A 65,823-nucleotide genomic window follows, 5' to 3' on the forward strand; every position below is an offset into this window, starting at 1 on the left:
AGACACAGCTGATGGGAGGACGGAGGATGGGGCACTGGAGAGACAGCTGATGAAGGCGGAGGAGGGGTGGGGGAGGAAGACGAGCGAGCGGAGAGGAAAGAGCAGGGATGAGCAAATAGGGACTGAAAGCAGCTCCCCGAGAAGAGAAGGGCTCGGTGTGGCTCCGCGCTGGGGCACTCGCAGCCCCGCAAGGCCCTGGACCGTCCCCAGCAGAGAGAGGGAAACTAGCAGATCCCGAGAGGGGGAAGCTGGAATGAAAAGATGAACTGGTGAGCCCCAGGGGAAACAGCAGGCGACCCTGAAAGCAAGGATGCCAAAGAAAGCAAAGTGCGGAGCACAGAGTACTGGCCGAAAGTGGTCATAAAGGTTGAGCACCCTTTATCCAGAATTCGAAATGTTCCAGAAACTTTGAGCACCAATGTGATGCCATGAATGGAAAATTCCACACCTGACCTCAGTCAAAACGTAGGCACATCAAAAATACTGTATAAGATGACCTTCAGTTGTGTGTACAAGGTGAATGGAAAACAAATGAATTTCACACTTATACATGGATCTAACCCCCAAGATATCTCGCTATGTATCTGCAAATAGTCCCCAACCCAAAAGCATCCAGAATCTGAAACATTTCTGTATCCAGGCACTTCCGATGATGGACTTGCAACCAGTACTGGCAAAGAGTAGGGTGATGGCGCCCTCTGTTGGTGAGATTTGTAGGAATGTGGCGCCGCCGAATGGCACGCCCCCTAGAAGGGAAAATGGCAATAACTAGCAATACTACAAGTGTTTCCTCTTCTACCTAAAGGTAGACCTAGGTGCTAAAATGGCCACTGAGTTAGTAATACGTTAGTATTTCTCATACTCCTGAAACTTAGTAAGAACAGGACAGCCAACCTAAAAAAAAACGAGGACAAAACACATGATGGACACGTATAGAAGAGAAAACCCAGAAACTTACAAAAATACACTAAGTCTCACAGATAACGGAGGAAATGGAAACCAAGACCAGGAGATGCTATTTTAGATCCACTTGATTGGCAACGAATAAATCAGTCAAGCCTGTGCTGTGGTGCACACCTGAAATCCTGAGAACCTGGGAGGCTGAGGCCAGAGGATCAAAGTTCAAGACCAGCCTGGGTAACTTAGCAAGATCCTGTCTCAACACATAAAAAGGGCTGCAGATGTATCCCAATGGTACAGTACCCCTGGGTTCAATTCCCAGTACTACAAAAAAAAAAAAAAGTGTTGCAGAGAATGAGGTCAAAAGAAATTACACATTCATTACTGGGAGGAGCTTAAGTTGGTACCACCACTTTATAAAAGTGACCTTTTATAAGGGTCACTTTGCTGACCTGTAAAGTTCAAAAGCAACCCAAAAAATGCTACATAGGGCTGGGAGGTTTAGCTCATTGGTAGAGTGCTTACTTGCTTAGCACATGTGAAGCCCTGAGTTCAATCCCCAGCACCACAAGAAAAGGCAAAGAACTTGAATGGACATCAACAAAATATACACAGTCAGCAAACACAAGACGAGATATTCAACATCATGAGACGTTAGGAAAATGCAGGTCAAAACCGCAGTGAGCTGGGCACGAGGTGCACACCCGTCATCCCAGTGACTTGGGGGTTTCAGGCTGGCAGATCACAATAGCAAGACCCTGCTGCAAAATAAAAAGAGCTGGGTCTGCACTTGGTGTTAAAGCCCCCCTGAGCTCTATCCCAGTAACACTCTACTGAGAACAAACCCTTAAAATCACAATGAGATACTACTTCATAACCACTGAGAGAATGTAATTAAAAAGAAAAGTGTTGCTGAGAATGTGGAAAAATTAAAATAACCCATGTTCACTGCCAGTGGGAACATAAAATGGGTTAATCTTCATGAAACCGTTTGGTGGTTTCTCAAAAAGTGAAACACAATGACTACGTGATCCAGCAATTCCACTCCTAAGTATGAAACCAGAGAAACTGAAAGCAGGGATTCAAATAAACGCTTATACATGAATGTTCATAGCAGCACGATTCACAATAACCAAAAGTTGGAAAGAGCCCAAATGTCTATCAATACGTGAATGATAAACAAACTGTGGTATATCCATACAGTGGAATATTATTCAACCATGAAAAGGAAGGACTGATATGTGTGAAACATAAATGAACCTCAAAAACATTCAATGACAGGAGCCAGGTACAAAAGTTCCCACATTTTTATGATTCCATCTATAGGAAGTATCCGGAAGAGGTAAACATACAAAAATAAAATGCAGATTTATAGACGCCAGCTTCTGGGGAGTGAGGGGGTAGGGAGTAACTGTTTATAGGTACAGAGTTTTTGTTTTTGTTTTGCAAGAAATATCACATTTTGTTTAATTCAAATGCTATTCTGAGCCCCATTTCCTCTTTGTGTATTTTTTAAGGTGAGCTTTTTATATTTTTAAAATTATAACAGCACATATAAACTATACAAAATAATGGTTTTCTTTTGACATTTTCATAGTACACATAATATACTTTGATCATATTTCCTTCTGTTACTCCCCTGACCCAGACCCCAGAGATGGCTAGTTGGTTGGTGGGTTGTAGTGGTGGAAATGTCTGGGAACTAAAATCGTGGTTCTATAACACTATGAATGTACTAAATCCTACTGAATTGTTTGCTTTAAAATGGTTAATTTTATGTTATATGAATTTCACCTTAATAAAAATGCATGAAAGGGGAGTTTGCATGAACCATTAATTAACGGTCTCTTTGTCTTGTGAAACAAAGATTATTCCAATTCTATAAACCTGGTGTCCCCCACCCAATTGCCCCCACTCCCTGTGTCCCCCAAAATACACAAAAACCCTCAAGGGTCAAAAAAGAAACGATGATGGACATTACGAAATGTACATGACCAGATGAATAACAAAAATATTCCACACGTGTATTTGTGGGATGCAGGTGAATCATCCTAAGGTGAACTGGTAACCTCATGTGCTTGCATTAGAAAATGAAGAGAAAAAAAAAAAAAAAAAGTCAAGCAACCAACTTAAGAACAGTAGAATAAGCTCAATAAAATAAAAATAAGAGAACATAAAAGAACATAAACAAATGCAGAAATTAGAATGGACAGACAACCCCAACACTGGTTTTGTGAGACTAATAAAATAGACAAACCTGGCAAGATTAATCAAGAAAAATAAAGAAGTCAGGCTGGGGATGTGACTCAGTGGCAGAGTGTTTGCCTAGCATGCAAGAGGCCCTGGGTTCCATCCTCAGCACCACAACAACAAAATAAAATATTAAGCCAAGTGTGGTGGTGTAAGCCTCTGTCAGGGAGACAGAGGGAAGAGGATGGCAAGTCCAAGGCCAGACTCCGCAACTTAGCGAGACCCTTAGAGAAACACCGGGGATGCAGCTCAGTGGTAGCATGTGCGGGCCCTCGATTCAATTCCTGGTACCATGAAATAAATAAAACTGCCCACCGTTTGCTCAAGACATCGTATCTGTGCCAAAAGCCCAGACCAGGGCTGGGGATGTCAGAGTGTACGCTCAGCATCCACCGAGCCCTGGGTTCAGTGCACAGGCACACACACACAGAGTTTATGCAGGAAGATTCATAAGAGTTTAAAAGTTGGCTTAATCTAAAATCTGCATAGAAGAAGCATTTTAATCACTATATAATAGATGTTTTCATTAGTAATAATCATTTAGAAAAGATGCCATTTATTACAGAAAAAGACTAACGACCTGGAAGTGAATCTATGTAAGATTCACAGGTTTATGTAGATCAAGCTCTGTGAGTGAACGGTTGCCTGGGGCAGGGGCACACGCCTGCGATCACACTCCAGACGCTGAGGCAGGAGGATGGCAAGTTCCAGGCCAGCCTGGCAATTTAGAGACCCTCTCTCAAGATAAAGAAAAGAAAAGAACTGAGGATGCAGCTCAGTGGTTAGGCACCCCTGGGTCCAATCCTCAGCATAGCGGGGATGAACCCCAAGAGGATCCATTTTGCAGAACACAACAGGCCGACGCTGGAATGTATGAAAACGCAAGGAGCCGCACACAGCTAACCTTCTTGAGGAGCGGCTGTGGAGGGTGAATAAGAAATCAGCCAAGAGTTGAGAGTTTGTTTTGAAGAGCAGGAAATGTAAAAGAGGCAGAGTTGCTATTTTTTGTAACAAGTTCTAAAAGACTGACTTTAGCTGGGCCCAGTGGCACATGCCTATAATCCCAGTAACTTGGGAGACTGAGGCAGGAGGCTCTGGAGTTCAAAGCCAGCCTCAGCAACAGCGAGGCACTAAGCCACTCAGTGAGACCCCATCTCTAAATAAAATACAAAATAGGACTGAGAATGTGCCTCATTGGTCGAGTGCCCCTGAGTTCAATCCCCGGTACAAAAACAAAACAAAACAAAACAAAAAAACATTGCACATCCCAGGTACATGAGATACCTGGAATAGTCAAACTCACAGAAGGACGGGTGCCAGGGGCTAGGGAGTGGAGGGTAGGAGAACAGAAGCTTATGGCAAGATGAAGAGTTCAGATATGGATGGTGGTAATAGTTACACAACTTGGTGAACTTAATGCCACTGATCTGTACACGTGAAAATAGCCAATTTTGTGTGATGTGTATTTTACCACTATGCTTTTTAACGGGGTAAAATTATCGATCCTACTAACATGCAGGAAAATGACTACCGTAATATCTAAGAGGCAGCACAGTACGTTTGTCCACACCAACATTATTTTTGGAGACAGGGTCTTGCTAAGTTGCGCAGGGCCTCACTAAGTCGCTGAGGCTGGCTTTGAACTCTGGATCCTCCTGCCTCAGCCCCCCCAGTGCCACCACGCCCAGCTGACTTGTGATATTGAACACAATGTAAACGTTACCGGCATAGTTGCTACACTGTATTGTTGAGGGAATCGGGACAACAAAAGGTCTACACGAGTTCAATACAGATGCAATTCTGTTTCCAAACAGTTTCCAGCTGGGGCTGCTGAAGGCTCAGCTCCTCTCCCCGGCTTTCCCGCCACCCCTCCAGCCTACGTGCCTCAGGAAACCTTGGTCGCCGGCGCCCAGTGGCCTCCCCGTTATCCGATGGACGGCCTCTCGTTCTCGGCCTGCTTGCCCTGGCCCGTCGCAGCTTGCGACTCAGTCCAGCACTCCCCTTGACTGGACCCCTTCCCTCCTGAACACTGCTGGTTTGCTCCCATCTTCAAGCCGGCGCCTTCTCCCTTCAGCTTCTTCCTCACTTCTGAATCCTCTAGACCTCGCTCCAACCACCCCTCTCCTCCCTCCAAGAAACGCCACCTAAAAACCCCACCTCACGTCTCCAATCTGGCCAGAACCAGGACCCAGGGCGCCTACTCAGTCTCCCCCACCACTTTCTTTCCCAAAAGCGCCTTCAAAGCAGGGTTCCTATTGGCCCCCCTTCCGGAGCCACGCCCACTCTGGCCACGCCACGCCTCTCACCGTGAGCTTCATCAGCCCCTCAGTCCCAACATCTGAGGCATCCTTGCTTCCCCACGCCCTCGCCCTCGTCCCGCGTGGCCACCAATCCTGGTGCCCGATTAACTTTAAACAGACCCAGATCCAGCCATCCCTGGTCACCCGCACCGATCCCCACAGGTTCCCCGCTTCTCGTGCTCCCTGGACCACTGTTGCCCCTTCTGCCTGATCTGCCAGCTCTCGCTTTGGCTCCTCCCAATTTCAGTGGTGGGTTTTGTTTATGGCTGTATACTGAGCACCTAGAACAGTGCATTATACAGTCATATCTTTTGGGGTTGGTTCCAGAACCCCTGCAGATACCAAAATCTGCAGGTGCACAAGTCCCTTATAAAACGCCCTGGAGTTTGCAGTACAACGTACATTCATCCTCCCACATCCTGTTTCCAGATGACTATGTTAACACAAAATAAACTGTGCAAACAGTTGTTATAGTGTATTGCTTAGGGAATAGTGACAAGCTAGAGGGAAAAAGTCTATAAATGTCAAAGACAGACACATTCGTTCTTTTCTTTCCATTCCTTTCCTTTTTTTAGGGCCTCACACATGCTAGGCAAATGCTCTACAACCTATGGCCCCCACCCTAATCACTTTTTTTTTCTTTTTCGTACATTACCTAATCACCTCTTAAAAGGTCAAATCTACAAATACGATCACATTCTGTAGGGGTTAAGAGTTCAACAGAGAGGGAGCTAGGGAGATAGCTCAGTTGGTAGAGTGCTTGCCTTGCAAGCATGAGGCCCAGGGTTCGATCCCTAGCACCGCAAAAAATAAAAAAGAGTTCAACAGAGAAATTCATGTCTCTATTTTTTGTCCCTATAGACTGTTCTGGAAAATGCGACACAGACTAGGATTTGACTCAGACGGGGGTAGGGGGGGTGACTCCAGGAGGCAACCACAGTGATGCAGGTGACGGGGTGAGGGGGAGCAACAGACCAAGCATGGTGGCAGGGACAATAAGGATGATACCAGGCACCAAGGGAGGACAGAGTTGCCAGAAATCAGAGTAGGAGGAGACAGCTTAACATTTCTGGCTCAGCACCAAGGAGCTAGCTCCTTACATTCCAGGGTTACCCCTGCCAGGTTGAGCCATACCCTATCCACAGGCTGGATTCCCAAACCTGGGTAGCAAGCAGCAGGCAGCCTGCACAGCCTCCAGGCAGCCACAGTGGAAGCAGTCCCTGCCTAACCTGTGCCTGGTCTAACCAGGACCTCAACACCATGGTGAGGGAGCCCTCTGTCTCCACTTGGTCACTACCCAAGGCATGCGGACCTGGGACCAAGCAGCCCCAGTGCATTCTGGGCCTGTGGGGCTCCACTCCACCTTGTTTTTGACCTTGTCGAGGGTGAGAGGACAGCTGGGCACCATGGTCCAGACTGCCTTATCCTGGTTCAAATCCCAGCTCAGAAACTACATGACCTGAGTTCATGTACCTTAACTTTTCCCCCCGTACCGTGAACATAGACAGTGGAAAGAGCCTGCAAGCCTAGCAACCAATGAACAACCAGACAAGACTAGAGCTGAGATACTGCCCAGCAGTGGAAAGGAACAAAGTGCTAACTCTGCGACTCGAATGAGCCCTGAAAACATGCTCAGTGAACAGGCCAGCACAGAAGACCAGGTGGTACCAACCCAGGCAACCCACAAGGACAAAGTGTTCAGTGGTTACAGGTGGCTGGGGGAGAGCGGCTGTCCAGCGACTGCTAAGGGGCAGGGGGTTTCCTTGGGGGATGATGAAAATCTCCTGGCTAGACAGAGGTGACGGTTGCACAACGCTGTGACTGGACTAGGTGCCACTGGACTGTACACTTCAAAATGGTTAATGGTTAATTTAGGTAATGTGAATTTTCCTCAGAAACAAAAAGAGGTGGGGGAGGACTGGACAGGGAAACACACAGCTTCCCCTCCCCATCGTCCCCCAGCCCCGAGTCCACCGCTTCCTGGCCACTGTGAGTCCATCTGGAATCTGCCAAGCACTCATCCACCAGGACCTGTGCCCACCAGGACATCTCGCCCCTGAAACATGCTCAGAGGTCCAGACCACAGTCCGTGACATGGTGTGGGATGAACGCTGCGAGCTGTCTGGGGCCCTACCCTGCTAGCCTGAGAGACAAGGCCACCTTTCCCCTCAGCGTGACTAATCAGAATGGGGGACAAAGAGAAAAAGGGCTGAGCAAAGTTACAGCTCAGCACCAAGTCAAGGACCTGGGTGGCACAGAGTGGATAAGACGGGATTGACTGGGCCTCCTCAGTGAGGAAGAGAAGGAAAGGGCCCACGGAGCTGTCGCTGAGGGTGGGGCACCTGTCCCGTCCTGGCTGCAGGCTGCATCTCGGGTGGGGAGAGTGGGACTCCTGCAGGTCTGGGCTCTCAGGGCAGAAAGGCCGGATCCACCCTGTGAGAGGACTCTCAGGTACCCTCGCCCGACACCCTTCTAAACCTGGGTTTCCTGGAAATGACTCACTGGGCTGATTCTCAGGACAGGATGAGCAGCTGCCAGCAGGAACCCCGCTGGAGGAAACAGCACTAAATCCCCATAAGCTACTGGACAGGGAGCTGCTGGCGGGGCCAGGGCTGGAGCTCTCGCCTCCAGCCTGCCCCACCCCGGCTCACTCATGCCCCCCGCCCCATTTGTGGCAGCGGATAAAGAGGAACCCGAAGACAGGGCCTGCAGTTGTTCACACCCCTGCATGACCCCCATGCCAACACACTCACACGCAGGATGTGCACTGAGCTAACACACTATAGCAGAAGTGCTGCTGGTCTAGCAACTTCTGCTTTGCACCTTGGAAGCCCCAATTTCCCAAGGACCAAGGACAGAGTGCAGCCAGACTGTTTCCGAAGTCCACAAGGAGAACCCAGGCTGTCCCAGCATTGCCTCTAGGATATAACAGAAACAGTTAAATCCATGAAGTGATGTTCAGTCAGCCAGTCTCAAGAGAGAGGGACCCACCATCCCGTAAAACAAAAGAACCAGCAAGCCCAGGAACCGGAACTGTGGCAGACAACAGGAAGGCTTCTAAGATCCCAGAGACCAGGCATGGGACAGCCCCTCCCAGCGCTAGCTAATTCCTAAAGTCAGTGAACAGCCTACCTGGGAGCCACCTTTCACCCACAAGCCCTTTCACTGGGCTTTCAAGGCTCTTGGACTCTATGCCGCGACCCACCTCGGGACCAAGTACCAGACAACTCAGAACAGTACCTGTGCATGTTCCTGTGACACAGACCCTCCCAAAATGAACACCACCAGCCAATCCTGGGCCTGCTTACCACGCCTCACCTGCTGCGACAGGATTCCACCCGTGGTTTCCAGGCTCCTCTGCCTCCTGACCAGCGATATCCCTCACCCAGGTTTCTTCCCTGCATGACTGCATAGCCCGACAGGTGCCTGTGACCCCACTCCACTGTGGGAGTCTGAGTTGTCTTCTCTTTTCCTTCTTCTCTTTTCTCTTTTGGTACTGAGTATTGAACCCAGGCAGGCTCTACCACGGAGACACATTTCCAGCCATTTTTATTGTGAGGCAGGGTCTCGCTAACTTGCCACCCCCTATCTCAGCTCCTGATTTTGGGATTCCAGGGAAGCCGGGAGAAGCCCTGATGGACAGGGGCGCTGCCAACCTCGCTCTGGCTCCACGAAGCCTGCCGGATGCAGACCTGCCGCAGCAGATCTCGGGAGGCAAGAGGGGGAGAGGCCAGGGGGCCCCATCGTCTCTGGAACCTCAAAGAAGGGGGGGTGTCAAACAAAGACCCCAGGCTGCCCAGGTGGAGACAGAAGCCAGAGGCAGGCAGAGGACCTGAAAGAATTTTAATTGTCACCCTGACAAGGGTGGCAGGAGTGTCTAAGTGCAGGGCCGTCCCACACCCCGGGAGAGGCCCGTGGCGAGCCCCTTGTCTCTGGCTGTGGTGTGCTCTCCATCCCAGCTCCTCCTGTGCAAAGGGAGTGTCCCAGCCTCCTGAGCACATCTGCAGGAGCTCAGGTGCAAGGCTCTAGGCAGCCAGGAGCTCCCGGGCTCTGAGGCTGGGGCGCCACCAGCGGTCTGCACGTCCCCACTGCGGCAATCCTCATCGGGCTGCGCTCAGGGCAGGGGGGCCAAGGTGTGAGAGACTGTCCTCAGACCTGTGAGGTCTTCCCTTCTGACAGCAGCAGAGACTCCTTCACTGCCACCAGCAGCCCCAGCGCAGGCCGATATCCCTGGGCTCGGAGCCACACCACCACCAGGAGAATGGCAGCAGCCAGGCTGGCACTCAGCACCCCTGTGGGGACAGACAGATGGACAGAGAGGTGGTGGGAGGGAGGCAGAAGCTGTCACAGCCACCTAGCTCCCAATATGCGGGGCTCAGTGGTCTGCAGCCTGTCCCCGCCTAGACCCAATTCCCCCAGAACAAGCCTGGGGCAGGGGAAGGCCTGAGCATCTCACCAGCGATGGCGACAACCCCAGAGACACTTGGATTTCTGTACTGGGGCTCAGCAGAGGAGTCTGTGGCATTCCTGAGAGAGGTGACACTCTCCAGGGTCACAGGGGTCACCATGGTTGTGGCATTCCCTCCCTGGAAAGTCTCATTGGTTTCTGCAATAAAAGCAGGCATTCCGTATCTGAGGAGGGGGCACCCAGGGCATGGGGCATGCACAGGGGTCCAGGTGCCCAGGGGAGCTCTTGGGGCTCATCCATCCAAGACTAGGTGAGTTACTCCTAACAATGCCACGCCACCCTACAGGGGCAAGGCAGAGTGCAGTGACCACACCCCCGGCTGGTCACAAACACCCCAACAGACATCACGTACTCCTAACCAGACCCAGCCCTCCCCACTCCCACAGGGCCCCGAGACCCTGGTGACCCACCGCAGCCAAGCTCATCGCTGGAGTCCAGGCAGTCTGGATGGCCATCGCAGCGCCACGTGTGCGGGATGCAGGTGTTGCCCAGTGCACAGTGCAGCTCACCCGTGGGGCAGGGCTGGCGACTGCAGTTCCGAAGGTGCGTGTCAGTGCTACCAGAGCAACCACTGATGCTATCACAGGAGCAGCGGGAGCCAGGGGGTGGAGGGCACTGCCCGTTCTGGGCACACGGCTCAATCCCTGGGGCACAGTCAAGTCCAAAACGCCCATGCAAGAAAGCCCAGCATTCTGCACACAGCTTCCCAGTAAGTCCCACCTTCTGAGAACAGCTAACCTAGCAAGACTGGCCTTGCTATCAGGCTCAGCTCACTGTCCTGTTAGCTCCACCTTCCAAGGTCCTGCCTCCCTGCAAGCTCCTCCCCACAAGACCCCACTAGCTCAACTTCCCTGTAAGTCTACCTTGGTTTGAACCCTGGGCCTTGGCAGGTGCTTTTTCACTAAGCTTTGCCCCTAGCCCAAACCACCTCTTTTCTTTTTTTGGTATTGGGGTTTGAACACAGGGGTGCTTTACCACTAAGCTGCATTACTTTTTGTGACAGGGTCTCACTAAATTGCTGAGGCTGGTCCTGAACTTCCTGCCTCAGCCTTCCCAGTTGCTGGGATTACAGGTGCCACCCTGGTGGAGCCCAGCAAACCCACCTCTTCTTAAGTCCAAGACTCAGACGCCACTCTACCAGGCTTTGCAAGCCCTGCCCATTCCTACAACCCTGCATTTTAACAACCCCTCTCCTCTTCCCTGCCCATCTTGGCCCAGGAGTACAACCTTCCATTCCCACGCCCCACCCTGGAAGCCCTGCCCCAGGGTATGACCACTTACTGCACTCCTCCTCGTCGCTGCCATCTGCACAGTCCGGGTCGCCATCGCAACGCCAGGTGAGGGGCACGCAGTAGCCACTGCTGCGGCACTGGAAGCTCGTGGGCTGGCACGAGCCTGCACTGGGGCCTGTGAGATGCACAAGCGATGCCCTGGGAGGCCCTAGTCTGAATCCTCTCCAAGGGCCAGGGCCTACAGGTTGCAACCACAGGGATAAGCCAGGCCCAGGGCACAGGAACGACACAGGTGGCCACTCCTTACTGAGCCTGGGGTTTGGAGCCCTACGAGGCAGGCCCTGCTATGATTCTACAGAAGATACTAAGAGAAAGTCACAAAGCTAGTGGCAGAGTCAGAATTCAAACCCAGGTCTCATGGGGGGGTGGGAGGGGTTAGCGTTAGGGTTAGGGTTAAGTTTAGGGTTAGGGATAAGGAGGGTGGTAAGAATGAAGGAAAGAAGGACTGTATAGAGGGAAAAGAGGGGTGGGAGGGGTGGGGGGAAGGAAAAAAAAATAATGAATCAAACATCACTGCCCTATGTAAATTTATGATTATACAAATGGTATGCCTTGACTCCATGTACAAATAGAGAAACAACATGTATCCCATTTGTATACAATAAAAAAAAAAAAAAAACCCAGGTCTCAGACTCTGGAGTCTTTAGCAGGCTCAAATGGCCAGGCGGTCTATCCTAGAGAGCTCTCTCTCTGTTTCTTAATGGTGCTGGGGATTGAACCCAGGGCCTTGTGCATGTGAGGCAAGCACTCCACCAACTGAGTTATGCCCCCAGCCCCACCTGAGAGATCTCTAATCTCCATGGTTCACTAGACTAGGGGAGAAGCCATCCCCCACATGTTCCAGGTAGGATTTATGGTCAAAATCAGTAGGGCCTATTCTATTCCACCCGCTTAGCAAAAAAGGGAAACTAAGCTCCTAGGTAGAGAACTGGCGCAGTTAGCAAGCCCTATTGACTCACCTCCTAAATCCTTCCCTGACCTAAATGTGTCCCCTCCTCCCTAAAGTCCCTGGTTCCCATCTCCACTAGGAAAGGACCAGAGACCTCTCAAAGAGTCACATCATTCTGTCACCCACACTCCCCCGGCTCCTAGACCCTCTCCCTACCAAATCCAACCCTCCCACATTGTTCCTCTTTATCAAGCTCCTCTTCCTGGCCTCCTCGTGGCTGGACTAGGGGGCCTGGCTCACTTACTCCAGTCTTTGCCTGGGACTTTCCCTGGCCCAGAAGGCCCTTCTGTCCTTTCACTTTGCACCTGTGATTTCTTCCACAGCCTTTAGATCTCAGCTTACTTCCTGGGAGGGATCTCAAGTCCCTTTCAGAAGGCTCTGCCTCCTGTGTATAACAACAGTCCTTACACCAGTAACACCAACCTCCCACAGACCACAGTCAGCAGAGGTCAGGGCTGTGATCTCGTGACCCAGGTCAGGGAAGTCCCTGACAATGCATGGGCAACAGGTCACAAGAGGGTCCGAGATGAGTACCAATTAGATGTGAGCCTTCGCGGACTCCAAAAAGGGAGGCTAGAGCTGTTTGCTGATCTGGAGGGGCACAGAGGAGCCTGAAAAACAAAGCTAGGAGGTGACCCTTAAGGGAGGGAAGAGCTAGGAGCTCTTCCTAGGAGGAAGAGCTTTATGGGTCTCTTCCCCTTGGTGCAGCAAGGAGAGGTAAAAATACCCCACCCTGGCTTGGCCTCGCTCTATTTGCTCTGCCTGGTCCTACTGTCCTTTCCACCTTCACTCACAGGGCCTGAGTCTCCAACCCCCACCCCCAGGTCTCCAGGTCCAACTGTACCTGCAGCCACAGTCTCTGAGTTCAGCAGAGCCGGAAGAACCAGGGACAACCAGGAGCCAGCTTCCTTCCCTGCCCATGGAGGTCTGGCAGCCTCCAGGCACGGCTTCCTCCCCAGGCCTCACCACCAACAGCCCTGAGGCCTCTGACCTTCTTTTGCTGGCCTACTGGACTGTGTCCCTCTGTAAAGTGGGTAGCAGAGTAGGGTAGCTCCACCTCATGGGACAGTGGGTCAGAGAGGAGTTGGAGAGGCTAGTGATCTCCCCTCCCAGCCTGGGGTAGGAAATTAACAAAAGGGGAAGAGACCCATAAAGCTCTTCCTCCCACAGGTAACAATGGTCCTGAATAGGGTGACGCCTGACCTCCCATAGACTCGGACACTCAGTGGAGGTCAGGGTAACATGCCACAGAAGAGAGTTCCTACCATGAGCTAGAAATTCCTATCTCAGCACTCTGAGAAAAGGAGCTATTTGTATGCAAAGAGTTCTTGTGCTTGGTTCAAATGAACCCAACTTCATTGAAAGAGTCAGAAACATTTGGCTTGAAAAGCAGGGACTTTGGGGTGAGTTCCATAAGAGGAGAATGCGTGCAGGAGTGGAGGGTATAAAACTGTGCTCTCAGATGACAAGTCAGGGATTCCTGTAAGCAAGGGGAGGTCACTCCAACCCTCCCAGCTGCCTCTCTGGAGCGCTCAGAGATGGTTCCCCTGTCTCTGGACACCCAGAACCACGTGGGCCAGTACGAACAAGACCAAACACTTATGAAGTTGAGGTAGCAAGTGAAACGTGCTCAACTGCCTGGAGTAGACCAGAGAGGGAGACCTTTCATTCCCTAAGGCAGGAAACCGTGGAGGAGAGAATGGGAAAGCGAGGCTGGTTGTCCAGGAAAGAGCCACAAGGCCTCCAGACAAAAGATTTTTGGAAAGCACAGCTGCAGCGGAATCACCAGGAGGCCGGCCCTGCGTGGTTAGAGGTGTGAAAACCTGTGTTTGCCGGGAGTCTTCCCAACGACGCTGGACTGAAGGGCGCCTTAGAGGTGACAACAGGGGCACAACACAGCAGAACAGGTCATGGGGGGAAGGGAAGTGGTGCGCAGGGCAGTTAGAGGCAGGCACAGGCGCCCAGGTGGAGGGTCCCCCATTCAGTCTCTCAAAACACCAATGCCCGCTCTCGGAACACCGCTAAGTCCAAAACCATGTGCTGGGGGAGTGTCCACGACGGACAGGCGGCGCAGCCAATGGAGAAACGCTGCGGTGTGCGCGGGGCGGGCGCAGCCGCAGGAGGGGCGGGGGCGCACGCTGTGGGGGCTCGCTTACCTAGAGCCTGGGCCGAGGTCCGGGTCGAGGCCGGGGTCGAGGCAGCCTCCAGGCCTAGCCCGAGGCCGAGCAGTAACCGCAGCGCCAGGCCCAGGGCCGCTGTCCGCCGTGCTCCGCCCCGCGTCATCCAGCCGCTACTCGCGTCTCCCCAGCCACGGTGCCCGCCACACGGCGTCCCGGCCGGGTTCTTATTCCTGCGCACGCGCACGCGCGGGCCGGGGCGGGGCCTGCGCCCCTCGCTCCCGCGGCGCCGGCGGCTATTAGTACCGTAAACGTTAGAATACGAGGGCCCCTGAATTGTAACGCTTCCCCACTTTTTCATAGGTAAAGTTCATCGGAAGGTATAGAGCCCACTTGAAGTTAGGTAAATGTTTTTTTGTTTGTTTTTGGTACCAGGGATTGAACCCAAGGGTGCTTTACCACTGAGCCACATCCCCGGCCCTTTTATATGTTTTTTAAGAGACAGGGTCTCGCTGAGTTGCTCAGGGCCTCCCTAAATAGCTGAGGCTGGCTTTGAAATCTCGATCCTCCTGCTTCTTCAGTCTCCCTAGCCGCTGGGATTACAGGCGTGCTGTCACCGCGCCCGGCTCCGAAGTTATGTGAATGATATCGGCATCTTCTTAAAAACTACTTCGCGTTCCACATGCATACTGCGCTAATGTTGTTATTGCCTGATGATCTTATTTAATATGGTAGCAACTCCCCTCAGGCACTGCCCATCCTCTCCCTCCTCCTGCCTCTTTGGTGCTGCGGACAGATTTTACATTTTATTTACTTATTTTGGTTTATTGTCTTATTCCCTACTAGAATGCCAGCTCCAGGAGGGCAGGGATTTTGTGTTGTACTGCTGTGTCCTCAATGCCTGACATGGAGTAGACTCTTAGATATTTGGTGACTAAATGAGTGAAATGTCCATTTTTAGGCTTCCTTCTGGGTCCCTCACACCTGGATGTGATCACTCCTCCTCACTGCCTTATTTAGTTCTCACAGCCCCCAGGGAGATGTACATTATTCTGGCATCCTTCTCATTCATCGAAGATAGTTGTGCAGCTTTGGGTTTTCCCTCTTCCCACTAGCACACAGTAGTAGATGCATGTCTTTTTTTTTTTTGGGGGGGGGGGGCTGGGAATCGAACCCAGGGCCTTGTGCTTGCAAGGCAGCCCCTAGATGCATGTCTTTCAATCCAACCTGACTACCATATTTTCTTCTTGAAAATGAATGTCATTTGCAGTTCTGCCTTTGGAAGATGCAGTGAATCCAACTCCCAGTTGGGCCCCAAACAAGTCATTGTCCCTCAATGCTGACTCATAGGCAAGTGTTTGCCACCTCCAGCCCAAAGTTTCCTGTGAGGCTGCATTCAGTCACCCAGATTTCCACAGAAAGGTTTTTGTATTGAACTCAGGGCGTTTTACCACTGAGCTACATACCCAGCCCTTTTTAGTTTTTATTTTGAGACAGGGTCTCACTAAGTTGTTTAGGGCCTCCTTAAATCACCAAGACTGACTTTGAACTTAGGATCCTCCTACCTCGGTTGAGGATCACAGGCATGAGCCACAGCACCCAGCCAGAAGAGGTTTTATTTGCAGGCTAATGGCATGCTTCACAATTTGAAAATGTTAAGAGGTTATATGGCTTCTTTAAAAAAAAAAAAAAAAAAAAAAAAAATTTAATGTGGTGCTGAGGATCTAACCCAGTGCTCTCCTACTGAGCTACAACTGCAGCCCTACATAGCTTTTGTATATATATTTTTTTCTTTTCATAATAATCTTCCTGATTACCATGGGAAAAGGAAATAAAAGGCAATGTTGTTCAGATGTAATCAGAGGGAAAGGTTAGTAGGGTAAATAGGTCTGCCCAGGGAGGAAGGGAGGGGAGTGTCCTGCCTTTGAGGATCAGGATCAGGTGAGGGAGGAAGGGAGGCCTCTGGGGATCCAGGCAGAGGGGCAGCCCTGGGATTTGCTTGGAGTAGATTCATTAGCTGTTCAGAGCCAGCTCAGTGAGTATGAGCAAGTTCTTGGTCTCTCTGAGGCAACCTGACAGCCTTGCTTCAGGACCAGAGCAAAATCATGGCTGTACAGAGCTTAGGATAGCACCTGGCCCTGAGAAGGAGCTCAGGTGTGTCAGGCCTCTTTCCACTCCACTCCCACGCCAAATTTCAAGTCAGGGTCATAAGACTTTATTCAGAAACCCTGTGTCATATCTTGCCTGCGACCTCAAAAAGCCCTCCCAGGTTGCCCTCTGCCCATCCTGCCCAGCCTTCCTCTCCCTCTTGACCTTCCTGAATGTTTCATCCTTTGTTCCCAACCAGAATCCCACCTCCTCCAGGAAGCCTGCAGCTTTGGGAATTTGTAACACTCATCTTGGGGCCTGGGACCATGGTCTTTCTCCTCTGGCTCTAAGCTTCCAGAAGCCAACAGTGTCAACACTCTTGGCATACAGCCAGATCTTCTGCACCTATTGGAGGGTTACAGGGTCATTCCATGGGGCACCCGACACTCCCCCTGCTATAGCTGTTTGGGCCCTGCAGCCAGACCTGGTCCACTTCCTTGGCAGCTTTCTCTCTCCTGCTCATTGCTCCACAGGGACCAGCCCCCTTCCTTCCCAGCCTAAGCATGCCTCAGCCCTCAGGTGGCAGCATGATCGTTCCTGGCTCAGGAAGGTTTTTCTGAACCCACTCCGGGTGAGACTTCTCTGTGAGCTACCCTTACTGCTCTCTGCTTTCACCACTGAGCTGCAGGTGGCCAAGACCAACTGGGGGCCTCAGTGAGAAGTTGCCAGAGAACTTCCACATGAGCAATGAAGGGGGTTGTTCTCCAGTGAGTGTCTGTTAGGTTTTCTGAGTACAACTCCCTCCCACAGGCCTTGGTAGTCAATGCTCCCCAAATACCCAGAGGTCTTGGAACCCAATCACCCAGAAGGAGCTACCCATTCCCCATTCCCACCACTCTTGGGAGCAGAGCCAGGCCCCCTGCACATGATCGGCTCTGCACCAGGGATGGCATATCACCCTGGAGCCAGGATCCCTTTCCCACCAGTGAAGCACTGACATGAGTTAAACTTGGCACCAACTTCACCCCAAAATCCAAGTAAGCTGGATTAAAAAGCAAAAATGCCAGGCTTGGTGGAGCATGTCTGTTGTCCCAGATACTTAGGAGGCTGAGGCAGGAAGATCACCTGAGACCAGGAGTTCAAGTTCAGCCTGGGCAACAGAGAAAGACCCTGTCCCTTATTTAAAAATTAAAAAAAAAAAGAAGTGAAAATGGAAGTGATTTGGAACTTCATGTATTTTTCATAAGTTAGGTCACAGTCTCCCCAGAGGGAATTCCAGGAGGAAAAGCAGTCAGGTGGCCGAGGACATGGCCAAGTAGCCTATGGGCATGTGGGCACAGGGTCACAGGTAAGGCTCATCTGTGGACAGCTCCCACCTCTTCATGGGAGGAGCAGGCGTCACTGCTTTCTTCTCAGTGGCTGCCACAGCTGAGCTGGAGGAGGAACACAGACTTCAGTTAGGGCCAGGTCTCCAGAGAACAATGCAGAAGTATCTAAAAAAAAAAGTCACACCCACCCTTATACAGACACACCTGCTGGGGCTTTCTGGATCTGGAGACAGAAGGCAGGTGTTTCAGAGGACTCTAACCCCTCCAATGGGGGTAAGCTTCCTTGCTGCCCCAGTCCCCTGCAAATCCCCAACAGCTGGGTCCCTCCCTTCCCACCCAACCATTCCTGCTGCCCCCAAACAGGATGCTGGCAAAAGGGCCTGCAATCAGGTGACAGTGTTCACTGGTCTTTCTCAAGTGCTGCACATGGGCAAAATGCTAGTAAGAAAAAGTCCTGTGTTTAGGGAGCCCTTAGGCTGGTGGGGCCGAAAGTTAACATGAAGTTGAAAAATATGTTGTTTAGCCAGGTGCAGTGCTGCCCATCTGTCATCCCAGCTACCAGGGAGGCTAAGGTAGAAGGATGGTAAGTTCAAGGCCACTGCAGGCAACTTAGTGAGACCCTGTCTCAAAGTAAAAAATAAAAAGAGCTGAAGGAGTAGCTCCCTCCTTCCTTGCCCCCCCTCTTCTTTCTCTCTCTCTCTTCCTCTCTTTTCCCTCCCCACCTCTTTTCAATAATGGAATTGAACTGAGGACCTTGCCAATGCTTGACAATGGAAGGAGGGAGAGGGAGGGAGTGAGAGGGAGGGAGGGAAGGAGGGAGGAAGGAAGACTGGCTGTTTGGAGCCAGTCCAGTGGCTCACACCTATAATGCCAGCTACCTGGGAGGTAGAGGCAGGAGGCTCACTTAAGCCCAGGAGTTCAAGGCTAGCCTGGGCAACATAAAACCTGTCTCTTAAGAAAAAATGAAAAAGAAAAATATGCGGTTTGGCCACAAGTTGGCCAAGGGGGAGCCCCAAGGACACACTGTGCCAGCAAATCCAGGACAAGCCCAATCCACCCGAGCCCCTGGGAACCGGAGCTAGAGAGGCTCAGGCATACCATAAATAAGAGAAGAAAGGCAGCAAGAGGGTGGATCATGGTGGAGGCCCTAGACCCCTGTCCTGGGTGCCTCAAGGGGGTGGTAGAGGCAGAAGGCTGCTCCCCTAGGAAATGCTGACATCCCCAGGGGCACAAGGAGGGGTCTGGGGGAGTCAGGGAGCTTGCTGCACTCTGGTACTGGACTCTGGTAAATCAGAAGGGGACAAGAACCATTCGCTAAGTCATAACTACCCAAGAGACCTGCCTGGCCTTACCATACCCTTACAGATCCTTGAACACTGCAAGTCTGCCATCCCCATTTTACAGATGGAAGAAACAGGCTCAAGAAGGCTGAGGGAGTACCCCAAGACCACACAGTGAGTCACTATAGAGCCCAGAGGCCAAGGGGGTCTGGGAAAACCAGTTTGAAGTCCTGCTTCTGTTAACTATAGCTTGGCCCCCTGAGCCTCCATTCCCGTTCTACAATGGGGCCTTCACCCTTTAACCCATGGAGTCACCAGGAGGCAGGCATGGCAGCAAGTCCGTCAGCCTCCTCTGAGCACTCACACGAATTTGTTCTCCGAGGAGACACCATTATCAAAAGACAAAATTACAACACATCTACTCTTTGGATCTTAATTGTCATTTGCTGTTCTAGAATTGGTCATCCTAGACTCAATCTATAAAACAGAATAGTGTGCAGATAAATTCAGCAGTAGAGGTTGGTTTTATAAACAGAAAGGGATGAAAAAAGCAATAAGTAAATAAAAATGATTCTTTTGAAGTTACTTTCCTTGCAAAGGTTAAAACACAGGGGACTTCTTTATCACACCAGTTAAAATTGGCTTGTTGGCTATTATTTCTCCTGATATCCCAGAAGGCCACATAAACAACTTAGTTTTGCTTGGTGGTGTGAAACTGGCTTGAATGACTCCATTTGGCTTCATCTGTTGGGCCTAGTACAGGACCTTAGTCCAACCCAATGGCCTCCTATAAGTTTTATGGAACACTTTTTGTTTAATCAAAAGAAGATACCTACTGGGCATGGGGGTACACGCCTGTAATCCCAGTGGTTCAGGAAGCTCAGGCAGGAGGATTGAGTTCAAAGCCAGCCTCAGCAACTTAGCGAGGCACTAAGTAACTCAGAGACCCTATCTCTTAATAAAAAATAAAAAAAGGGTTGGGGATGTGGCTCAGTGGTTAAGCACTCCTGGGTTCAATCCCTGATACCAAAAAACAAAAACAAAACCTTAGGCAAGTCACCAAACTAGGCTATTGTTTTTGTAATGAGGGGTCCATGTTGTCCAAGTTGGCCTCAAATCCCAGGCTCAAGACATCCTGCTGCCTCCACCTTCCTGGTAACTGGAGTTACAGGTGTGCCCCTCTATGTCCACCTCATCAACCTGTTTTTTTTTAGATGTTGAAATACCTTTATTTTATTCATTTATTTATATATGGTGCCGAGAATCGAACCCAGTGCCTCACACATGCTAGGCAAGTGCTCTACCACTGAGCTACAACCCCAGGCCTCAAACTGTATTTTTTGAGGTTTTCCTCAGTACTTGGAATTGCACCTAGCTTTTTACCACTGAGCTACATCCCCATTCCTTTTTTTTCTGTTTGAGACAGGGTCTTGTTAAGATGCCCAGGCTGATCTCCAACTTGCCAATCTCCCTGACTGAGTTTCCCAAGTACCTGAGATTACAGGCATGTGCCACCACACCTGGATCATAGTAGGTTTTGAGGGGCCTCAACTATATAAAATTCTGTTTTTAAGAATACAAATATTAGAGCTGGGGTTGCGGCTCAGTGGTGACACTGGGTTCGATTCTCAGCATCCAATAAAAAATAAATAAATTGAAGATATTGTGTCCATCTATAGCTAAAAATATTTTTTCAAAATACAAAATTTAGCTGAATGCACTGGCGCATGCCTGTAATTCCTGTGGCTCAGGAGGCTGAAACAGGAGGATCATGAATTCAAAGCCAGCCTCAGCAAAAGCAAGGTGCTAAGCAACTCAGTGAGACCCTGTCTCTAAATAAAATACAAAATAGGGCTACAGAAGTAGCTCAGGGGTCAAGTGTCTCTGAGTTCAATCCCCAGTACTCACCTCCCCCAAAATACAAAAAGTATAGCCTCAAAAATTTGACTAATTCCTAAGCAACTTAGTAAGACCCCATCTCAAAATAAAAAATAGAAAGGGCTGGGGATGTGCCTCCGTGTTTAAGAGCCCCTGGGCTCAATCCCTGGTACCAAAAACAAAAAATAAACAAACGAAAAAAGGAAACAAAAATTACTGGGCTAGAGGGCTGGGGTTGTGGTTCAATGGTACAGCGCTTGCCTAGCCATGTGTGAGGTACTGGGTTCGATCTTCAGCACCACATAAAAATAAGTAAAATAAAGTATCATGTCCATCTACAACAAAAAATATTTTAAAAAATTACCAGGCTGGAAGCATAGTTCAGTGGTAGATCACTTGCCTAGCATGAGGTTCTGAGTTCAATCCCTGATATCACCACCACCACCCCAACTCCCCCCACACACACAATTTACAAAAGCAGTAATGTCCAGGCTTCTCCCAGGACCCTTGAAGGGACACCAGACTTCATCTGACACACACCCCTGATTGAAGTACTAAACCTTACCATAGGTTGGGGCTGGACTCAATGAGCTCTGGAATGAAAACCCCTTGGTAGCACAATTCCTAATTCAATTGATGCTGGGGATTGAACCCAGTACCTCGTGTATGTTAGGTAAGTGCTTTACACTGAGCTACACCCTCAGCCAGATAAACAGAATCTAGAAAAACACCTTTTGGCAAGATAGGCAGGACCAGTGGCAGGAGGGACCACTGCGGGGCTCTGGACAAATGGTGCTGAAGGTCCTCACCTCTCTGCTGTCTTGCCTGACACCAGTGCCTTCTGTGAGGACATGATGATTGCGGGGGGCACAGCTTCCCGGCGACCATCGCGAGTGCAGTAGTAATTGTTGGACAGTTTATGGCTGGGGCCCACAGGGAGCTTGGGAGGAGGCTGAGTCCTAAGGAGAAAGAGCATTGGCACTGAAGCAAACCAACAGTCTCTCCCATTGCCCCACTGGGGCCCAATCAAGTCAGTCACCAAGACTAAGGGTCTGCAGCCATGGGAGGGGGCTGCAAAACAGGTGTCCCTTGGCACACTGTTATGGATGCATGCCTGGGGAGGGATCCGGAGCCCAGAAGCAGGTAGTAGGCACTGCTTTGGATGTGAAGGTACTACAAGGTCAGGTCAAGGTCTGCCTTACTTCAGGTTCCCCCTTTGTCACAAATATGGTAGGTTTGGAGGACCTTTGAGAGATTCCCAGAAAAGGAGCCCAGATCTACATACAGCCAAGTTTGGCAGTTGGCTTCACCTCTACCAACAGGAGCTCAGGAAACTAAAGAGGCAGAGAGCCAGGTTATGTGACTACCATCTATCCAGTAATTGTAAACACTTGGACAGCGGCCCTGGATATTGCCTGCTTTGAGTAGCTTTTTCCCAAAAGGCCAGACTATGGAACCCCTGGGTTTCCTGTCAGGAACTCTTTGAAGAACCTGCTGGGATCAAAGCTTATTCCTCAAAGAACACCTTGCCCTTGGAGCCTGTCTAGATCTCTACGTTTCCTGCCACTGTGTGGTATGACGCCAGGACTCTTGAGCTAAACCCTGGACTAAATTTGCCAAGAAGTCTGAGGCCTTAAAAGGAAATACTAAGCTCCAAACAAAACAGGAGCTTCCTAGAGGGAAAAAGGGAGAAGACAGAAGACGGGGAGAAAAATCATGAAGATCTGGTTTTGCCAGGCACAGTGGCACATGTCTGTAATCCCATTGACTTAGGAGGTTCAAGCAGGAGGATCAGAGGATCGCAAGTTCGAGGCCAGCCTTAGCAACTTAGCGAGGCCCTAAGCAACTTAGCACGACCCTGTCTCAAAAAATAAAAAGGGCTGGGGATGTGACTCAGTGATTAAGCACCCTTGGGTTAAATACCCAGTACCAAAAAAAAAAAAAAAAAAAAAAAAAAAATTGGTTTTTATTTAGCTACATTGTTTAATAATATTTTTGTATGGTAACTGTTGTGCCACAATTTTAATTTTTCTTAAAACAAATGATAGTAACTGTATTTTTAAAATAACAAAAACAAATCTAAGGTAAGCATTTTAAAACATGACAAGCAATATATTATGCGACAGAATTTTCCTATGGAATGCAAAGATATCTTAGGTTTCAGCATCCTTGCACAGAAGGGTTAAAGAACAGTTGCCCATTAAAGGGCCCAAATTAATCACTAGAGGGCGCCACTATCCTAAAGAAGTTGAAAATTTCACAAAATCATTTTTTCAATTGACCCACCAACTATCCTGATAGAAAAGCAATTCAAGCTGGGTGCAGCGGTCCAGGCCTGTTCATTACTGGGGCAGGAGGCCAGACTCAGCAATTTGTCTCAAAATAAGAAGGGCTGGGGATGTGGCTTAGTGATAGGGTACCCATGTGATCAAGCCCCAGTACAACCAACAGAAAAGGAAAAAAAAAAAAAAAAAAGGCAAGCAATTCAACATTTTGGGATATTTGGAACTATCACACATGCAGCATTCACATAAATTTTATCACTTTAATGCTATGTTACTTTCATCCATGATAACCCTGTGTCTGCCTTTTGACTACCAACACCCTTCCTTTGATGTGTTCCCACTAAACTGGCTTCCTTCCTAGTTCAGACTCTTTTCAACCTTACAACTTTGGTATTTGTTGGTCCCTCTGCCAGCAACAATATGCTTTTTCAATAGTTATTATTTGGTTCCTTCACATCATTCAAGTGACTCAACTGTCAATCCCTGAAAAGAAACCTTCCCCAACCATCTGACATAGATAGCCACCCTCCAGCTTATTCACATTCATTCTGTTTTATCTTGAAAACATTTCAGAATAATGGTACTTGCTGTGTTAATTTCCCTTCTGTTTCTCCCTAGGAGGTGAACATCACCAAAGAAATGTGGGTAAGAACTTCTCTTGTTCATAGGGTATCCCTAAAGTTGAGGACATGGCAAGAATACCGTTTATATCAACTACATAAATAAGTTTGAAATCAGGACACTTTAGGGTTCAGCCCCCAACTGTCACTTTCTAAATGATTGTAGGCAAATGATTTAGCTTCTCCAGGTCTACTGTTTTTAAATCTGTAGCTTGGGGATGAAACAGTAACTGACAAGCCCACACTGAAGACTGAAAATCTACTCAAGATTCCAACCCAGAATGCACGCCCAGCTTCGCTATTCCAAAGAAATTGGTTCCACGGAGAGTTCAGCAAAGTTAAAGGCATAGATATATTTCAGCCTCCATAGCCTGGCAGGCGGTGGAGGCAAGATCTCTGCCCTGCGCTCCAGGCATCTAACAGCACACGGATTTTGGTTTTGGTGGAGGAAAAGACCGAACTGTAGACTGGCGGGCGAGCGGGGTCTGCTCACCGCTTGGCGATCTCCTGGTAGCGCAGCTGCAGCTTCGCCTGCAGATCTTGCTGTGGGAGGAGAAGGGAAGTCAGTCTGCGGGGCATCCCAGGAGAGAAGAGGGCGAGGAAACAGGAATAGCCCGTGGATGAAAAAATGAAGGGAAGGCAGAGGATGAACAGTCAAGGACAGGTCTATGGGTCATGCCGGTGAAGAGGCAAGCTAGGGCCACGGGATCCAAAGGTAAGGTGGGAATCGAGGGAAATCCCAGACTTGAGTCCCGGGCCAAGGTAGTGGCGGTGGGGCAAGAAGTCCCTGGCCAACAGGGTCACAAATTGGGGAATCTGGGAGACATCCTCCGCTAAGTAAGGACCCGGCTTCGGAGGGAAGTGAGTAGCGGGAGCCGGTCTGAGGTGCACAGAGCCCACATCCCTCCCCCTCCCCTCCAACGGCCCTGCCGGTCCCGCACACCCCAGATGCCCAGTTCCGCAGCTTCTGAATAACGCGGGTAGCGGACGCCATCTTCCGTCCGCGCTGAAGGGCGCCGGCGACGTCGCTGCCGCGAAGGTTGCTGGGGAGCGCGTGGCGTCATATCGCGAGAGCAGGAGTGGGCGTGGCTAGAGTGTTGTATAAAAGCTGTCCCGGAGACACGTGACTCCTCTCCACCGACAGCCGCTGCGCCGCCATCATGGACACGAGCCGTGTGCAACCCATCAAGCTGGCCAGGGTGAGGCGGGAGCCCGATTTGGGGCGCAGGGAAATTGAGAGAGTAGGTAGAAGTACCGGGAAGTCCGGGTCTGACTATAACTTTTTTCCGCCAGGTCACCAAGGTGCTGGGCAGGACCGGCTCTCAGGGACAGTGCACGCAGGTGAGCGGGTGGGGGCGCCCGGACGACTTGGGAGGATCTGAGCCCCGATGAAAACCCTTTTCCTGCTCCAGAACCTACCTAATGGGATCTGAGAACCAACGTTCCTTTTATCCTGGAGCTCTGAGCCCCGGCCATCTCATTTCCCTCGGGCTCCGATGTTCCCCTTAAGTGTCTCAGGTCTGTTCCCGATAGATCCTCTGAACCCGTGTCTGCTTTCCACCCCGGGGTGACTCTCATTGGCCCACCCTCACTCCTGCCCTCCCGGTGGGCCTGTAGGTGCGCGTGGAATTTATGGACGACACAAGCCGCTCCATCATCCGCAACGTGAAAGGCCCGGTCCGTGAGGGCGATGTGCTAACATTATTGGAATCAGAGCGAGAGGCTCGGAGGTTGCGCTGATCTTGGTGCTGGTGGGTACAGAGGCGGCCCCTATTAGATCCTTGGCTAAGCCCGGGGGTGAGAGGGTCTTAGGAGGTGGAAAGGATCTGTAGAGACTGGCAAGAGTGAAGAGAATTTTGGTAGTTGCTGAGGGCTCTGCCTGTATCTCATACTCTGGTCTGTTTACAGGTTCCTGGATCTGTACTGCTCGGCCTACAGGATGATCTGCACTTGTTAAATAAATAAAGTGTTTGTATTGTATGTAAACTCTAGTTTTTGTCTGGGCTGTTAGCTAGGTTTTCTTTTGGCCCTTTACTGTGTGACCCCCAAAGTGGTCACAAACCCTCAGAATCTGGAAACCTTAAGGGGGGTGTGTCTTTTCCCAAGAAGGGGAACCATGCATATGTGTTGTCCCCCTGTCCCCCCCAGACAAAACACAAGCTTAGTAGAAGTCTTTTATTAGGAAAGAAGTTTTGGGGAGTGGTTAGACCAGGAGTTATATTACTCCCCCAGGTCCCACCTCACCTTGGTGGGTTCAGGGTAAAGGATTCCCTCACACTGAACCATCCCAGCTGAAGCAGCTTTTCTGTCAGGCTAGGGTAAGCATCTGTACAGAGGACCCTGACCCTGTTCTGGGAAGGATCTCCCTTTATTCTCTGATCCAGGTCTAGTGTGCTGGGCAGCTCATTGAGGCTGGGAGTCCTCTCCATTGTCACTGCCTTCTTCTCCAGGTGTAGCTGTTGGGGAGTCTGGAGGCAACTGGCTCTGGAGACAGAGGAAGGAAAGGGGTCCTGCTGCAGAGTCTTGCAGAAGTCTGGGGGGTTTTAACCCCAGGCTTGTGAATATTTGACCTAGTAGGTCCCTTTGTGATCATTTCTAAAGATTAACTTCACCCTTTACTATGGATTTAGGCTGCCTGGTTTGAATCTTGGCTCTGCCCCTGTCTTGGAAGAGATGCTTGACTTCCATTCCCACATCTCTAGTGGGGTGAGTGTAGGATGGGTAACAGAGTTGGATAAACTGAGTAAAGTCCTGAGAACAGCCAGGCACTTGCCATCTAGTAAAAGCTTCTATGCCTAGACCCACCCTCCCCACTGCTGGCAAGCTTTCCTCCATTCTCTATAGTCCTGGATTTGTGGAATGGGGCACCACCTTCCTCCACCCTATTACTGAAGGGCTCCCTTTACTTTGATATAGTATCCTCAGGGCAGGTAGCAGGAGCCCACCAACACACCTTCCTCTCGTTAGGACCTTAGTCTCATGGCCTGGCCCTGAGAGGTATATGTATCTTACAGGTCAGTATTTTGCAGGTTAAACATCAAATCATAGCCACATAGGAAAATCCAGACACGGATTCCACCCCCCACCCCCCACCCCCGTGCTCTCCAGGAAGGGAAGCCTGGGGCTGGCTTAAACCAAACCTGATCTGCAGCTGGGAGGCTGTGCTCACCTGAGAACTAGGCTGGCTGGAGCTCAGGTGGGCGTGCAGCAGAGCAGCCACCTCATCCTGCTCAGCCTCCAGGGCGATGGCCAGGGCACTGGTGCCCTCCTGAGGAAAGTTAAGACATCAGGTCCCTAAGCCACAACATGGGCACACACACCCTGCCATTCAGCACCGTGGTAGTGGCTCACGTTGTCAAGGATGGCAGGGTCACAGCCTGGCTGGGCCAGCAGCAACCGAACAGTGTCCAGTCGTCCATACTCGCTGGCACACATCAGTGCCGTGGCCCCATCTGCATCCTGTGCGTTCACATCAGCCCCACACTCTAGCAGGGCTGCCACCATGTCCTGGCGGCCATGGCTGATGGCCAGCATGAGGGCTGTCTGTCCTGTCTGGGCAACAAGAAGTGAGGATGGAGGGTCAGAATCTGCACTTAACTCTAGGGAGAAGGGACCCCACCCGCTAGACTCAGTCAGAGTAGGCATGTCCACACACCTGGCTGGCTTTGGCATTTACATCTCCCATGCTGAAGAGTCTCTGGACCACTGCCATGTCCTCTGGCCCCACAGAGGTGAGTGCAGCCAACATGAGTGCAGAGTAGCCAGCTCGGTTCTGGCGGTTGACCTCACAGACCCCTGGTTGGGGAGACAGGCTGGTCAGGCAACAAGCCTATATTGCCAACTCAACCTCGCCCACGCCTCCCTCCAGGCCTTAAATTCTTTTCCATGCCTAATGGTGGTCACCATTCATTCTTCTCTCTTCCTACACTGTCTCTCCCCCAGGGTCGTCTCATCTCACCTCAGTAAAGCCTTCCCTGACTCCCTATTTCAAACTGGTCAGGTTTTGCTGGTTGCTGCATCCCTCAGTGCTTTTAACAGTACATGACACATAGTTGATGCTCAATAAGCATTTGTTGACAGTGAATGGATGTCTATTTTCATGGCTACCATCCACCAAACCATAATTATTGCTCCCCTAGAGAATGGCCAGGCACCACCCTGGTTTCAGTCCACTCCATCTTCCATGCAGCAGCCAGAAGCAGCACTTGGAAGGCTTTTGGCTCAGTCACCTGCCTGTTAAAATCTTGTTTTCCTACTTGCTCCTGGAATGCAGGCTCTGGCCCACCATGACTTGAGACTTTTAAATAGCTTCTGATATTTCCTGGGGGTGTTTTGTTTTCTGGTGCTGCAGATGCAATCCAGGACCTGGTGTATGCTATGCCACAGTTCTATGCCCACCCCTGATCTTTCCTCAGAAATCCTCAGCACCCCCCTGAACCCCAGCCTGTGTTATGGGGTAAAAAGATGCTGAAGTTCTACCCCACCAGTACCTGTGAACATTAACTTATTTAGAAATAGTCTGTGCAGATATAACCAAGTTAGGCTGAGGTCACTGATTGACGTCCTTATCAAGGAGAAACAGATAATGCCACATAATCATGGAGACAGAAATCGAAGGTAAGCTACCAGTCAAGAAACAGTAAGATTGCCGCTGAGCACCAGAAGCTAGGAGGAAGACTTGGAACAGATTCTCCCTCCAAGCCCCCAGCAGGAACCAACCCTGCTAACCCTTGGTTTCAGGTTCCTGAACTAAAAGCAGATAAGTTTGTGTTGTGTTAGGCTCACATGTGGTACTTGATGGCAGTCCCAGAAAATAAAGAGATCCTGATTGATGCTGTTCACCCTTCAGAACTAAATACATTGGCTTGGTTTCATTGGTCAGTTCTGTTGCCATCCAGGCCCTCTTCATAGGACCTGTCTCCATTGGGATCACATTTGGGGGGTTCGTTTGGCATTGGGGTTTGGACCCAGAGGCACTTCACCCCTGAGCTATAGTCCCAACCCTTTTTATTTTGAGACCAGGTCTCACTAAATTGCAGAGGCTGGCCTCAAACTTGGGACCCTCCTGCCCTGCCTCCCAAGCTGCTGAGATGACAGGTGTGTGCCACTGCACCCAGCTGGAGTGGCCATTTTTATGCATGCCTCCCCAACATTCTGGAAGCTCCATGATGATAGATGGTTTGGGGAGATGTATGGGGGAGGAACAGTGGGGGCCCTAGAGTAAGGAGCTGGATCAGGGTCATGTTAGGATACTCTAGTGAAGGAAGACACTGAAGCGATGGATTGGGAGTAAAGGGTCAAGTCAAGGTGAAATCGAAAAGGGAAGCCTGGGGGTGTAGCGCCTAGCATGCACAAAGCCCTGGGTTTGGTTCCCAGCACCAAAAAAAAAAAAAAAAATTAAAATTGGGTGTTCTCACTTTGTGGTGTGCCAAGTGGATGTTGTTTTCCACAGATTTCTATGACAACTGGAAAATGTCAGGTGGAAAGGGGGACACACAAAAATAAGCAGAGTGGGGTCTCCCTCTGTATGCTAGCCAGGGAACCAGCCCATTTTAACCTTCTTCCTTTCTTTCCCCTTGCCCTTCCCAGCTACCCCTGAGATTTTTCCTGAAGGATTACTCCTGCCTTTTTTTTTTTTTTTTTTTTTTCCTTTGAGACACTTCTTGTCCCACTAAGTTGCTTAGGGCCTCACTAAGTTGCTGAGGCTGGCTTTGAACTTGGAATTCTCCTGCCTCAGCTTCCCATTATGCTGGGATTACAGGTGTGCACCACCTTGCCCAACTAAGGATCACCCCGTTTTCTTTGTGTGTGTGTGTGTGTGTGCACGCACAGGTGTGTACACGTGTGCACATGGTGCTGGGGACTGAACCCAGGGCCTTGCAATTCCAGATAAGTGCACTTGCACTGAGCTACACCCAAGGATCACCCCATTTCTTGATTCGTCCCTGGTTGTATTTTGTCATGGCCATTACCCCTACCTGAAATTATTTGATAAATGTCTCTCTACTCGCCACCAGCACACTCAGCCATTCATTCATGTTCTGTTTCAACCAACACTGGAGGATTCACTGTGTGCCACACTGGGACTTGCCCAGCCTGCAGAGTGAGGGGAGAGGTGGTGGGAGGAGTTCATGACAGGCCAAAGCAGGAAGAGCAGAGAGGCAAGGAAACAGGGGTGGGGTAACAAAATGGAACAGGAGCATCGGGGGTTTTTTAGAGGGGGATGTATGGATGATTGAACCCAGAGGAACTTCACCGCTGGACCACATCCCCAGCCCTTCTTTATCTTTTGAGACAGGGTCTCACTAAGTTGCTGAGGCTGGCTTTGAACTTCAGATCCTCCTGCTTCAACCTCCCAAGACACTGGGTGTATACCACTGCGCCTGGTGAGTATTTGTTAATTGTCCCCATAAGAACCAAGGATTGTTGAGGTTTGGAACCAGAGCCAGTGTGCTGAGAAGTGAGAATCAGGAGGAGGGGTCATGGGAAGTGAGACAGTGGAGGGGACAGAGTTACTGATATCATGGTCTAGGGGTGACCTTGTAAAGGTAAGGCTGATGTGGAGCAGAGGCCAAGGTCAAGGGAGGGGAGCAGGCCAAGGTGCTGGGAAGCCAGGAGGTTTGAGGAGTCAGGCGGATAATGGAACTGGTGAATGTGGACAGTGGTTGGTATATGGTCCACCGTCGCACCTGTGCTTGGTCTCATGGGGAAAACAACCCATTAGGCTCACAGTAAATGTCTGTGCACTCAGCAGTATCCAGGTGTGTGCACCTCTGCAGAAGATAAGGCAGGGGAGGAGCAAGCAGGAGGCAGATGAGTGGGAACAGCACCCCTGCCTGGGAAGGCAGTCAGCCCTGAGCAGCAAGTACCTGCCCTGGAGGCTGGACATTGGGAGTCAGCAACTCAGGAATGCCAGGGCTGGAGATTCAGGGACAGAGGCATGGTGGGCAAATACTCCGACTACATGCTCAGTACATTTTACAAGTCTCATTACAGCTGCCAAGGAGGAGAGGCATCACTATCCCGATTTCACAGATGAACATGCTAAGGCTGGTGAGATTAAAGTCCTAAATTGAGGTCTGTCTAATCCGAAAGCTAGGTGTCTCCATCCCTGCAAAGTAGGAGGAGGGCCAGGGCAGAGCTGAGGGCTGTGGTGGAATCAAAAGGACCTCGGCAATCCATCCACGATTGAGGAAGGGCCAGTGGTGCCCTCTGCTGGCCACCCCTTTCCTACAGTTTTCCTCCAGGGTCCCCTAGCCTGACTGGGCTCCGGCCCTGCCCTCCGTGGCCCCCCATCCCCTGGTCCCACCCACCCTTCCTTGACTCTGACCCGTATCCAGAAGCAGGCTCGAGATGGCCAGGTTCCCGTGGGACACGCTGTAGTGCAGCGCGGTGTTCCCGTTGCCATCTGCCAGGTTCACCACATGAGCCAGTAGCTCGCCTCCCAGGTGCGCCACCCCTCGTAACACCCCAGCTACGGTCTCAGCCTGAGAGCGCCGCTGACTAGACACTCGAAACCACTCCTGGGCCACAAGACGCGCTGCGTTCTGCCATGACAGGAACATAGGTGTCAACGATGGTCCAAGACAGGTTGGCAGAGGGAAATGGGGGGGGGGGGGACTGGCAGAGACGGAAAATTACTGCTTGTCCGAGTAGGGGGCAAATGGGAACCCAGATGGAGGGCTGGGGCCACACCCCCTTCAGAGAAGAAGTACAGTCAGTGGGGTTCCCAGGCTCGAAGGGACGCGGGTCCTACTCTTCTGGGAAATAATCTGTGGGAGAGCTTGGAGAGGGGAAGATGCCAAGTGTTTGCCCTGGGGAGTCCGGGAGTGGGGCTGGGCCTTGGATCAGTGATGAGCACTGCAGTGAGCTCCTTTAGGGAAACAAGGGTTTGCTGTCCTGTGATGGAGATCCCTTCAGGGAGCCTACAGTAAGGGGAGGTCCCTGGGGAGAGGGGACGGAGCTTAGGTTTCCTCTTTTAGGAAACCCGACTGGCTTACCTAAGAGGACATCAGGAAAAAATCACTGGTGGGGCCCCTGCGGTCCCCCGGGGAAGGGTTTCCCTTTACTCACGCCATCGCGGGCAATTCCACGGGGTCGGCCCAGCTGCCGGTGCAGCGCAGCGCACGCCTCTCTTAAACGTGGGCTCAGCTCGCACCTGCAGAGAGGCCAGGCGAGGTTCAGCAGCTATGCGCAGCAGCTGAGACCTGAACCAGAGCAAACGCCCCCACTCCAGATCTCTAGCGCCACTCACCTCCCCTGTGTCCCTAGCTGAGGTTCTGCGTCCACCTCAGGCTCTGGGTCCGGGAAGTCCCTGCCGCTGGGAGGACCAGGGGTGCCGGAGTCGGATCCTCCGCCGCTGTCCTCCCCGGATCCTGAAGAGCTATTCCTCTGAGGCTCCGAGACTCCCTCTTCGCTGTCGCTGTCGCTGGCATCCTCGCTGGAGGAGCTCTCATACCTGGGGGTGGGGTGGGAGGCGGCTGCTGAGCTTCTCCTGTGGGCTCATTCTAGAGTGCTGCGAGGTGGGAGTGGCTGTCCTCATTTTACAGATGAAGAAACTGAGGATTGCTAAAACCACGCTGCGAGCAGAGGGGCAGATAGGGATTCACACCCTTCCAGGTCCCCGCAGCTGCTGCCACACGAAAGGGGGAAAGCGCTCACTCTCCGTTGAGGACCCCAACAAACTGCAGGCTCTTGGGTCCAGGGCTGGGTTGAGCGCCAGGTGTACCGTCTCTCTTCTTCATGATGGATTTGAGGATGCCTGGCAGGGATCAGATGAGGGCATTAAGTTTGGAATTGGAGGCAAGCAGGTCAGGGCTCGGCGAGGGGTTGGGACTCACCCGCGGGGGCCACGGCCTTGTCTCCAGCCGTGGGTAGGGGCGGGTTCTCCTGAGTCAGGGAGGTGGCCTCCGCTGGGGGCTCCGTCTGCGTGACCTTCTCGGCACAACCCCACGGAGTTTGGGTGGCAGCCTCGTGCAGCTGGGTCGTGGCCGCCGCCGCAGCCACAGCAGCAGCCTGGCGGGCATTCTCCAGCTCCTGCAGCCGGCCGCGCAAAAGCTCGCTCACCCCGCGCTGGTGCTCCAGACTGGCGCGTAGCAGCTCCAGCTCGCGCTCAGCGACCTCGGGGAGCCCCAGCAGCTCCTCGGTTACCCACGCGTCCGCCTCAACGGTCTTGGGAGCCGCCTCCACGCCGGCCTCCCAGGTCTTCGGAACTGCCTGGGCACCCGCCTCTTGGATCTCAGGCACCGCCTGGGTGCCCGCCTCCCGGGTCTGGGGCGCTCCATCAGGAGTCCCGGCACCCTCGCTGTGCCTCACAGCCAAACTGTCGGGGCCGTCAGCCCGGGGGATGGCTTTAGAGCGGACGCCACGCTCGGAGGTGGCCAGGCGCTCGGTGAGCCGCCGCAGCTGGGCGAGCTTGTACGGGCGCTCCTCAACCTCCTTATCTGGTTCAGATTGCGCGCGCCCCGCCAGCAGACGCGCCTTCTCGGCGCGCAGCGCGCGCACCTGCTCCTGCAGCTCGGGCAGCGCGCGCGCCTGATCCTCGAGCTCGCGCAGGCGCCGCAGCGCCGCGGCCATCTGCTCGCGCACCAGTTGCAATTGTGCAGGGCCTGGCGAGGCGGGGGCGGGGTTGTGGGCAGGGCTGGGGGCGGGGCTACTGCGGCCGGACCCGCGCGGGCTTCGTGGGACCCCGCGGGAGGGGCTGAGCGCGCGCTCGTGCGCCTGTGCCATCTCCAGTCGCCGGCTGGTCTCCAGCAGCGTGTGCTCCACGCGCGGGTTGCGCACGAGTGAGCGCGGCGAAAGCGGCGGCAACTGGAGCCCCGGGGCCCCTGGGGAGAGTGCTCCGGAAGCTCCACCTTCATCACTAGCCAGGGACTCACTGGATGTCCAAGCGCCTGGACTTCGCGCGCCCGCGAGACCGGACCGGGGCGCGCGAGGACGGCGCGCGGGCGGGGGTCCCGGGGTTCGGCGGATGATGGGGCCGCGCTCCAGCTCCTCCACATATTTGAGGAAGTCCAGGTCCAGGTGGAAGCCATAGGGTGTCTCCACAGAATAGGGTGAGCTCGGGCTCCGGGCACCCCCAGTGGGACCAGGGAACAGACAAGGAGCTCCTAAGTCTGTGGGAATGACAGGAGAACGGTCGTCAGGCCCAGGAAACGCCGGAGAGAAGAGTCAAAAGTAGGCATCCCCCTCGGCCCCACCAGGCTTTTGCACACCTGCCATTACACATACCCACACTCCAGGCTGGCACGTCTATCTGCACCCAAATAGTCATGCAATCATGAGTCTATTGAGCGACTACTGGGTGCCAAGCACTATTCTAGACCCTGGGGATACAGTAGTGAGCAAAACAAACACCCATGCCCTCTGGTAGAGAAGAGATAAATAAACAGTCATTCCAGATGGTGAGAAGGGCAATAGTAATACGAGCATATAAAATAGAGAATCACTGGAGGGAACAAAATTGGTCCTGGTATTAGGGAAGGTTTCCTGTGGAGGGGACCTAAAAGTTGATGAGAAGGATGCAGCTTCAGACATAGGGTCAAGAAGAAAACAGTCCATGAAGACCCTGGCATAGGGGTGGGCAGGGTCAGCTGGGGTAAAGGTGGGATGAAAGCCAGGTGTTCCCAGCAGGGAAGGAAGCACGTGCAGTAGAGGGAGAGAAAAAGGCAAGGCCAGACTGCAGTCCTCCAGGGCCACCTTGGAGAGTTGGGACTTTAGTCTATCAGATAGGGTGCCATGGGTTTTAAGCAGGGTCATGATGTTGTGAAGTGGGCCTTTGGAAAGGGCCCTGTTTTAAAGGAAGGAACTGTAGGGCTGCGTCCACACACAGGGGCACCAAGTATGGTTCTCTGCACATCATATATTCCATTTTGCACACTCACCAGGCAGGTTCTGATTCAGGGCAAACTTGGCCATGTTTCCTGGAGTAGCTGCTAGACACACCCTGCAAAAGGCCCCCGGAGAGGTGAGGGTGATGCCCCAGCCCCAGCCCTCTAGCTTGAGCTTCTGGAGTCTCTGAGGTATAAACCTATCCAAGGGTTTTTCTCCACTCCACTTCACTCATCTCACACACAGGCTCTCCTTCCTCCTCCCTCAAAAGACCTTGAAACAGTGGATTAAATCAACATAGGGATCCCCACGTCCCAGGCTTGGGCAAGTAGGAGGCAGGAAAGGCATAAGACGGTCAAGAAAACAAGAGTCTCAAAGTGGGGGAGGCACGCCAGACCTACTGGGTTTTCTGTCAATCCCTGGGGAAAATTAGAAATTTATGCTCAAGAGTGTGTAGGCTGCAAGTCTTTAGAGAAGGGGAAAGCTGGAAGATCAAGGGCTTGTTAAAATCTCATCTAGTGAGATTGTGCATATTAAAAAAAAAAAAAAAAGATTTCTTGGGCCTGGGGATACAGCTTAGTGATAGAGCATTTGTGCAAGGCCCTGGGTTTGATCCCTAGCACCAAAACAACAAAACAAACTCAAAACAAGGAGGGGGGAGGCATTTCTTGAAAGTTTTTTTCCTCAGAGAAATGTAAATAAGACATAAATGTACCTGTGCATTTTTACCCAGGTCACAGAGAGACCCTTCCAGAAATGATGGAGAATCGTGGACTGGGTACACCCAGGTTGCAACCAGTGAATACCTCTCTCTTTGGAATATCTCTAGTGGAGTACCACAGGGCTCTGTCCTTGGCTTGTAAGAGTCGGTAATGAAACCTAACGTACCTAGGTGACCAAAGGTGTAGCTATACGTGGGGAATGGGAGGAGGGTGACAATATGAAGTGAAGGAGATTGGGTCATATCTAATAATGTGACATTTAATGAAGACAAATAATGAGTTCAGAACTTTGGTTCAAAAAGCTCAGGATGGCTAGGTGTGGTGGCACATGCTTGTAAGTCCAGTTCCTTGGATGGCAAGTTGGAGAGACCAACCTGTCTCCCACTTCATGAGACCCTATCTCAAAAATTTAAAAGGCTGGAGATGTAGCTCAGTGATAAAGCACCCTGGGTTCAATCCCCAGTACCCCATACAAAGCACAGAATGGGGCCAGCCATGGTGGTGCCTCCTGTAATCCCAGGTACTCTGGAGGCTGAGGCAGGAGGATGGCAAGATCTAGGCAGGCCTGGGTAACCTAGACCCTGTCTCAACATAAAAAATTAAAAAAGGTAAAAGGGCTGGTGATGTAGCTCAGTGATAGAGCAACCTTGGTTCAACCCCTAGTTGAGGGGAAAACAGAAGGGGGAGGAGGAGAAAGTAGAGAAGGGAAGTTGTTGAAGAAAAAAGGAAAAAGGTGGGGTGTAACTCAGTAGTACGGTGCTAGCCTAGCATGCATGAGGCCCTGGCTTTGGTCCCCAGCAACACACACACATACACCCACACACACACACACACACAAGCACAGGATGGGAAAGATGGGATTTTGGAGAGCTCTCATAGAAAACCCTCAGGGAGAGGAAGCAACTTGTATCAGGTGCCTACTGTATGCCCTTAGTGATTAAATGTAACCACTGATTAAATGTAACTGCAAGGTAAAGGTTATTGTTTACATTTTACAGATGGGAAAACTGATGCACAGAACAATTAAGTCCAATATGAGAAAACTCATATTGGGCCCGGCCCACTTTCTGGAGACCCCTTGCCAGCAGGACCCAGCCACAACTTCTCACTACCACCTCACCTGTCCAACTGTCCACTGGTACCAGTCAGAACCAATCCATCCTCTCCCTGGCTCACTGCCCATCTGTTCTAACCACCTGGCAACCCTCCCATCCACCTTTCCAGCCTTTGCACTCCTGATGGCTACCCATGTGCCTAACACCGCCAGCCACTTGGCACACCTGCCAGACTCATCACCCTGATCGACTCTGGGGGACCCCCTTCCACTCCCCACCTGTGTCCAGCCTTGGTCCTTGATACTTCCCTCCCACTCCAAGACCAGGAAGGGCTCCTTCCAGTCCCCAGGCAGCTGTTTCCTGTCCCCTCGCACCAGTGGAAGGGGCGGGCCAGCAGGGCAGCAGGTCATCACTGAGGACAGCCAGTACCTCTCACAACTTGTTTTCAGGAAATAGTCAGGGAAAAAAAGGGTTTTGGAAAAAGCCTGGATTAGGGTCTGGACCTGCCTTTCACACAGCTGGTGCATGACTGAATGAGGTCAGCCCCCTCCTCCGGTGACCTGGTCACACCCAAGCTGAGGATCTGGGATGGAGAACACAGCTGTGGTCATCCCTAAGACCTGAACCAGCGGAGCAGTTGGACCCAGAGGCTGAACTGAGTAATGGGTGGATGGCCCCAGGACAGTAAATAACAATAACAACACTTTTCCATCTATTATGGGTCAGCTCTTATTCTAAGGAATTTATGGGTATTAGCTTATCTTTCCCCCTGTGGTACTGGGGGTGGAACCAGGCCAGGCACATAGCTAGGCAAGTGCTCTACCACTAAGTTACAGCCACAGCCCTTTATTTTATTTGTTTGTTTGTTTGTTTGTTTTTGAGACAGAGTCTTGCTAAGTTGCCCAGGCTGACCTCGAGCTTGGGATCTTCCTGCCTCAGCTTACCCAGTTATTGAGATTACAGGCTTGCGCCTCTGCTCCTGATATGACCACTATACTTGCCTGCCTTCTAGAAAGAACCCCTTCCTCTCCCCAAGAGCCGAGGCCCTCCCAGCCTGCACCCATCAGTCCCTGCCTGTGTCTCTGACTGGGGGCGAGGGGAGAGAGGAGGGGCAGGCCTACAATCCCGGTGCCCCAGAGCCCGCAGTCTCCCTGGAGCAGCGCGAGTAGCCTCCCTCCCCTCTCCTCCGCTCCCTGCCCTGGCTGTCACAGCTAGATCCGGATCCTCCGCCTGAGACCCCTCATTAGGCCATCAGAGCTGACGCCACACGCCCCCACTCCCGCCCCTGAGACTATTTCGAGATTCGGAGCCGTGATCACGAAACCTGAGGGATAGCCGAGGCGGCAGGCAATGCGGGTCCTGGTCCAGAGCTCCCGGACTGAGGCCCCGGGGGTGGCACCCTCGAAGGCTGTGGCGGGACTCCCAGACCCCTGGGATGGGGGTGGAGGCCGATGACGCAGGAGAGTGGGGTGCCCGGGTTAGCACCCCCCCCCCCCACTATCACCCGCAAGTCAGGTCGGCCTTGCAGAGACAAGGGCAGCTTCCTACAGGAAACGCCGCCGGGCGGTCCCATCCGCTGCCCATTGTCTGCGGGTCCCGGGGCCGTCGGTCCCTCCCCCCCAACACGGTTTCCGCATCCCCCCACCCCACCCCGCCGCCACCCGCACCCAGCCCAGAGCCAGAGGGTAGGTCTAGGTCCCCAAGCCGTCCGGGAGCGACTCTGGGAAAGAGCCCGGAGTCGCGTGGGGCACTAGGGGCGAACAAGCCCCGCAACTGGCTCTTGAAGAACGAGAGGTGGGCAATGTCCTGAATCCAGAGTCTCTCGACCCGCTCGGCTCGCTACCCACCCGGGGCTCCACTTGTCGGAGGGGTCCGGGTGGGAGGACAGAGTGCCCACCCCGTCGCAGCACGCCGAGCCTGCAGAGAGACTAGAAGTGCAGCGCCCTGCCCTTCCCGGTGCGTCCCCGGATCCCCTCCAGGACCCCAAGGGTGTCCCCGCAAGCTGGCGCTTTACCTGAAGCGGCAGCCCTGGCCTCGCCCGCACCCGAGCCCGCCCCCTCGAAGCTCGGGGACGGGTTATCAAGGCCTTGACCCTAATTGACGGCCACACCAGCCAACCAACTCCCATGGCTTCCTAGCTATCCAATGGTGAGGCGGAATGGGCTGTGTGGGCAGGGCTGGGGCTGTGGGGCGCGGCTGGGGGTGGGGCCTGCAGTGACGGCTGGAGGACTGGGGGAGGGGGCAGTTGTTCCCTGAGGGCGGCTAAATTCTTCCCAGCCCAGGAAACCAGGGGGAGCCACAGGAGGACTCTGAGGAGAAGAATAAACCCGTAGGATCTGTATGACTGGTGCCCAATGTCTGTGTGAGGCACCCCATCCTTCGCCCCTGCAGGGCCTTTGCATATGCTGTCTCACCGTTGAAACATTCTTCCTTGCACATGTTCTCTTGGCCACCTTTCCCTGTGTTTCTGTCCCACCCGCTAAAGGCCTAAGTTGCCCCTCCCCAATATCTCTCTCTCTCTCTCTCTCTCCCTCCCTCCTTCCCTTCCTCTCTTTCTCTCTTCTTTCATGTAGTTTTGGACTGAACCTAGGAGCACTCTCCCTCTGAGCTACATTCCCAGTCCTTTTTTAATTTATTTTATTTTTTAAATTTTGAGACAAGGTCTCCCTAGTTGCTGAGGCTAGCCTTGAATTTAAAATCCTCCTGCCTTGGCCTCCAGAGTAACTGGGATGAGTAGCTGGGATTACAGGTAATAGCTACCACCACACCTGACTGTAATAGCTATTTTCACTACATGAAAAACAAAGGTGTATGATTTGTTTGTTTGCTTACCATCTGTCTCCTCTACTTTAATGTATCAGCATCACAGAAATAGGGGAACTGATCGGTTTTATTCAGTGCCTCTGGCACACAGTAGGTGCTTCATAAATGCTTGTTGAAATAACTATCTAAATTACATTTAACTTTTTAAACCCTTGGGAGTATATTATGATCTAAAATGGCTATTTTGATTTTTTCCTATTAATTTAAAATGTGTTGAGTACCTACTGTGTGCCAGGCACTGAGCAGGTTTCTGAGGGGATACCATTTGTACCATCCTGTACCTTTCAAGCTAGGGTTCATACTAAGATTTATGTTAAGGAGTGTCAGTGGTTAGTCTGTAGGAGAAGAAGGACATAGAACTTAGGGAGAAGGTTCTCGAAGGCAGCCTGCAGAGTGACACTTGAAGGGTCCTCGAGGAGAAACGGCACATGCAAAGGAAAAGAAGGATGGAGTTCACACATGGGGACCTGGACTGAGTCCGTGCTGATGGGGGCAGGGCAGCTTTACAGCAACTCAGACTTTAATAGATTACGGTTCACCTGGAGGCAGGTGTTCATGTTCCCAAGATGCTTCTGTGTGTCCCAGGGCCCCTCTGTTTTAATTACAGGTACTCTAGTAAAACCACAATAATAGGTCAACATATAGTTTAATATCTGGTTCTCCTCTTTTTACGGAATTTCTGAGCTATTTTTGTTATTGGATAAATCAAAAAATTCTGTCACATCTCTCCATGAAAATTCCACTGGAATTTAAAAAAACATTCTTGTTGCAAAATCGAGCACTTGCTTAGCACGTGCAAGGCCCTGGGTTCAATCAGTCCTTGACACCAAATAATAATAATAATAATAATAATAATAATAATAATAATAATTTTAAATAAAATGAACACACACACAGAGCCAGATCTGGGAAACTAGATAAATCAAATGTATAGCTCAAGGAGTTACTCTAAGGAGAAGTTCTCAACAGGGGTGATTTTTCCCTTAAGGGACATGTGGCAACATCTAGAGGGTTATTTGTTTATTTCTTTTTGCTTTTGTGTGTCCCCTCCACACCCTGGGATGCTGGGGATGGACCCCAGGGCCTCACCCGTGTTAGATCCTCTACTATTGAGCTACACCCACAGCTCTAGAGGCATGATTGATTGATTGTCATGCCTAGGGAAAGGGTAGAACCCAGGGATGCAACTAAACATCCCTCAATGCACAGGGCTGCTCCCACAACCAAGAATTATCTGGTGCTAAGTTAAAATTTATAAAGTAAGCATCGTATAAATCACACCCAGGTGGACACTTAGCACTGTGCCAGCTATTCCAGAAACCCTCCATGGACATGCATCCCCATCACAGCTGCCCCCTCATGACCCAGGCTAACCAATGTCGTGACTCTTTTTTTTTTTTTTTCTCCTGCTCTCCCACTGGGGATCCAACCCAGGACCTTGCCCAGGCTAGGCAAGCAGTCTACCACTGAGCTACATCTGGCCCCTAGTCTCATTGCATTCACAGATTCTCCTCCATCCCATGCCGACCTTACAATAAATGGATTGCACAACTCTGGCTGCTTGTCCATGGCCCAGATGTTGTTGATGCTACACCCACAATGCAGGTAGTCAGTATTCTCCTCTTTGCCCTATGAATTGGCAGTTGCTAGCAGAACTGGGATGAGACCGATTTGATCCCTTTGGTATAATCACATGTGTGTGGTGTACATTCTGCAGGCTCTGGATGTTTGACTCTTTTCTTTCTTGAGGCTAACAGCCACCAAGGAGTAACTCATTAGGAGTTGCAAGAGAATGAGCTCTTTTGCATTTTTTCCTCATTTATCAGCACAAATTCTTTCTTTACAGTATGATTCCCTTATGTACTATTTGATTACTTCATGGTAGCTTCATAGGGGAAAGCTAAGAGTTTGATTCTTTCCCTTTTTATACTTATTTTCAAAATATTATAGTCCATACCCCCTTTATCCATGGACTTAATTTCCATGGTTTTGGTTAACTATAGTCAACCACAATCCAAAAATATAAATGGAAAATTCCAGAAGTAAATGATTTATAAAGTTTAAGTTGTGCCCCCAGTACCACAAAAAAAAAAAAAAAAAAGTTTAAGTTGTGCACTGTTCTGAGTAGCGTGATGAAATTTCATGCCATCCCACTCTGTTCTGCTTGGGTTGTGATCATCTCTTTGTCCAGTGTATCCATGCTCTATACACTACCTGCCCCTTTGTCACTCAGTAGCTGCCAAGGTTATCAGATTGATTGTTGTGGTAGCACAGATATTGTGTCAAAATAATTCTTATTTTACTTAATATGGAAACCAAACTGCAAGAGTAGAGAGAGTTGCAATTTTTATAGTGCATTATTATAATTATTCTATTATTAGTTATTGTTGATCTCTAACTGTACTCAAATTATAAATTGAACTTTATCAGAGGTATGTATGTATGAGAAAAAAAAAAACATAACACAAAGCAGGTTTGGCACCACCTTCTGTTTCAGGCATCACCTGGGGTCTTGGAACATAGTCCTCTCGGACAAAGGGGAACTATAGTACTGAATGGATCCCCATCCTCCTCTGAAGGTGGTGAGTTAGGTGGTTTTGTTTTGTTTCTGTTTTTCAGTACTGGGGATGAAATTCAGGGGCACTCAATCACTGAGCTATACCTTTAGCCCATTTTTTATTTATTTTGAGACAGGATTCATTGAATTGCCCAGGCCGGTCTTGATCTTGCCATTTACCACCTCAACCTTCCAAGTCACTGGGCTTACAGGCCTGCATCACCTTGCCTGACTGAATTAGGTTGTATTTTTATTTTATTTTATTTATTTCATTTTATTTTATTTGTACCAGGGATTGAACCCAGGAGTACTTAACCACTGAACCACATCCCCAGCCCTTTTTATTTTTTATTTTAAGACAGGGCCTTGATAAATTGCTGAGGCTGATTTTGAACTTGCAATCCTCCTGCATCAGTCTCCCAAGCCGCTGGGATTACAGGTGTTCTTGGTTGGTTTTTAATCATCATGAACTTAAGAATTTAAACACATTGTGCTTCAATCCATTGGAGCCACCCTTGCTGATGCCCTTATCAAGTCAATGGGACACTCCTCAGGTTGGTACCTATTGAAGCCACTCTAATAATCTTGGGAAAATTTTCTTTGCTCTCTGGCATCACCCAAGAACAAAACAAAACCCTTGTTGCCTCCTTAGCATGGGCAAGGCCCCTTGGACTCCCAGCACTACAAAAGAAAAGAAAAACCTGTTCACTGACTAAGAGGAATCCAAGGTGAATTTGAACTCTGCGCAACAGAGACTTCTGGTGGGCCCTGCAAGTTCGTGCTCACCCATTTGGAGCTATGGGACAGAAAGAAGGAGATTTCCCTGGGTGAGGAGAAGAGGGGTCGTCATCTTTTTAAATTATGTCTTTTACCCTGCTACTGGGTTCCTAACACCACATTCATGGTAGAAAATGAGACCCTTCTCTGAGGCTTGAGTCAGAATGGAAAAGAGGGAAGGAGGAGAAGGCTGCTGGCTACTCCAGACTGCCGGGGAAGCCCTTGGAAGCCACTCTCAGCCCCTTCACCATTTCAAGGACCTCCTGGAAACTCCAGAGCATCCCCCGCACCCACGTCTGGAATGCCCGGCTGCCCCAGAGAGGCCACGCCTGCCTCTCCACCTGCACGCCCCCAGCCTGAGGCCGATGTTCCAGGTTGGTGCTTCAAAGCACCAACATCTCTATCCACAGCAGCAGCCTGGCTCTGCCCACCGCCCCAGGCTCCCAATCCAGTTGGTCCGTATTCTGTTAGTCTCACCCCCCTAGATGGCTGGAGTTCCTCCCTGTCTGCCACCTCCAGTGATGAGAGACCATATCATCCGAGCATGCACCTCACTCCAGCTGCTCTCGGGTGCCAGTCCCCAGCTTTGAATAATTGATCTCATTCCCCACGCAGAAGCCTGCGGGAGTTTCCTGTGCCCCCAAGCATCGGAGAACAGTACTCAGTGCCCTGGAGGGGCACCAAACCTGACCCTCCCTCTGCCTTCCTCTGTTCATAGCAACTCTGTCCTTCCAGCCATCCAGGCCAACAGGGCCAGGATCACTCCCAGCCTTCTCTTTCTCTTTCCCGTATGGTCAAATACACCGCAAATCTCGTGGGCTCCATCTTAAAAATCTATTCATCATTCTCACCACCGCGGTGGCCCGCACCTGGGTCCAGCCCCCATCATTGCCTGTCTGCACCAGTGAAGTCTCCTCCCTCATCACCTGGATTCCATGTTTCACCCCCACACATCAGTCAGAGGGAGTCTCTTCTCATTTACGCCTTGTCATATTTTCCATGGCTCCCACCATTAGTCAAAGCCTAAGTCCCTCTAGTGGCTTGTAAGGATCTGCCCTATCACCTCCCTGCCTTCTCTCTTTCCTCTCTACTCTTCACTCTCTGCCTCAGTCACTCAGGTCTCCTTGCTTCTTCTCCAGCAGTCACACATGTATCTGCCTCAGGATCTTTGCACTGGCAAGTTTCAAATCCGGGAATGTTCTTGAACTTTCACACTTTCACCTCCCTGCTCAAATGCCCTCTTCTCACTGGGATCTGGTCACTCTACTTAAAATTGCACACATCCCTTCTCCCATTCATATCTCCCTCCTTACTGTTCGTCACTATGTAACACACTGCACATTTCCCTAACTTATCTTGTCTATTGTTTTTTCTATGCAGTAACCTGTCAGCTCCGTTAGGGTAAAGACCTTCGTCTCCCTGGTGCTTGAAACAGGGTCTGCTGGCACAAGGGAGGTGCTTCATCACTGTTGAATGAATGAATGAATGAATGAATGCATGCATGAATGAATGCATGAAGGCATTGCTATTAAAAATGAGACAGCCGGAAAGGAGGAGGAAATAGGGGTTTGAAGAAGGAACTTGCTAATCATCGTTTCCATCCCCCACTTGACTCTGCCTCAGAATCTCTGGACGCATAGATTCATCTTCCCCAAGGCTGTCCTCGGGTGCACCTGCCGCCCTCAGAAGCCGCAGGTGGCGCGGGTCCTTCCTGCAGCCTGGGAACAGCCCCAAAGTGCGCGTGGGCCACCTCCACAGCTGTCGTCAGATTTGCCACCAGGGGGCGCGTCTGTCCCTATTATATCACGGGGACCAGAGGACCATAGGAATACTTGTAAGAAGGAATTTTCCTTCAAGGAAAAAAACAGCAAAAAGTCATATCTTGCTTTTTCTTATTGTCATAAAAATAACTTATAAATTTCTAAAAAGAATAGTATTCACTATATAAAATTAGGAGATTCTGAAAAAGTTAAAAATCCCTATACTAAGAACCTAATCACTCCTAGAAACCTAATATTACCTCTACCAAGATTTTACTTTGTTCGCTCTTTGTCATTTGTATAAACCAAAGTTTTTATTTTGGAAAAAATTTTAACAACAAAAAGTAGAGAAGTTTACTTACCACTACTAAGCAGTACACTTAAGAATCCTTAAATGCTCAATTTTATATTATGTATATTTTGGCACAATGAAAAACCACAGTAGAGAGATTTTTTTTTTTTTTGTACACAAATGGGATACATGTTGTTTCTCTGTTTGTACATAGAGTCAAGGCATACCATTTGTGTAATCATATGTTTACATAGGGCAATGATGTTTGATTATTTTTTTCCTTCCCCCCCACCCCTCCCACCCCTCCCACCCCTCTTTCCCCTCTATACAGTCCTTCTTTCCTTCATTCTTACTTCTCTCCTTATCCCTAACCCTAAACCTAACCCTAAACCTAATGCTAACCCTTCCCACCCCCCATTATATGTCCTCATCCGCTTATCAGCGAGATCATTTGTCCTTTAGTTTTTTCAAATTGGCTTATCTCACTTAGCATGATATTCTCCAATTTCATCCATTTGCCTGCAAATGCCATAATTTTATCATTCTTCATTGCGGAGTAATATTCCATTGTATAAATATGCCACAGTTTCTTTATCCATTCATCAACTGAAGGGCATCTAGGTTGGTTCCACAATCTGGCTATGGTGAATTAAGCAGCAATGAACATTGATGTGGCTGTATCTCTGTAGTATGCTGATTTTAAGTCCTTTGGGTATAGGCCAAGGAGTGGGATAGCTGGGTCAAATGGTGTTTCCATTCCAAGCTTTCTGAGGAATCTCCACACTGCTTTCCAGAGTGGCTGCACTAAATTGCAACCCCACCAGCAATGTATGAGTGTACCTTTTTCACCACATCCTCGCCAATACCTATTGTTGCTTGTGTTCTTGATAATCGCCATTCTAATTGGGGTGAGATGAAATCTTAGGGTAGTTTTGATTTGCATTTCCCTTATTACTAGGGATGTTGAACATTTTTTCATATATCTGTTGATTACTTGTACATCTTCTTCTGTGAAGTGTCTGTTCATTTCCTTAGCCCATTTGTTGATTGGATTATTTGTATTCTTCGTGTAGAGTTTTTTGAGTTCTTTATAGATTCTGGAAATTAGCGCTCTATCTGAAGTATGATTGGCAAAGATATTCTCCCACTCTTAGGCTCTCTCTTCACATTGCTGATAGTTTCCTTTGCTGAGAGAAAGCTTTTTAGTTTGAATCTATCCCAGTTGTTGATTCTTGCTTTTATTTCTTGTGCTATGGGAGTCCTGTTAAGGAAGTCTGATCCTAAGCCAACAAGTTGAGATTTTTAAAATAAACATTATGTGTCCATTTCTTAGCTTCAACAACAACCAACTCAATTTTGTGCCAGATGCCATGGTGCACACCTGTAATTCCAGCAACAGGGGAGGCTGAGGCAGGAGGATGGCAAGGACGAGGCCATGCTGGGTAAGTTAGTGAGATTGTGTCTCAAAATAAAAATAGAAAAGGAGGGCTAGAGGTGTAGCTCAATGGTAGAGCACCCCGGGTTAAATCCTCAGTACCACTTAAATAAATAAATAAAAAGGACTGGAGATGTAGCTCAGGAGTAGAGTGCACTGGGTCCGATCCCCAGTACCATGCACAAAAAAAATTCAAAATAGCATAAATATATTTTAAAACAATATTTATTCAGTAAATGTTCACATTTTCAACTGTCTTGTCAGTATTATAATTTACTTTGTTATTGTGCTAGTCTGCTAAGGCTGCCGTGATAAAACCACCATGGCTTAGATACAGGAATTAATTTTTTCATAGTTCTGGAAATTCTAAGAGCAGCAGGGTTCCCTTTTGATGAGCTCTCTGTTCTCAGCAGGCAGGTGGCCACGTTCTCTCTGTGTCTTCACATGACCTTTCTGGGTGCTGGCCCAGAGAAAGAGAAAGACCTTTGTTTTTTTTGTTTTTGTTTTTGTTTTTGTTGGGGATCAAACCTAGGGCCTCATGCACGCTAGGCAAAGGCTCTAACTCTGAGCTACCTCCCCAACCCTGGGATCCCTTCTTATAAGGTCACTAATCCTATCAGATTAGGACTCTACCCTTTGGCCTCATTTAACCTTCGCAGAGGCCCAATCTCTGCATACAGTCACCTCTCCTGGAGGACTTGTTCTAGGACCCCCGTCCCTGCTTTGATATGGAAAATCCTCAGATGCTCAAGTCTCTTACATACAATGGCAGAGTGTGTGCATAGAGCCTCCTGTAGATTTTAAATCACCTCCAGATGATTTATAATATCTGACACAATGTCAATGTTATGGAAATAGTTGTTACATTGTGTTGTTCAGGGAATAATGACCAGGAAAACTCTATACATGTTCCGTATAGACACATGGTTTTCCCTGAATACTATGGTTGAGCTGGTACATGCCTGTAATCCCCATGACTCGGGAGGCTGAGGCAGGAGGATTGAGAGTTCAAAGCCAGCGTCACCAACTTAGTGAGGCCCTAAACAATTTAGCAAAACCCTGTCTTAAAAATTAAAAGGACTGGTGATATGGCTTAGTGGTTAAGTGCCCCTGGGTTCAGTCCCCAGTAGCAACATAAAGGACTCTCTGGAATCTTCCCTGAGACCCCAATAAAACTGGACGACAGGAAAGGTATGCTGTCCCTCTTCTTAGAGGACCCACTCTCTCCCTTGAGAGTAGCCCCTTTCCCCTTTCCTATTGGTCCTAATAAACTCATGCCTGTTACTCTGAGGGACTTGGATGAAATCTTCCTGACTCGATCACAAGAATCAGGGCTTAAAAGGGGAAATCGTCAGGCTGTCTTAGTTTCCAGGAGGCCCCAGACCTGCAACACCCTGTCTACTGTGCCTCCTAAAGAATGGCACATAAATCGAGATCAGTGTCCAGTAACAATATGATCTGAGCCACAAATACAGCCCTGTGTATAAGAATTTTCTAGTAGTCACTTTGATTTAAAAAGGCAAAAAGAATGAAATTAATTGCCATCATTTCATTTTAATCCACCATACCCTAAATTTGATCATTTAAACATGAGATCAGGGGCTGGGGTTGTGACTCAGTGGTACAGCACTTGCCTAGCATGTATGAGGCACTGGGTCCAATCCTCAGCACCACATGTGAATAAATGAATAAAGTAAAGGTCTACCAACATCTTAAAAATGCTTTTAAAAAACATGAGATCAATATTTTTTAATTAGTCTAATAGTTTAACAATTAGTCTAATTGTTTTTTAAAACAAGTTTTCCTGGTCTGATAAAGTGTGATACTTATTTTACATTTATAGCATATCAAAATTTGAACTGGACATGTTTCAAGTGCTACACGACAGCCACATTTGACCCACAGACAGTTATGGACATATTTTGGACATTGGGCATTATAAATATTCTTTCAGATCCAAGTTTGTTTTTCAGCAGGGCAACTTCATTACTAATGATTTGTTTTTAATTAAGAGTTACGTAATGGCTGGACATGGTGGCGAATGCCTGTAAAATCCCAGCAGCTCGGGAGGCTGAGGCAAGAGGATCGCAAGTTCAAAGCCAGCCTCCGCAATGGCGAGGTGCTAAGCAACTCAGAGAGACCCTGTCTCTAAATAAAATACAAAATAGGGCTGGGAATGTGTCTCAGTGGTTGAGTGCCCCTGAGTTCAATCCCCGGTACCAAAAAAAAAAGTCATGTAATATATAATGGCTGACTGCATCTTTTTTTTTGATGGAGCTTTGATAAATATCATCCCCCCTCCTTAAATGGAAATATAATAATTACGTATACTTGTTCAATTATTTTATTTTATTTTATTTTGAGTTGGGGACTGTCTCGCTTTTGTTGCCCAGGTTGGCCTAGAATTCCTGGGCTCAAACTGTTTTCTTTCTGCAGCCTCCAGAGTAACCGGGACTACAGGTGCGACATTCCATCGAACACAGGATGTGTCCAGGAAAACAGTACATGAGATTTTTCACCCATTTGTGTGTCTCTCACCAGTCTCTTTTCTCATAAACATGATTTAAAAATTGGAACGTCTGGGGCTGGGGAGATAGCTCAGATGGCAGGGTGCTTGCCTCGCAAGTACAAGGCCCTGGGTTCAATCCCCAGCAATGCAAAAAATAATAATAAATAAATTGGAATGTCACTGGCTACACAGTTTGGTTTCTGGAATTCTTGTTAAACACACCCTGTGTATTTTCCCAGGTCCAATATCAAAGTACGTTGCATCCCCTAACATTTAGGTTGTTTTCAGAGTGTTATTAACACAAGTCATTGGCTACAGAGGTACTGTAGCTGGTTCCTTAAGATGTGGTGATTTGCTGTTGCAGTGGGTGGCACATGCCTGTAATCCCAGCGACTGGGAAGGCTAGTCAGGATGATCCAGAGTTCAAGGTCAGCCTTAGCCATTTAGTGAAGGCCTAAGCAATTTAGCAAGATCCTGTCTCTAAATAAAATATAAAAAAGGTTAGAGATGTGGCTCAGTGGCTAAGTGCCCCTGGGTGTAATCCCAGTACCAAAAAAAAAAAAAGAGTTTGTTGTGATTCTGAAATGCGAGGATTTGTAGGCTCTTTGTCTCATAAATTTGAAGAGCCAGATCCATGGACACCAAGGGAGAGAGCAGGGTGAAGTAACAGGATTTACTCAAGTGGTAGAAAGCAGAGATCCAGCAGCAGGTGGGATCCCAAAGAGGGCTGCTGGTAGTGGCTGTTGCCAAGGGGTTGGCGTGGTGAGGTCAGCAAGGAGGCGGGCAGCGTGGAAGACCACTGGCTGGAGACTTTAAGGAAGTGAGCCTTTGAGTCCAGTCACACAGGTGCCTGGGGTGTCCATGTACCCCCGTCCAGTCAGGCTATTGATCTCTTGACCCTTCGCCTCAGCGACTCGCTCCGGGTTCTGATGAATACCTTCAGGCTCCAAGGTCCACTCCATTTGTACAGTCCTGGGTGGGAAGGCCGTTAACCCTGTCTGCCTAACACATTTCTATCACCTGCTCTCAGTTTGATTGGGCTGAGGAAAAGCCCAGTAGTCCAGCATGCACAAGGACTGCGACATCCCTGGCACCAAAAGAAAAGGGAAAAAACTAAGAGAAAAGAAAGAAAGGATTGGACGCGGTGGCACATGCCTGTCATCCCAGTGGCTCTGGAGGCTGAGGCAGGAGGATCACAAGTTCAAACCCAGCCTCAGCAACTTTGTGAGGCCTGAAGCAACTTTGTGAGACCCTGTCTCAAAATAAAAAATAAAATAAAAATAAAAAGGGCTGTGGATGTGACTCAGTGGTTCGGCACCTCTGGGTTCAATCCCCAGTACCAAAAAACAACAACAACAGCAACAACAACAACAAAAAATCAAAGTCAGAGGATAAAGGACAAACTGAAAGAGAAAATGTTTGCAGTTCATGTCACAAAGAGTTAAATCACAACAGAAAAACAAAAAAGAGTTAAACCACCTCATAATGAGATTCGAGGCATCGAGAAGGAAAAGAACACATCAGGTCTGGGGAGATGGCTCCGTGGTGGAGCACTTACCCAGCATGCCGGAGGCCCTGGGTTCCAGCCCCAGCACCGCAAGAGAAAAAAAAAAAATACCAATATAAATCAAACAAAAGAAGCATTAATGGTCATTAAACATTTGGAAAGGTAATCTTATACTTTGATGAAAATTAGAAGTAGGTGAGATGTCATTTTCCAGCTATCAGATTGGCAAGAATTCAAAAGTTTAAATAACAAAAAAGAAAATAATAATCATAAAGAATCCAAAAGTTTAAGAAAACAATTTGTTGGCAACAGTGAGGGGCCATCAGCCAAGACTCACATTGCTGGTATGATGGCCAGCTCCCATGGAAAGCAATTTGGTGACATTCACCCGACTTACAAACATGTGTTCCCTTTGACCTAGTGATTCCACTTTGGGGAACTTACTGTACAGGTATAGTCAAATGGCACGTGTAACCTGCAAGAGTGTTCGTTACAGCCTGGTGTCTCGGAGGAAAAGATTAGAAACAAAGCAAGTGGTCCCTGACAGGGACTGGGAGAATAAAACATAGGACAAACATGAAATGGGTAGGGTACCGCTATCAAAAAATGAGGACACGGGTGGCAGAGCGCTTGCCTAGCATGTCCAGGGCATTGGGTTCCATCCCCAGCACCACAGAAAAAGAAAGAAAAATAATCACCACCAAAGGCACTGTTATAGGCTGATTTGAAAAGAGCTCTGATATTTATGTGAAGTGAAGAGACAAAAAAAACCAGTGCTTGTGTGACTGAGTGTAGCTCAGAGTTCGGGAACCTGTGGCAGGCACAAGGCCCTGGGATCCATTCCCACCACCCCAGTGCAAACGAACAGTGAGCATGATATTCCATAATCCATGTAAAATTGGGAAACAATGCTCATAACTCTCTAAACACACTCAAGGTGAATAGAGAAGTTTTCTTTCCTTTTAGTCGTACTGGGGCTTGGGCCCAGGGATGCTCTACCACTGAGCTATATACTCCTAGCCCTTTTCATTTTTTATTTTGAGGCAGCGTCCCACCAAGTTGCCCAGGCTGAGCCATATCCCCAGCCCATTTTAGTTTTTATCTTGAGATAGAGTTTCATTACGTTGCTTAAGGCCTCACTGGGTTGCTGAGGCTGGCTTTTGAACTTGTGATCTTCCTGCTTCGGCTCACAAGACACTGAGGTTTCAAGTGTGTGCCCCTGAGCCCAGTTCTTCCCACTATTTTGATGGCACATACAAAACAAAACATAAAAAACCCTTGCAGTGATTACAAATAAAATATTCTTGAAATTGGGCACCATGAATCATGTCTGTAATCCCAGTGACTCAGGAGGCTGAGACAGGAGGATCACAAGTTCATGACCAGCCTCAACGAATTTAGAAAGACCCCGTCTCAAAACAAAAAATAAAAAGAACTGGGGGTGTAGCTCAGTGGTAAAGTGCCCCTGGGTTCAATCTCCTGTATATACACCCACATATGTATTCTTGAATAATATTCTGTGTGGACATATGATTAGGGTAAGTTAGCTTCTCTTTCTATGCTTTTTAGAGTCTGGGGATTTGGAGATATGCAAATGTATTACCCATGCAAAATTGTCAATCACAAAACAACAACAAGCTTTAAAAAAGATTCGGTGGTTTGGAACTTGGTTCAAACCTTGACCCTAGAAAACTAAGACTTTGGCCCAATGCCTGAACATATCAGATGCTTACTTTCTCTTGTTCTTTACAAAAAGGGAAGGACCTCTCTCTTTTCCAGAGCTGATCTGAGGATGACACAAATGGATTGTGCAAGTGTCTGCTGGTGTCAACGTTCACTACTATAGTTACCATTATTTCCTTAGTGACCTAGTGCTGTTTGCCTGTGGTGTACAAGTTCCCAGGCTGGGAGGACGTATGGGTCAGGACACTGACGGGGCAGAGAGCTGAAGCTGCTCCATTCCTTTCTGAGTCCCCAGCTCAGGTTCTGAGTCATCTTTTCTGCCTTGAGCCTCTGGGCTGTCTCCCCTAGGGCTGACCTTTCCTGGTGACCTGGATGTGAGTAGAGGGCAGCAGGAAATACCATGGTGAGTTGCCAGGGACAGTGAAGGCCATTTCCTGGGCAGAGTGTTTGAATAAATACCCCCAATGATCTTACCGGCTCATTTGAAAGAATTTGACAGGTGTGTCAGGCTAGAGTTCATTCCCCCTCCCCCTCACCCCTGGTACTGTACCACTGAGTTACGCCCCCAGTCCCCTTTTTTTTTAAATTATTTATTTATTTTTAAATTTTTTACAGACTGCACCTTGAATCACTATAAACAAATGGGGTACATCATTTCGTCTCCATGGTTGTACACGATGTAGACTCATACTATTCATGCAATAATACATGTACATAGGGCAATGATGTCTGTCTCATTGCACCATCTTTCATACCCCCCTCCCTCTCACTTCCTTCTACACAATCTAAAGTTCCTCCATTCTTCTCTCACTCCCCACACCCATACCCCCATTATATATCATTCTCCACTTATCAGGGAAAACATTTGGCCTTTGGTTTTTTTGGGATTGGCTTATTTCACTAAGCACGATATTCTCCAGTTCCATCCATTTATTTGCAAATGCCATAATATTATTATTCTTGCTTTCTTTCTTTTTTTTTTTTTTTTTTTTTTTGGCGGTGCTGGGGATTGAACTCAGGGCCTTAGTGCTTGTGAGGCAAGCACTCTACCAACTGAGCTATCTCCCCAGCCCTATTATTATTCTTTATGGCTGAATAATATTCATATATATATATATATATATATATATATATATATATATCACAGTTTCTTTATCCATTCATCTGTTGAAGGGCATCTACTTTGGTTCCACAATCTAGCTATTGTGAACTAAGCTGCTATAAACATTGATGTGGTTATGTTGCTGTAGTATGCTGATTTTAAGCCCTTTGGGTATAAACCAAGGAGTGAGATAATTGGGTCAAAAGGTGGGTCCATTCCAAGTTTTCTGCGGATTCTCCACACTGCTTTCCACAGTGGCTGTACCAATTTGCAACTCCACCAGCAATGTAAAAGTGTGCCTTTTTCCCCACATCCATGCCAACATCTATTATTGTTTGTGTTCTTGATAATAGCCATTCTAATTGGAGTAATTTGAAATCTTAGAGTTGTTTTAATTTGCATTTCTCTAATTACTAGAGATGTTGAACACTTTTTCATATATTTATTAATTGCCTGTATATCTTCTTTTGTAAAGTGTCTGTCCAGTTCCTTGGCCCATTTATTGATTGGGTTCTTTGTATTTTTGGTGTAAAGTTTTGTAAGTTCTTTATAAATTTTGGATTTAAGTGCTCTATTCTGAAGTGTGTGTGGAAAAGATTTTCTCCCGTTCTCCCCAGCCCTTTTTATTTTTATTTTATTTATTTACCTATTTATTTATTTACTTTTGGTAACTGGGATCAAACCCAGGGGCGCTTAACCACTGAGCTACGTCCCCAGCCCTTTTATATTTTTTACTTTAAGAGATGGTCTCCTTGCATGCACAAGGCCCTGGGTTCAATCCCCAGCACCGCAAAAAAAAAAAAAAAAAAAAAAAAAGAGAGACGGTCTCCCTAAGTTGCTTAGGGCCTCACTAAGTTTCTGAGGTTGGTTTTGAATTTGCAATCTTCCTGCCTCAGCCTCCCGAGCTGCTGGGATTACAGGTGTGCGTCACCACATCCAGCTTTAGACAGGGTCTCATTAAGTTGCCAGGCCGGTTTTGAACTTGAGATCCTCTTGATTCAGCTGCCCAAGCCAATGGGATCACAGGCATGTGCCACCATTCCAGGCCAGAGTATAGTTTTTACACTCTTCCTAGACCTGGGTTACCTGTTCCCTAAGTTCTTTGTCTGGATACCTCTTAGGAGACCCTCAGCCTTGGGGCCCTGCTCCAGAAAGCCTTATGTGATGAGATCAATTCCTTTTTCAGTGTGTTTTCCCCATAACAGCACTGGTCATCCTGGATTCAAATTATGTGGATAAAAGAATCAAAATTAATGGTTCTAATAAGGGGCAAAGGAATATTATGTACCTTTTGATATCAGGCACTAAGAAGGACACAATATCACAGCCAGAAATGCATCATGGGAACCTTCTAGGCAATACCAGACAAATGCACAGTGAGGGATATTCTACAAATAGCTGGTGTGTACATTTCAGAAACGTCAGTGTCCTGAAGGACAAAGGAGAACCAAAGGGACATGACAACAAAATGCAACCTGTGATCCCTGGATGGGATCCTGAAGGGAAAACCCCAGCTGTTAAAGGACTTGATTGGACATGGATGAAACTGGAATATGGACTGTAGATTAGATAACAGTACTAGGTCAGGGTTACATTTCCTGAAGCTGCTGGCTGTACTATGGTTATGTAAGAGTGTCCCTGGTCTTAGTAAAGGGCAAAAGGCACACATTCTGTGTGCAACACACCAACAAGTGTTCAGAACATAATAACATGTCAGTGTGTATTTTCTCTCTTCCCACGTGTGTCAGATATACATGTAAATACGTATGGCACGTACATAATCTGTGCATGCATGTAATACATATGTATGCACATTATATATATTTGTGTTTCTCTGCATATATGGCTCCACATAAATATGTGTATGATACATATGTCCCTATATATGTGTGACTTATCACACCTATCTGCATGTATTGTGTCTGTATATAAATGTGCTTCTGTCCATATATATGTGTTTGCATGTATTACATATACTCATCTCTGTGTATGTATTAACATATCTCTACATATATGTATGTATGTTGTATATGTGTAATTCTGTATATACAAATGTGTGTCTGACTGGGCATGGTCATCTATATACACGATGGAACACTACGTGGCCTTAAAAAGGCATAGGGAGCCAGGCGAGGTGGCACATGCCTGTAATCACAGCTTCATGGCGGGAGCACATGTGAAAGGGAGAGGTCACAGGACAGACAGGAAGCCAGGGGATGCAGGAGACAGGGGTTCTATAACTTGCTCTCATGTGAACTACCTGGGGTCCTGCAAGAACTATGTTAATCCTTTCTGAGGTCCTTGACCTATCCACCTTCCATAAGGCCCCGCCTCTTCAAGTTTCAGTTGCCTCAACATCATCACATCAGGGATGAAGTTGCCCACACTGAATCTCTGGAGGACGCACTCCAACCACATCCAAACCATAGCAGCATGCCTTGCAACCCCAAATCCTTGCCTGGTGGTGTTGGTGGTGGTGGCGATGGGGTCTGTGAGGGTTAATTTGATATATCAGCCTGACTGGGCTAAGGGATGCCCAGATAGTTGGTATAATTTTATTTCTGGGTATGTCTGGGAGAGTGTTTAGAGGGCCACATAGAACAAAAAGATGGAGAAAGGGTAAATTTATTCTCTCTCTCTCTTCTCTCTTTCTTTCTTTCTCTCTCTCTCTCTCCTCTCTCTCTCTCTCTCTGTCAGCTGGGACATTCATCTTCTCTTGTCCTCAGTCATTATAGCTCCTTATTCTTAGGCCTTCCAAATTGGACTGAATTATACCACCTGCTTTCCTGACTTTGCAGTTTGCAGATGACTGATTGTAAGACTTCTTGATCCCCAGAATTATATGGTACTTTGGTTTGGATGAGTGTTACCCAAAGGTCCATAGATAAAGACCTGGCCCCCAGGGTGATGGTAATGGGAGTCCCTGTGGACCTTTAAAAGGTAGAACAGGGGACTGTGGGTGTAGCTCAGTGGTAGAGTACTTACCTGGCATGTGCAAGGTTCTGATTTTCAACTCCAGCACCCCCCAAAATAATAATAACAATAGTATTTAACATAACTCATTTTTTTTTTTTTTTTTTTTTGCAGTGCTAGGGATTGAACCCAGGGCCCTGTGCTTGCAAGGCAAGCACTCTACCAACTGAGCTATATCCCCAGCCCAACAATAGTATTTATTATATCATGATTTCTGTGGTTCAAGAGTTTGTGAGTAGCTTATCTGAGTGCTTCTGGCTTGGGGTCTCATGTGGCTGCTGATGGATATCAGGTGAGACTGTGGTCATTCACAAGTTTCACTGGTGCTGGAGGACTACTTCCAAGACTGTTCACTCACATGACTGGCAAGTTGTTGGTTGTTAGGTGTAAACCTCAGTCTCCTCCCTGCATGGATAGCTCCAAAGGACTGCTTGAGTGTCCTCACAACATGGCGACTACCTCTTCCCAGAGAAAGTAATCCAAGCAAGAACAAAGTAGAAATCATATGATATTTTCTGGCCTAGCTTCAGAAGTCTCATGTCCCACTGGGTGCAGTGGTACATGCCTGTAGTTGTAGTGGCTCAGGAGGCTGAGGCAGGAGGATCACAAGTTCAAATCCAGCCTCAGCAACTTAGTGAGGCCCTAAACAGCTTAGCGAGACCCTGTCTCAAAATAAAACATAAAAGGGTGAGGACCTGGCTCAGGGGTTGAGTGCCCTTGGGTTCAATCCCTGGTACCAAACCAAAAAAAAAAAAATCACACCTCTCATCATTTCTGCAGTATCCTAGTGGTTATAATACACAAGGAATTCCATGAGGTTGCAAATATCAGGAAGTGATTATTAAAGGCAGGATAGCTTGTCTGCTAAGAATACAGCTTTCTGTCAGGCTGGTTTCAAATCTTACCTAAGTCTAGATAATTGTGTGGACTTGGATAAGTGTGCAACCTTTCTTTCATCTTCTTGCTATCTATAAAATAGAATAATCACAGTACCTGTTTCAAGTAGAGTTGTTTCTGGGATTAAATGAATATGTAATCACTTAAAAACAATACCTGGAGGATATTAAGTGCAGAGTAGATGTTTGCTGCTTTTATTATAAGCAGCTCCTGCACGGACAGATCAGCTTCTCTCCTCCTATCCTACCCACTAGAAGGCCCTACAACTAGAGGTGGAAAGACACTGTTCAAGAGACCACATCCTACCCCAGGCAGAAATCTCCCAAAGGCAGGAATTTATCTCCATTCAGCTTCTCACAGACTGGCAACAAAAGCATCGCCTCCTCTGCTTTCTTTTCTGATGACAGATTCCAGTCCCCAGGACACCTTTCTCATGCCATTTACTTCTACTAGAGTAGCTTGAGGTCAAGACTGGGGAGCAGGGCTGAGTTCAGTGGTGCACATCTGTGATCCCAGTAGCTTGGGTAGCTGAGACAGGAAGATGGTGAGTTCAAAGCCAGGCTCAGCAACTTAGCGAGAGCCTGTTTTTAAATAAAATATAAAAAGGGCTGATGATGTGGTTCAGTGGTTAAGAACCCCTGGATTCAATCCCAGATACAAAAAAAAAAAAAAAAAAAAAAAAAAGACTGTGAGGTAGAGGACAGGGTCATCCCACCAACGCGGCCCCAGCACAGTGGCTGGCACACATTAGGTGCTTAAGGAACAATCAGTCAGGGTGATTGTGTCACGGCTGTGTCAGAGAGCACATTCCAAGCAGCAGATTTTAGGATAAAATCCGGGGCCAGCTCAGGCCCCAGGAGGACCAGAGTCTTTAATAAAGTTTACTCACAGCAGGTGCCTCCAATGGCCTTCTTCAAGTATGTTTTGTGCTCTCTAAAACACAGCACTGCAGTTCCTGAGAAGCAAATCACAAAAGTCCATCAGGTTAGAAAGTAACTGATCGTTTTCCTTGATGCAAGCTGGGAAGAGGAGACTGCAGTCTGAGAGGCCCTGGGATAGCTGTGCTCACCACTCAGATGCTGGAAGTAGGGGGTGGACAGGCCAGATGGTGGCCAGCTGAAACTACTCCTTGCTGGGGTTTTCCTCCCTGCCCTTCCCGTTTGTCTGTCACTGCTTCTGGGATCAGTCAGGCTGGCATGTGGCCCAGCCAGGCCAAGGGCAGCATGAGTGGTGGCCTGCATGTCAGCCCTGGAGTGTGCAGTTTCAGATTCCAGAGGCCAGGGCTGCTGGCTCCCAGCCATGCTGACTCAACTCCATTCTTTTTCTTTCTTTTATTTATTTATTTTTTTTCTTTTTTCCTTCTGAGCAGTCCGACTAGTGGTTCTTCCTGGCAGGAGGATTTTCTGTGCCAGGCTAACCTTTCTGGCAGGGTAGAGGAGACTTGGTGGGGAATGGGTAGGTGACGCCTGTGCTTTTTTTGTTGAATGAAAGCTTAGCCTTGTGGCAAGAACAGGATCCAGGCCCACAGGCTTGCTTGGGTCTTCCTTCGTCCCTCCCTCAGGCTCAGAGTGTTGGGATCTCTCCTCCTTCCAGGGAACTCCAAATAGGGTCTGGGCTGAGCGTCCTCTTGGTTGAATGAATGAATGAAGAGAAAGGGTGGAAGGGAGACCTTCCTTCCATGTGCCCTGAGTTCCTGCTTGAATATATGCAAAGCCCAGGACCCTGAAGGTCCTGGTAGAGGAGGCTGGTCAACAGGAGGGGAGGCTCTGAGCAATACAGGCCCAATCCCTGCCACTAAGGCGCTGGCAATTGGGGTGGGGCGGGAGGTCTGGACAAAACAGACGTTAATGAATCTCGTAAATATATCCACAATGACAAACCCTTGAGCGGGAAGGAGCGTGAGAGTTCTCCGACATCCCCGGGAGCGGGGAACCCCCGTCTGGGGTTGGCCCTGGAGATCACAGGAAGCCTCCGAGGCGAGGAGGTTTGAGGTACCCCGGACTCCCTGCCCACTCCGCGGAACTCAGGGCACCAGGGAGGAACCTCCGTGTCCTCTTCCCCAACTTCTGCCTTGGAGAGGGGTTCAGGAATGTGTGCTAGTCCCGGCTGATGCGAGCAACCTTTCCCCCACCGAACTGGGCGGGGCGGGATGGGGTCGTGGGGGAAGCGGCAGTCACGTCCCCCACGGTTCGCAGAGGAAGGCCAGCCACTGCCTGGCGCAGGGCGAGGGGAGCCAGAGTTTTGCAGCCCAGGAAGCTCCCCACCCCCTATAACCACCACACACAGGACCCCACCCTTGGCCGCTCGCCCCGCCCCCAGCACTCCCCGCGCCCCGCCCCCGAGCTCCCCCTCCCACTCCCGCACCCGGTTTATAAAAGAGGGCGTTGGGCGCTGCGGGGTCAAGTCGAGTCTAGCGGGCCTGAGGCCGAGGTCCGTTCCTTCCTGCTGCCTTCTGCACCCCAGCGAGTCTCCGCCAGGTTCCCCACGTCTCCAGCCCTAGCATTTCGAGCCACCGCGTCCCTGCACGGAGTCCCTGCGTCCCCACATCCAGGCCGACCAAGAACATGCGCGGCGTTCCGACGGCAGGCGCAGCCCTGATGCTGTGCGCCGCCACCGCCGGGCTGCTGAGCGCTCAGGGCCGCCCCGCGCCGCCTGAGCCGCCTCGCTTCGCGTCCTGGGACGAGATGAACGTGCTGGCCCACGGGCTGCTGCAGCTCGGTCACGGGCTGCGAGAACACGTGGAGCGCACCCGTGGACAGCTGGGCGCGCTGGAGCAGCGCCTGGACGCCTGCGGGGCCGCTTGCCAGGGATCTGAGGCGTCCTCCGAGCCCTCAAAAACCCCGGAGAGCGTGGTGGCTCCCGGCGGCGAGGCGGTCCCCGAGACCCTCCGTAGCTTGCAGGTACCGGTGCCAGCGCTAGCTCTTCACGCTCTTGTGACTCCCTTTCTGGACTGGAAGTGTGTGGGTGGGAAGGGAGAGCACAGCCAAGGTCTCTGGGCACCCTACCGGGGACTCAAAGGACGGACATTTGGAAGGATGGCTGGGTGGATGAAAAAGGAGGTTGGAGATACAAGGATGGGTCCTCACCAAGATTTGCACCCCTCCCCAGACGCAGCTCAAGGCTCAGAACAGCCGGATCGAACAATTGTTCCAGAAGGTGGCCCAGCAACAGCGACACCTGGAGAAGCAGCATCTGAGAATCCAGAATCTGCAGAGCCAGGTATCCTAGGCCTGGCCCTGGTGGCGGGAGAGATCACAAAGCTGGACCTGAAGGTCCCATCGTGGAGCCAGGCAGGTCAGGCAGCTGAATCAACCCACCTGACACCCTCCCTCCTCCTGTCCTGTTCCAGGTTGGCCTCCTGAACCCCACACACCTTGGCAATGTAGTGACCAAGCCTGCCAAAAGAAAGAGGCTACCCAAGATGGCCCACCTTGGGCTGGAGCACAACACCACCCGCTTACACAGTGAGTGTCTGGTCCTTGTTGTCCTCTGGCAGCTTCCCCTGCCCCTTCCTTTGCCATTCCTGTTCCCAGCCCCTTTGTCAGGTTCACCTTAGTAAGAAGGAGAGGTTCTGGTCTTGGGTCCCAGCTCCTGAGGGTGATGGCAGCACCTCCTTCCTCAGCTCCCACCCACCCAGTCAGGCCACTGCACCCCTTTTCCCAGCAAGCCAGAAGGCTTTTCCTGAAATCCTGCTGGCCACCACCTGGAACCAGGATTGGAAGAGATACCATAAGGAACATCAGCTTCAGGGGTGTTGGAGACAGCAGTATGGCTCAGGAACACCATCCTGAAGGGTAGAACTTCATGAGAGGGTGTGATAGATGAGAAGTGCCAGGCAGGGGTTTCTGAGGTTTGGCACCCCTCAGAACTCTTGTGGAATGAATCAAGAAGGGGAAACCAAGGCAGACTCTCCCCCGCCCCCCGCAACTCCCAGGCCACACACTGACTCTTGCATCTTACAAATCCAGGGCTCCTGGTCCCTCACACCCCTTCTGTCACACACACACACACACACACACACACACACACACATACACACACAAAACAGACTTTTCCTTCCATCACAAGCGTTAGGTCCTTTATTGTGTATGTCCCAAGTTCCCCCCATCTCAAAGAGCAACACATGTGTGTGTCTGACACAGGCCCAGTTCCCACCCTAAGTTCACAGCCATGCTGTCACCCTGCCCAGCATCTGTGACTGTCTACAGCCAACTGGGTGAAAGTGTGGATCCTCCGTTTCACTCCCTCCGCTAGTTGCTGGCTTCCAGCCCTGCAGTGTTGAGGGCTCCCTTGCTCCCCAGACTCCTTCGCTCTTCCCCCACACGGGGCTGGCATTTCAGCATGGTGAGGGTCCCAGAGAGCCCTCCCAAACCATTCTGTTAGCATGAGGGGTTTCTGAGGCCAGCAGGCACAGGTCCAGGCTGGGAGATGTGGTGGAAGAGAAGGGGGGTGTGCGGTGTGGGTTTAGGACTTCCAGACTCAGCCTGGCCAAGTCGGGGAAAGTTCAGAGCTTGGAGAGACAAACAGCTGGAGCTAATGGAGACCACATTGGTGGCTTGGCCTCATGCCTGTCCTGATTGGATGAGGGGAAAGTAGGGGAAAGGGGAGCTGCCCGAGGGGCCGGAAAGTGTCCTTCCGTCATCCTGGGCCTGCCCCTGTGCTGCAGCAGTGTGGACGGTGTGGACACCGTCCTGGGTCCTGGGTCTGCCCCTCCCCCTGGCGACCTTTCCTCTACTTTCCAGGCTGGGATGGGTTGGGCTGGGGGCTGACCTTCCCCAGTCTCCATGGCTCAAGGCCATGTTCCTTCTCTCCCCTCTTCTATCTTCCTTCTTTTCTCCTCTATCCTGACCCCTCTTCCCCTAATAGCTGGGGCCCTAGGCAAAGCCTCTGTGTCCCTAAGCCTCATTCAGTTGTGATCGGTGTCCCCCTGGCATGAGCTGAGAGCCCTTTTGCTCAGCTTGGCTGGGCAGCTGCCTCCCACCCCTTCCAACTCCTGCAATCATTCATTCACGGAGTCTTCGTTGAATACCTGCTGCAGGCTAATCGCAGGGTGGAGGCAGGTGCTATGGACAGAGCTCTTCCTTGTCCCTGGCCGCATGGAGCCCCCACTCAGTTGGGGGAACGGGGCACCACCACCGGATGACCCCAGCATAGGGAGTGGGAAGGCCTCTGTGCTCATTTTGGGAGTTCTAGTCTGGTCTCGGGGGAGAGAAGGCATTCTTGTGGAAACTGGGCCCCACAGAGGGGACTGAGGGAAGAGAGCCCCAGGCAGAGGGACCAGCATGTGCAAAGTCCCTGTGATACAAGGAAGGTGGTGGGGAAGAGAAAAGAAGCCGATTTGGCCAGGAAGGGTAGAGGTGCAGCGTGGGAGGAAGGAGCATGGGTACAAAGGCTGCTCCTGAAGTGCCTTACAGATGACACTGGGAAGACCATAGGGAGCCATGGAAGAGTTTAGGCAGATGTAGGGAAGAGTCATGAAAGCAGGATTGCCCCTCCCCTATTCATCATCCACTGCCCAGCCCTCATCGTGAGCTTGCCTCCTGAGACCTCAGGGGCTTCTATCCTGCTTCACCTCCTCCTCCCATTTGCCCTCAGGACTGCCCCGGGACTGCCAGGAGCTCTTTGAAGAGGGTGAGAGACAAAGCGGACTGTTCCAGATCCAGCCTCAGGGGTCCTCACCTTTCCTGGTCAACTGCAAAATGACCTCAGGTAGGCTGTGCTAGCCTGCCAGGGAGCCCTCTTGCCATTCATGGACCCTGGTGTCTTTCTCTAAAATGAATCCCTGTGTAGGTCAGTGTAGACATGAGCTCAGCATCCATAACACCTCGGGTTCCATCCCCAGCGCCAGAAAAAAATAATAATAATAATGAAAACGAAGCTCTTTCCCCACTGCAGTCAACTGCAAGCTCAGAGTTAGGTTCCTGTGGTTACTGCCCCTGCCTAGCAGGGAACGGTAGTGCATGACTGTAATCCCAGCTACTTCAGAGGCTGAAGCAGAAGGATCACAAGTTTGAGACTAGCTTCAGCAACTCGGCAAGTCCCTGTCTCAAAATGGAAAGGTGTGGGGATGCACCTCACTGGAGTGTCCTGAGTTCAATCCTTAGTATCATCAAAAAAAAAAAAAAAAAAAAGTTATAAACCCCGCTTTGCAGAGACCCGAGATCTGACCTGAGTCCCCTGCCTGCTGACTAGCCCACAGCAGTCATCCCTCTGCCTCACCTTCCTCCAGTTCTCCTGGGAGGAGTGAGGAGAATGTGACTCTCCTGGGTTTGGGGGTCTCAGGGTGGGTTGCCAGGGTCCCCTGTGAAAAGGGGCCTCCTGGTGACCTTGTGCCACTCTGGGCAGATGGAGGCTGGACAGTGATTCAGAGGCGCCAGGATGGCTCGGTGGACTTCAATCGGCCCTGGGAAGCCTACAAGAGGGGCTTTGGGGACCCCGAAGGTGGGTGTTTCCAGCAGGGCCAGAGGCAGGGTAGGGGAGGAGGGTCTGCGGAGGTGGGTGCCCCTCACCAGGCAGCCTCTCCCACCCTAGGAGAGTTCTGGCTGGGGCTGGAGAAGATGCACAGCATCACAGGGGACCGCGGCAGCCGCCTCGCGGTGCAGCTGGAGGACTGGGATGGCAACGCGGAATCGCTGCAGTTCCCTGTCCACCTGGGTGGCGAGGACACAGCCTATAGCCTGCAGCTCACGGCGCCTGTGGCCAGCAAGCTGGGCGCCACCACCATCACTCCCAGTGGCCTCTCCCTGCCCTTCTCCACGTGGGACCAGGACCATGACCTTCGCAGGGACCTGAACTGCGCCAAGAGCCTCTCCGGTAAGTGGACCTTGCCCGTACCCTGACCGGCCTTCTGCCCCGACGTGCATCAGTTTCCTGCCCCAACGCTCTCCTTATTTGCTGTGTGCTCCTGGGCTGCTTGCTGATTTCACTTCTGCAACCTCAGTTTCCCCATCTTTGAATGGTGCTCACTCGGCAGGATCGTTAGGAAAATCCAATGAGACTTTTTGGGAGGGTGGCTGGCATGAGGCAGTACCACCAAGGCAACCCTTGCCTTGTTCTTTTGAAATCAGAGACAGAGTCTGGATTTTGTGAAGTAAAACGTGAGATTATCTTCTAATGGGTCAAGAAAATGATGAAAAAAAATCTAAAAAAAAAAAAAAGAAAGAAAAAAGAAAATGATGAAATGTTGATCGCTTCATATGGTTCGAGCTAATACAAATTAATGCAACGCATGCTGATCGTAGAAAGTAATAAATATTAGCCTTGTGCCAGGAATAACAAATAACTGGCTGTGGTTACAGACCCTGAAAGCAGATCTGCTGTGATTATGGGGAGGGATGCCCAGGGCCCCTGAGATAGCTTTTGTCATGACCGTGGCTTCCTTGGAGCACTGTTTGACAATCACTGCCAGACTCTTCCCATTTAAAATGTGTAAAGTTCAAGGCCCAGCCTCACCCCCTACCCTATCCCCATCTCCATGGAGACCCAAAGACTTCACCAAGTCCCCTCTGCTCTGTCCGCCTCAGGTGGCTGGTGGTTTGGCACCTGTGGCCACTCCAACCTCAATGGCCAGTACTTCCACTCCATCCCACGGCAACGGGAGCAGCGTAAGAAGGGAATCTTCTGGAAGACCTGGCGGGGCCGCTACTACCCACTGCAGGCTACCACTATGCTGATCCAGCCCACAGAGGCTGTAGCAGCCTCCTAGCCACCTTGCAAGGGCCTGGTCCCAGGCTCTAGAGGACAGTGACTTTGGCTCTGGCCCAAGGACATGGTACTCTCTGCCCAGCAGGAGATCTAAGCAGGGGCCATCTGGAGCTTCAAAAACAGAGAAGCAGCCCACGACTGGAGAGGCCCCTTCCTGAGTTGGAGGCCGCCCACGCTACCCTGAGATCAGAGCTATGGGGCGCACACAGACCCTGGAAAACTGGGATAGAGGGGCATTGAGTCCCAATTCTCGCCCACCTGAGGAGTTGGGGACGCAGAGGGACCACTTGGGGCTGGCCAGGCCAGCCCTTGATGGCAGACTCAGTCACATTGACTGGCAGGGGTCAGGGCTCCCCGGGGCCCTGGAGGTCCTCACGGTGCTGTTGTGTGCGGGTGCTGTGGCACGAGCTGGCACCAGTGATGGTGTCTGGGTGGAGTCCACAGAATTCTTGGAATAAAAGCAACATTAGTACATTTTGTTCTTCTTTGTCCTTTGGTTTGTTTTAAAAAGTGGACAGTTTCAAAGTCCACATAAACATGTTCATAGGGTGGAGAACACGCTTTCAGGTCCCCTAAGGACGCACTGGTTATTCCTCCCACCTCCGACAAGCGAGTTCAGCTTCTTTCACTTATTACTTCATCATGTGGATCTCCCTTGTTTTTATCTTGAAAATTACAGAACAAAACCCTCATAGAGTTCAATCCCCCTGGAAGCAGGTAATAGAGAAAAGGAGAATCCTTTCCTGCTCATATTTAAGCATATGAATCATGATTAACCTTTTAATATCTTGCCAGTGGATAGAAATACAATGCATGACAACACAAACAAAAAATGCAATGTGTGCTGCAAGTTTACCTTTATTTTTTCTAGTAGCCATGTTTTTAAAAAGTTAAAAGAGCTAGGCGTGGTGGTGTATGCCTGTAATGCGAGCTGCGCAGGAGGTTAAGGCAGGAGGACAGCAAGTTCAAAGCCAGCCTCAGCAACTTGGTGAGGCCCTATGTAACTTAGTGAGAACTTGCCAAAATGAAAAATAAAAAGAAGGACTGGGGATGTGGCTCAGTGGTTAAGTATAGGGTTCAATCTCTATTACCAAAAATATATATATATACACACATATAAATATTTAGCATACATATAATATATAATATACATATAAAATATATTAAAAAGAAGTCGTAGTATAAGTAGAGCATGGTGATGCATGCCTGTAACCCCAGTGACTGGAGTCTGAGACAGGAAGATTGCAGGTTCAAAGCTAGCCTTGGTAATTTAGTGAGACCCTGTCACAGAAAAAAAAAAAAAAAAAAAGTAAAGCATCCCTGGGTTCAATTACCAGTAAAACACACACACATGCATGACATTTCAGAAATATCTTATTTGGAGTTGGGAATGTGACTCAGTGGTAGAGCCCAAGTTTAGCCTGTGTGAAACTCTTGGTTTG

The 65,823-nt window shown here is 49.8% G+C and overlaps 5 protein-coding genes across 6 annotated transcripts; 2 read left to right on the plus strand and 3 right to left on the minus strand.

Moving 5' to 3' along the window:
- Nucleotides 1-8,986: 8,986 nt before the first annotated feature.
- Cd320 (CD320 molecule) lies at nt 8,987-14,506 on the minus strand. Its single transcript, XM_047531488.1, has 5 exons — nt 14,316-14,506; nt 11,200-11,325; nt 10,329-10,562; nt 9,907-10,056; nt 8,987-9,742 (listed from the first exon to the last, which is right to left on the minus strand). The coding sequence occupies exons 1-5, from the start codon at nt 14,440-14,442 to the stop codon at nt 9,600-9,602; spliced, it is 780 nt and encodes a 259-aa protein (XP_047387444.1). The 5' UTR covers nt 14,443-14,506; the 3' UTR covers nt 8,987-9,599.
- A 3,075-nt stretch (nt 14,507-17,581) lies between these two features.
- Nucleotides 17,582-24,795, minus strand: Ndufa7 (NADH:ubiquinone oxidoreductase subunit A7). The gene is made up of 4 exons (XM_047531436.1): nt 24,699-24,795; nt 24,249-24,298; nt 21,660-21,809; nt 17,582-17,797 (listed from the first exon to the last, which is right to left on the minus strand). Exons 1-4 carry the CDS (start codon nt 24,747-24,749, stop codon nt 17,707-17,709), a joined length of 342 nt encoding a protein of 113 aa, XP_047387392.1. The 5' UTR covers nt 24,750-24,795; the 3' UTR covers nt 17,582-17,706.
- Nucleotides 24,796-24,848: 53 nt separating this feature from the next.
- On the plus strand, nt 24,849-25,735 carry Rps28 (ribosomal protein S28). Its single transcript, XM_047531437.1, has 4 exons — nt 24,849-24,954; nt 25,049-25,096; nt 25,373-25,506; nt 25,664-25,735. The coding sequence occupies exons 1-3, from the start codon at nt 24,916-24,918 to the stop codon at nt 25,493-25,495; spliced, it is 210 nt and encodes a 69-aa protein (XP_047387393.1). The 5' UTR covers nt 24,849-24,915; the 3' UTR covers nt 25,496-25,506; nt 25,664-25,735.
- Nucleotides 25,736-25,918: 183 nt separating this feature from the next.
- On the minus strand, nt 25,919-38,411 carry Kank3 (KN motif and ankyrin repeat domains 3). Of its 2 annotated transcripts, none has more exons than XM_047532439.1 (11): nt 38,377-38,411; nt 34,639-34,700; nt 32,596-33,870; nt 32,417-32,516; nt 32,010-32,213; nt 31,829-31,913; nt 31,086-31,302; nt 27,411-27,550; nt 27,107-27,307; nt 26,925-27,023; nt 25,919-26,239 (listed from the first exon to the last, which is right to left on the minus strand). In XM_047532439.1, the coding sequence occupies exons 2-11, from the start codon at nt 34,670-34,672 to the stop codon at nt 26,159-26,161; spliced, it is 2,436 nt and encodes an 811-aa protein (XP_047388395.1). In that variant the 5' UTR covers nt 34,673-34,700; nt 38,377-38,411; the 3' UTR covers nt 25,919-26,158. The 2 variants fall into 2 exon arrangements, with proteins under 2 accessions (XP_047388395.1, XP_047388396.1); XM_047532440.1 differs by lacking the exon at nt 38,377-38,411 and adding an exon at nt 37,687-37,728.
- Nucleotides 38,412-59,064: 20,653 nt separating this feature from the next.
- Nucleotides 59,065-64,858, plus strand: Angptl4 (angiopoietin like 4). Its single transcript, XM_047531012.1, has 7 exons — nt 59,065-59,577; nt 59,786-59,896; nt 60,027-60,141; nt 62,273-62,386; nt 63,023-63,118; nt 63,209-63,490; nt 64,201-64,858. The coding sequence occupies exons 1-7, from the start codon at nt 59,242-59,244 to the stop codon at nt 64,380-64,382; spliced, it is 1,236 nt and encodes a 411-aa protein (XP_047386968.1). The 5' UTR covers nt 59,065-59,241; the 3' UTR covers nt 64,383-64,858.
- The last annotated feature ends 965 nt before the right edge of the window (nt 64,859-65,823 follow it).

Source organism: Sciurus carolinensis, chromosome 17 (assembly GCF_902686445.1).
Source record: "Sciurus carolinensis chromosome 17, mSciCar1.2, whole genome shotgun sequence".
In the NCBI taxonomy this organism is placed as follows: Eukaryota; Metazoa; Chordata; class Mammalia; order Rodentia; family Sciuridae; genus Sciurus; species Sciurus carolinensis.

What these genes read in the sequence shown, in the direction of transcription:
- Kank3 (XM_047532439.1), bottom strand. Translation starts at nt 34,672, where the DNA reads ATGGCCAAGTTTGCCCTGAATCAGAACCTGCCTG. An exon ending in GTTGGGGTCCTCAACGGAGA is followed by an intron (nt 32,214 to 32,416) that starts GTGAGCGCTTTC and finishes CCCCACCCCCAG; the next exon opens with GTATGAGAGCTCCTCCAGCG. An exon ending in GTGGAATTGCCCGCGATGGC is followed by an intron (nt 31,303 to 31,828) that starts GTGAGTAAAGGG and finishes CTGTCATGGCAG; the next exon opens with AACGCAGCGCGTCTTGTGGC.
- Angptl4 (XM_047531012.1), top strand. Translation starts at nt 59,242, where the DNA reads ATGCGCGGCGTTCCGACGGCAGGCGCAGCCCTGATGCTGTGCGCCGCC. An exon ending in TCCAGAATCTGCAGAGCCAG is followed by an intron (nt 59,897 to 60,026) that starts GTATCCTAGGCC and finishes GTCCTGTTCCAG; the next exon opens with GTTGGCCTCCTGAACCCCAC. An exon ending in CAACTGCAAAATGACCTCAG is followed by an intron (nt 62,387 to 63,022) that starts GTAGGCTGTGCT and finishes CACTCTGGGCAG; the next exon opens with ATGGAGGCTGGACAGTGATT.
- Cd320 (XM_047531488.1), bottom strand. Translation starts at nt 14,442, where the DNA reads ATGACGCGGGGCGGAGCACGGCGGACAGCGGCCCTGGGCCTGGCGCTG. An exon ending in CAGCGACGAGGAGGAGTGCA is followed by an intron (nt 10,563 to 11,199) that starts GTAAGTGGTCAT and finishes ACTGTGCCCCAG; the next exon opens with GGATTGAGCCGTGTGCCCAG. An exon ending in CAGCGATGAGCTTGGCTGCG is followed by an intron (nt 10,057 to 10,328) that starts GTGGGTCACCAG and finishes CTTTTATTGCAG; the next exon opens with AAACCAATGAGACTTTCCAG.
- Rps28 (XM_047531437.1), top strand. Translation starts at nt 24,916, where the DNA reads ATGGACACGAGCCGTGTGCAACCCATCAAGCTGGCCAGG. An exon ending in AACCCATCAAGCTGGCCAGG is followed by an intron (nt 24,955 to 25,048) that starts GTGAGGCGGGAG and finishes TTTTTCCGCCAG; the next exon opens with GTCACCAAGGTGCTGGGCAG. An exon ending in CTCAGGGACAGTGCACGCAG is followed by an intron (nt 25,097 to 25,372) that starts GTGAGCGGGTGG and finishes GTGGGCCTGTAG; the next exon opens with GTGCGCGTGGAATTTATGGA.
- Ndufa7 (XM_047531436.1), bottom strand. Translation starts at nt 24,749, where the DNA reads ATGGCGTCCGCTACCCGCGTTATTCAGAAGCTGCGGAACTGGGCATCT. An exon ending in TACCAGGAGATCGCCAAGCG is followed by an intron (nt 21,810 to 24,248) that starts GTGAGCAGACCC and finishes CTTTCTCCTTAG; the next exon opens with GACTCAGCCTCCTCCCAAGC. An exon ending in TCAGGCAAGACAGCAGAGAG is followed by an intron (nt 17,798 to 21,659) that starts GTGAGGACCTTC and finishes TTCCTCCTCCAG; the next exon opens with CTCAGCTGTGGCAGCCACTG.